At 40.9% G+C, this 72,089-nt stretch overlaps 1 protein-coding gene across 1 annotated transcript; it reads left to right on the top strand.

Moving 5' to 3' along the window:
• The first annotated feature begins 19,429 nt into the window (after positions 1–19,429).
• On the top strand, positions 19,430–56,301 carry C4H14orf132 (chromosome 4 C14orf132 homolog). The gene is made up of 2 exons (XM_034062417.1): positions 19,430–19,474; positions 55,753–56,301. Exons 1-2 carry the CDS (start codon positions 19,448–19,450, stop codon positions 55,975–55,977), a joined length of 252 nt encoding a protein of 83 aa, XP_033918308.1. The 5' UTR covers positions 19,430–19,447; the 3' UTR covers positions 55,978–56,301.
• Positions 56,302–72,089: the final 15,788 nt, after the last annotated feature.

Raw genomic sequence — 72,089 nt, 5'->3', positions numbered from 1 at the left:
TTTTCGGGGGGGGGGGGGGGGGGGGGGGGGATGATTTAGTTTTTTCTTTTTGGTGTCATATTGTCCTTCCCCCCCTTCTTTCTCTGTGAGTAAAACTATAGGGCCAAAGTGTTGTGCCCTCTTCTGGGCAAAAAGCCCAGACATAGAGTATCTCAGCATCTCAGCCCGCGTATCCACAGTCACCTTCTGGCACACTGGGACCCTGAAGGTTTGAGGATGCTAACCAGAATAAATTTGTTATATTTACACAGAAAAGAAAAAGCTGCAGAAAGCATGTCACAGTGGACGCAAGGGGGCAGAAGCAGCCCGAGATTAAGTCTGCTTCTCAAAGATGGTTACTCCTAACCTGGATTCCTTCTTTTACGTTCAAACTCATAAAGCCTTTGAAAAAAATGAAAGCATATGCCTTAACACAGTTATGCCCAGCTGTATTGTTATCTCAGTCCTGACAAAGAAACCCAAAATGTCTGAAATAACTTTTGTTTATAGTCTGCTGAAGAGACCAGCTTTCTTGGGAGCTGAATCTTGGGAACAAGGGGCTCCAGAAAAGCCAGGGTTTTGACAGCATCCTTACCCACTCTCTACTGTTCCTTTAAAATCAGTTGCAAGACAAGTTCTGTCACTGCAGAGAAGAGAAAATGCAGAAAATATACTAATTTCTTCAGGTGAAACATGATTCTTTCCCCTTGCCCCTCTTCATATGATTTTGGTTCTGATACCAAGAGGTTTTTATGCTTTCAGCTTTAATTATATAAGTAAGTATCCTTGCTAAGTCCACTGAGGCCATAACAGTAGCGCAAGGCTTTCTGGGATCAGATAACACCTGACTTTATATATATGTAAGTCATGGAAATTTCTCTGTACACCAAAATTAGCTCCAAAATTATTTCAAATTAGTTCAAAGAAGCATTATGAGATTGGGCTTTTTGCATCAAATTATAAAAATTTCTGGTTTTAGTGCTTAAATCCATATCTGAGCCTGTTCCTTCCTGCCAACAGCTCTGGACCTGATGGGCATGTATCATCCCCCCTCTGCCATATAGAAATGACCTTCTGAGATCCTGCTCTGCCAGCTGCTGGCTTCCAGCAGCTTGGAGGAGCCAGCATGGGCAAGCACAAACCCTGTTGGAATGGGTACAGACTCTGAGACACTCCAAACTGATCCAGAATTTCTGTGTTAGACAATAACCTTTTAATTTAGTGCTCTAAGCAATGACTCATTTTTTCCATGTTGCAGAATAATTCAGCTACTGAAATATGCATTAAGAACAAAACTTGTAATGACCATTTTTAGAAATAATTCAATTTACCACTTAATAAAAAGGACAGGCAGAACCCCTAGAGAACTTATCTGAATCCTCTGCTTAATGTAATACATGCCTACAGGATCAAATCCATTTATTAATAGGGAACTTAATTTACTGGGGAATGGAATAATATCAATAATAATGTAATAATGCAATAGTACAAAAGAAATAAAACACAGACAATAGCATGAGTGGTGAACAGACTCAGGAATAAAACCCTCTTATTTGTTGTCATTTGCACATTACCTTGGAGAGACAGTCATTTACACATGCTAGACCCTTGGGTAGCCTGGGACACCAAAGAATTTGGAATAAGCATTCCAAATACCAAAGTACCTGGAATAAGTAAACAGATTCCTATTGTACCAGTCCCAAGTGACTGAATTTTTCTGTGTGACCTTCATTACCATTTAGAGGTGGCATTAAAGGAAATCTTGATTTTTTTTCTGGGATTTAAAATCGTGACTCATCTTGCAGTATACTAACGATGACAGTTTCTAGGTTCTACTAATTAATTCCTAAATTACAGATGTCACTAAACCAAGAAGGATAGCAAATTCCTTTGATGAGAAGAACAGAGTTCAAAACGTCCCCAACAAACTGAAAAATTAACTTAAAAATAGGATAAAAGAAGTCAAAATTAAATTAGCCAAAGGCATGACATCTAAGTGGGATTAATCATTCAAGAATCAAATTGATGACCCAGGGAATTACAGACCAGTCAGTCTCACCTCTGTTCCTGGCAAAATCTTGGAGCAGATTCTCCTGGAAGGCATGCTAGGGCACATGAAAAACAACAAGGTGCTTGGTGTCAGCCAATGGCTTCACTAAGGGGAAATCCTGCCTGACCAATTTGGTGGCCTTCTATGAGGGGGCTACGGAAATGATGGATGGGGTAGAGCAGTTGTTGTCATCGACCTGGACTTGTGCAAAGCATTCGACACTGTCCCACATGACATCCTTGTCTCTAAATTGGAGAGACATCAATTTGATAGGTGGATCACTCTGTGGCAGAACTGGCTGGCTGGCCTCACACAAAGTTGTGGTCAAGGGCTCAGTGTCAGCTTGGAGATCAGTGATGAGTGGTGTCCCTCAGGGATCAGCACTGGGACCAGTCTTGTTTAACATCTTTGTCAGTGACATGGACAGTGGGATTGAGTGTGCCCTCAGCAAGTTTGCCGATGACACCAAGCTGTGTGGTTTGGTTGATACGCTGGAGGGAAGGAATGCCATCCAGAGGGACCTTGACATGCTTGTGAGGTGGGCTGATGCCAACCTCATGAAGTTTAACCATGCCAAGTGCAAGATCCTACACCTGGGTCAGAGTAATACGAGGCACAGCTACAGGTTGGGCAGAGAAGAGATTCAGAGCAGCCTGGAGCACCTCCCATATGAAGACAGGCTGAGAAAGTTGGGGCTGTTCAGCCTGGAGAAGAGAAGGCTGCGTGGAAACCTCATAGCAGCCTTCCAGTATCTGAAGGGGGCTTATAAGGATGATGTGGATGGACTTTTCAATAGGGACTGCAGCGACAGGACAAGGGGTAACAGGTTAAAACTTAAACAGGGGAAATTTAGATTGGATATAAGGAAGAAATACTTTACTGTTAGGGTGGTGAGGCACTGGAATGGGTTGTCCAGGGAGGCTGTGAATGCTCCATCCCTGGTGGTATTCAAGGCCACATTGGGCAGAGGCTTGGGTGATATGGTTTAGTGTGAGGTGTCCCTGCTCATGGCAGGGGGGTTGGAACTAGATGATCTTAAGGTCCTTTCCAACCCTAACTATTCTATAATTCTATGTTTCTTGTTGATACAGGATAGGGAGCAACTTTCTTTAACAGTTTTGATGAAAAAAATCTAATCTAGTATGGTCATAAACTGGCAGTCCAGCAACCATGTCATATCATAACAAAAATAGGAAATGTTACCCCAAGTTGTTCAGATGTCAGAAAACCTGCTCCTGCCTACAGGTAAAACCATGATTTGGGATTTCACTTGACTAATTTATTATATTTGCTTATTTAGTATTTTGTGATAATTTCTTAGACCTCACCCCTTCCCTCCCTCCCCACCAAGCTTTTCTGCTTGTGTAGTCTCTTACCTGTAGGCTATTATCTGTTTCTCTGGAAGTTTTATAATGCTGTGTGTGTCCACTACCATTCCAGTTTAGTCTTTACAGCATCCAATGGATAGCAAGAGTAGTATCTAGGAGATTTCATAAAGTGTTTGGTTTTCTTTTGCTTCCTGGCTAAAAAAATCTGCTTTGGGTTTTGCCCTTTAAAATGTAGGATATATTAATATGTTTTGTTTGTGCCATTAGCATAGCTCCTGTTAACAAACAGACTGTTTCTGAGAGTGGATATTTTCTAGTTATTGCATTTTTCCTCAGGTGCAGATATCACATATTCAAGTATTTAATGCTGACCTCTTTCTTTTGGACTGTCTACATAGGCTTTTAATGAGCTTCAATTTTGCTTTAAAGGCTTGTTGATGGCTCCCTTGAGAAGATTAATCTTCTGGCGATGGAGTAATAGCAAGGAAACATTAAGGTCTGTTCCCAAGATACTCAGTCTTTGAGCTCTGCAGAGTGAGGAAGGCATTTTGCCCTTCATGTTGTAATATAATACTCTTCATGTTGCAATGGTAGGTGAGGGAGCATGCTGCCATTACCCATGTATTGATGTGCCTCTGTGTGCCACCTCCAAGATGGGACAAACCAGATGCCACCAGCCATTACATCTTTTCCTGATCTTTCCTCTTTGGATCCATAGCAAAAAGTTACCTTGAGCATAGGGTTTCTCTCCTGCACAAAGAGAGAATGAGGAGTGCTGACTGTGATGTGGAAAACTCCAACCTGGCAGCCTATGTACAGCCTGTTTTGGTCCAGTGGAGCCTTAGCCCCTGCCTAGGACTCACAGGCATGTGGTTATACATGTGAGACAGTAATACAAAGGCCCCTAATAGCTGTATTTGTCTGAATATTCCATGCAAATTAAAAAGAATATCCAAGGCAATTATCTTTATTGCAGTACTGAATTAGACAGTAAACTCCTCAAGGCTAGGATATTTAGATGAACTATAAACTTTTCTAAAACTCATTCGATTTTACCTCTCATTTCCTGCCCTTTTCATAAACAGTCATAAAGGTTTCCCAATACACTATCATGCAATCAAGATGATGATTTAGTTCAGAAAACATCCTGGGGTTTAGAAAGTGAATATTACCATGCTGAAGATGCACATGTAAAGCCACAGCTGGCCACAGGTTACTTTGGAGCACCTGTAATAAACTAATGACCCTCCCCTCAAGTCACAAAGAGAAGGTAGTGCACTAGATATCTGTATTTGAAAGGAAAGGGAAAGGGACAGAGAAAGAAAAGAGAAAAAGGAAAAGAAAGAAAATAAATAAGAAAAAAGAAGAAAAGAAAAAAGTAAAGAAAGGAAAGGGAAAGGGAAAGGGAAAGGGAAAGGGAAAGGGAAAGGGAAAGGGAAAGGGAAAGGGAAAGGGAAAGGGAAAGGAAGGAAAATAAAAGAAAAGAAAAGAAACTATTGATTCTGCAAAAGAAATTTAAGAAATTCTCATCTCTAGGTTTTAGGCAGATTGAGAAAAGTCTGTCACTTCTAATACTGATTTGCAGACTTTTGGTGTTTACATAGCTAAAGCTATCTGTCACTTTGTTTTTCTTTTAGAGGAAGCAGAATGTGACAGAATCTGGTCATTAAAGAATGAGGTACTCCTACTCACTAGGAAACTAGGCACTGCTACTATTCCAGATCCCAAACACATCTTGCTAAGATCAAAGCATGCATAAATACAAGAAAATTAGCAATAAACCTACAGAAGTATAGTCAGAATATTGACAATATCCACTTTTTGGTACCTGGAAAGCTGTCTTGAAGAGACGTGAGCATTTGTAACCATCTGAGCTGCCTTAAACCTGTTACTAATAGCCTCCTATGGCATACTGAACAGCCTCTCCAATTGAATTAAAACTGCTAGAGGAAGTAGAACAGTTCAGTTTACGTGTTGCCAAACTGTTATTCAAACCCGTCACTGGAAACACTCAGAGCAAACACCAGCAGCAGTGAGGGCAAGAACGGTACACTCTGTTGTTAAGATTTGATGGTGAAGAAAACAACACTTTCTCTGTAAGTCTCATGGCAAAATAAGAAATGTAATCAGAATCACAGACTGACTACACGATGATCATTTAGACATGCCAGGTCTGACAAAAATAAACACTCATGCTACTTTTTCTTATGTCCACACTTTTACAAGGTGTAGCATCTCCACCTAGGATTCAATAAGGAAGCTGCAGTAAAAACTATTTTAAATTACAGTTTGTAACGTTGTCATGGTTTAAACCAAGTCCCCCAACTCCCGGAGAGTTAGGAAGGAAAATCCAAGGAATGTAGCCCCCACGGATTGAGATAAGAACAGTTTAATAGCTAAGGCATAACACAATAATAATGATACAGCCAATAACAAGCGAAAAGAATACAACACCCCACCAGCCACCGACCCATAACTCACTCCACCCTGCCCGGCCGAGCACCGCGTGCTCCCTCCTCCATTTTCCTCTAGAGCTCTACCCCTCCAGCCCTCTCTTTCCCAGTATGCATCCTGGGCATCACGTGCTATGGTATGGAATACCTCATTGGCTAGCCTGGGTCAGGTGTCCTGTCTCTCCTTCCTCCCGGACTCCCCTCCTCCACCTGGCTGGAAAAAACCTTGAACAAAAACACCCTCAAAACATGCTCAAACCATGACAAACATCTACAGGTTATATTGTCATCTGACACAACATAACATATTCAATTTGGATGCATAAAAGCCTGTTAATACCCAGAATTACAACATTAGAAGATTGTGACTGTAGTCACTTAATGAGCACTTTGGAGAAAGACAGCAAATGAAGCAAGCTCTGACATCCACTGTACACCTACACACCTGCTCTACTACATGACACTTCTGAATGGGCTTAACTACAACAGTATTTGACAAGTGATGAAAGCTGTGCTGTTAAATATGACAGTCTCTCAGGTTTGTATAACTAGGATGATTTTTGTTAAAACGCTTTCAGCTTTGGGTCTTCCTGAACAGAACTCCTACTTTAAGAACTGTATTGGCACAGTAAATAAATCCACTTGTTTATCATGCCGTATTTTCTAGGACTCGAGGATTTAAAGATGTATGTCTGAGGTTCCCAAAAAAGGACCTGAATTCTTGGAAGGTGGGTGTGCAAAATCACTTATAATTTTCCCAAGAAGAACGTAATGTGATTAATATAAAATATAAATGTGTAGCATATCATAGCAATGTTGTTTCATGTATAAAATATACATAATTATAATAATTACATGAATTCACTTACTAAAATGAAATTACGTAATTACATTTTATAGTAATATATATACTGTTTTGTTAAAATATAAAATTTATTAGCCTTAGCCTTTTGCTCCAAACTGTGACAAGTTCTTTTTTACATTTTTAAACCCCTGAATTTTATTGTCATTTGTATTTGGTAGTGTAGCTGATTTTGAGTATGTGTTTCAAAACTGTCACTGTTAAGTATATGAGAATATGATGTGTATATAATATCCATTGAACAAATTACTGCCCATTCCTGTCTTTCCAAAATCCAATATCCCAGTTCCTAAAAAAAAAGTAAATATGTATTTATTCTATTCTGTTCCTTCAAAATGCTTTAAGAACAATAATATCCCAATTTCCCCCTGAAATAGATGTGTTCATCTTCAGTAATTGTTGATCCAGCTATTTAAGGAAAGCCTGATATCCCCTGTCCTGACACTGGTGTTTTGTTCTGAGGACTTCAGATGCAGCCAACTCAGCAGATGTGAGGGGATGTCACATAAAATATAACAGCAGTCCTAGTATGATAACAGAAATCATGGCTTGCAAGGCCATGTTCCTCCTATATGACCATAGTCAAGCACCCTCTTTTGTCCTCTCCATTTATCTGAGTTCTTTTTCCATAGACTATTTTCAGGAGGAAGAGTGGAGCATAACTATTCAAAACAAACTACTTGAATATTTAGGAAACTGTAACAAAGATGGGGAGACACAGGCCTGGGTATAAAATTAACTGATATTATCCTATGTCCTATGTTTAGACCCTTAAAACCCTACTTAGTTTCTACATAGCACTTCAGTGTGTGCTTTTGTTTTAGGCAAGTACCCTGAGCATGATGATCAGAGTACTGGGAAGCCTGCCACATGAGGAAAGGCTGAGATAATTGGCAAGAAGGCTCAGAGGAGACTTTTAAAGGGTGGCTACAAAGAAGACGGAGACTCCATTTTTACAAGGAGTCTCATGGAAAAGACGAGGGGTGATGGGCACAAGTTACCAATGGGGAGATTCCAGTGGGACACAAGAGGAAAATTTTTTATAATGAGAGCAATCATCCATTGCAATAATCTTCTCAGGGAAGCAGTGGATTCCTCAACATTGGACACTTTAAAAATCCACCTGGACAGGGTGCTAGGCCATCTTGTCTACACTGCGTTTTTTGCATGGAAAGGTTGGACCAGATGATCCTTGACGTCCATTCCAAACTGATATTCTATGATTCTACGAAATACCTCATTCTGGACAGGTTAAGGGCTACCTCCATTTTGATAAAGTGTGCCTGTTTGTCCAGCTTCTGCTCAGACTCATAAGCTAGACATTTCTGTGGCCATCTATCTCAGTGACAGGGCTCAATCTCTTAACTCTTTCAGCCCATGCCTCCCAGATAAAACACTATACAAAACAGCAGTAATGCCTCCTTTTCCCTGAAAGCAACCTAAAGGACTCATCCTTCCTCTGCTGCCAGAGTAAACACATATTATGTATCTCCTTGGAGAGTTTACTGATCATCATGAATGTCTTACTGTGACTTGGACTTCCGTTTGTCATAGAGTCCCAGTATATTTCCTGCCCTCAAGAGACCAAGTGGATAAGAGTATTCAGTAGCTCAATGTTCAGTAGCTATGGTACCAACTAGGGGAGGCAGAGACCTGTTTACTTGTTTCTACATCAGCGAATAGTTAAATTTAAGCATTTGAGAGTTAAACATCACAGCCCCTAAAAACTCACAATAAAATACCTGCCAGACTGTGGGAAAGGTGTGCAAATGTTGCAACAAATAGAGATTTCTTTTCCAGGAACAATCTGCAAACACACTTAGATCTCTGCAAAAATGTTTCTCAAGTTCAACGTAGATTACATAGGCAGTGTGAATGAGTAGGCTCTGAGTGTCAAAGTCTTGGATACAAATGAACATACCTAAATATATGAGCTCTAAACAAGTGCATTTCAAAATGGCTTGTACTCATAGGACAGGTTCACCTGTAATTTCCAATACAAAACACCTTGAATCTTCAAGGTGGATAAAATCTGAGTCTGAAAGCATGTGGACATACTGGAGCAGAACAAGATCAAAAGAGGGTTTGCAGGATGGCTGGGGGCTGGAGCATGGGGTATATGAGAATAGACTGAGAGACCTGAGGTTGCTTGGCTAGAAGAGAAGGTGAATGGAACTTAGTGCTGTCTACAACTACTTATGGAAAACCAATGTCTTTCTATTACAAAACTCACCCTCTTGCTTTATGAAAGACTTCAAATAGAGTGAAAAGATTCATCACCACAGCGCGAGATTACAAAATATTTTTTTCCAACTCAAGCATAATGTTGAGAAATCTTTCAATAAAGCAGGTGAGAATTTCCTTAAGATTAGAACAAAATACCAAACCTTGGAGTAGGACAACTGCCACAGCAAAAAATATTCATTTCTTCTTGGAGATATCCGTAAACTCATTCATTGTCTGATCTGATAGGTGATTTCTTTCATTACATAGTCAATGTATCTGGTCTGATAGATCATGGTTTATATGACTTGATAGGTGGTATGTATTGGGCCATAAAAGATGGATAAGTTTTGACAGGTTACATGGTTTGAAGTTCAGTCTAAAACATGGACACTTCCATGAGACTTCTACTTTGGGTACTGATGTACCATGCAATAAAACTTATAAAGGGGCTGCATGCTTTAATAATACAGTGAGTATTTATAGTATGTAACAAACTGGTTATTGGAGAAAAACTATTGGAAAATCTCCAATAGAAAAATCTCCAATACTGAATTATGGAGCTTCAAAGTCTCTTCCTCATTACCATAATTTTAGATTTATTATCAGGAGCAGAGTATGTAGCATTCTATTAAAAATGAATAGACCATGTTGCTATTTTTGGTTATTTCAAATTTTCTTAATGTTGTTTCCTGCCAATGTGTGTTATTTGTAAGCTCTTTAGGAGAAATTTTCACCTATTCAATGTGATTTATTCAGATCTATTCAGAGGACCTATTTTTTAATACAGTTTTTCATTATAGTTATTTATAGCTCTAAAGAAAACAGTTTTAGGTTACCACTAGTAAGGCTGTACTTGGTTTATAATATCCCATTCTAGGCCTTGTATTTAAGAGTGATGCAGATTAATTGGAGGAAGTACAGAGGAAACTGAAAAGAGGTCAGAAAAAGCTTATAAAGTCTAAAAAGCATGATTTGTGTAAAGAGGCTGAAATATTTGGGGGTTTTGAGCTACAGGGAAGAGGAGAAATGAAGGACAAATTATACCAGTTTTTACATCTCTGAATGTGCACTATGAAAAAGAAGGTAATAAAGTGTCCTCCATATCATATGGTTTTATGAGGGGGAAGTCACGTTTGACCAACCTTATAACCTTCTATGAGGAAGTGACTAGGTGGAGGGATGATGGCAGAGTGGTAGATGTGGTTTTTCTTGATTTCAGTAAGGCATTTGATACTGTCTCCCACAGCATCCTCATAGATAAGCTAAGGAAGTGTGGGCTTGACAATCAGGTAGTGAGGTGGATCAAGAACTGGTTGAAAGGAAGAAGGCAGAGAGTTGTGGTCAATGGGGCAGAATCTAGCTGGAGGTCTGTGAAGAGTGGAGTCCCTCAGGGGTCGGTGCTGGGACCAGTGCTGTTTAATATTTTCATCAATGAGCTGGATGAGGGAACTGAGTGTACCCTCAGCAAGTTCGCTGATGACACTAAACTGGGAGGAGTGGCTGACACACCAGAAGGCTGTGTTGCCATTCAGCGAGACCTGGACAGGCTGGAGAGTTGGGCAGGGAGAAACTTGATGAAATTCAACAAGGGCAAGTGTAGAGTCTTGCATCTGGGGAAGAACAACCCCATGTACCAGTACAGGTTGGGGGTTGACCTGCTGGAAAGTAGTGAAGGGGAAAGGGACCTGGGGGTCCTGGTGGATAGGAGGATGACCATGAGCCAGCAATGTGCCCTTGTGGCCAAGAAGGCAAATGGCATCCTAGGGTGCATTAGAAAGGGTGTGGTTAGTAGGGCAAGAGAGGTTCTCCTCCCCCTCTACTCTGCCTTGGTGAGGCTGCATCTGGAATATTGCATCCAGTTCTGGGCCCCTCAGTTCAAGAAGGACAGGGAATTGCTTGAAAGAGTCCAGAGCAGAGCCACAAAGATGGTGAAGGGAGTGGAACACCTCCCTTATGATGAGAGGCTGAGGGAGCTGGGTCTCTTTAACTTGGAGGAGAGGAGACTGAGGGGTGACCTCATCAGTGCTTACAAATATGTAAAGGGTGGGTGTCAGGATGATGGAGCTAGGCTTTTTTCAGTGATACCCAGTGACAGGACAAGGGGCAAAGGGTGTAAACTGGAGCATAGGAGGTTCCATGTGAACATCAGGAAGAACTTCTTTACTGTGAGATAGATAGAGCACTAGAACAGGTTGCTCAGGGAGGTTGTGGAGTCTCCTACGTTGGAGATATTCAAGGCCTGCCTGGACAAGTTCCTGTGTGATGTACTCTAGGTTACGCTGCTCTTGCAGAGGGGTTGAACTAGATGATCTTTTGAGGTCCCTTCCAGCCCTTGGGATTCTGTGATTCTGTGTGATATCAACTGAGAGTAAGAGAAAAGTAATCCATTTAAACAGCAAAAAGGAAAAGTTAGATGTTAGGAAAGGCTTTCTAACAATTAAAGTAAGATAATACTGAAATGGGTTTCCCAAAGAGTTTGTAGATCTTCAGCACATGACTTCATCACTGGATGTTTTTAAGACCCATTTCAGGAAAGGATTCTGCCCCAGTGAGGGAAAATTGATGGGTTAGTCTCTTCAGGTCCTATTTAGTCTTTTTTTTTTTTTTTTTTTTTTGCATGTCTCTGTACATTAATTCTATACACACACAGCCACAGGCACAACTTTTGTTCCCCACAGAGTATGTTTCAGCCTTTTGCTGCCACAGCAGACGGGTCTGGTACAAATGCTGGCTAAAAGCTACTGCTCCTTTCTTTGTGAAGGGTGAAAACACAGATATCACATAACATTCAGTAATATTTGTAAATGTTTTGCATCTCAAACAAAGGAATGATTTTAAGAACAGTTTTAAAATATTCTATTTAAATTATATAACCATATATTTTCAAAAATATAATGAGAAATCCTATCTTCTTTAGTTTAAAGGTAGAAAAGCAGCTGTATGGGATGTTTCAGTGACAGACCTGTTGCCAATGTCACTGTCTTTGTGAAATGTTTCAAGGTACATAGAAGGAAAAACCTATGCTGATGTTGTACAGGTGCAAATAACATGAATTTTAGAGGAAAATTATTATGAGACAGTTTATGGAAGACGTCAGGAACTAATTTGGCTCCCTAGGTGTCTTCTGTTTCCCATATATTTAATTCTTGTTTGTATTATACCATCTAAAGATAAAAGAACCTAAGTCTTTAATGTAGCACTTTTTTCTTTTAATGTTTGGAGAACTGAAATCTCATTATTTTTTTCCAAGTTGAATTTTCTAATGTGAAAGCCCCAGAACCTGTAAATAATTTACAATCCTTTGGAAGTGTCTTTAACAGCTTCACTTCAGCAATATTCAAATGGCGGTCAGAGGCAAGATGAACCTTCTCATGATACCCTTTGGTTTTAAAGTACCACACCAGATTGTCTGAAATGTGATATGAACATCTCAGTGGGTTAAAGCAAAGTGCATTATGGCATTGTTCACATTTAGTTCATAATGCTACTTCCCTGCATTTAAAAGTTCTCTGCATCTTTTAAAGTGGGAGACTCAATTTCACAAGTGTTGACACATTAAACAGCAATTACATTGCTCAGAAAGAGGTCTTCATTAGTTTTGCCTCACTGGTAAGCAACATTTAGCGTCTGATGATGACCCAAATTCAGCTCAGTTTTGAATATCATGGCTTAGCCCATGTATCTAAGTTTTCTAGCACAGCCTGCTGTATTAGAAAACTACCAGGTGACAGTAACATGGAAATTCAATTTGAGTATTTCATGAGCTCACTCTCCAGGGAGAGGGAGAATAAAGGATTGCTCTGTATAAAATGAACAAGGAGCTTTTTCCTGTTCCTCTGCCTCAAGCCTTATCAAAACAAAGCTGTCAGAAGGCAACCAGCAAGTGTGAAGCTCTGTGCTGCTCACTTCTAAGTCCTGACTCCATGACAAGTCATTTGCAGTCCTGGCATGAGTCTGCCAGGGTTTTCAGTGGCAGCATTGCTCTTATGGGAGGTATGCTTAAAACTGAAGTCCTCTTTAACAATGGAAAAGAAGAGATGGTGTTTACCAAGGCTGGTAAATAACAGCTGATCCTCATTTAGGCAGAGGACTGATGTAGAGAATTTCTCCAGACACTGCACAGTGCTGTCTTCTTTTGGATGTTGGATTATCTTCTAAAATGAGAGCCTACACATGCTAATAGTTTCACAGGAGCATCCTTTTTTGCAAATTAATTCCCTTGAGAACTCTGTCTGGGACCATAAAATTCTCCTTCTCAAGGCCATATGCCTCTTTTCCAATACTTTTAATTAGTATTTTGATAATTATGTCATGAATTATGGTTCTTAAGCATATGCTGACATTTCAGACTCAGAACTGAATTCACACCATGACAGCTGATTATATTGTTTCAAAGTGTGTACAGAATGTGTCAATTTCAAGAAATCAGATGTTCTGTGACAGGAGACGCACAGGGTAGAGCTTATTGCTTGCCTGGAACAGACTGACTGATCTAAGGACAGGTGAAGAGTCTGTCTGGATGGAGTAATAAAGCAGCATTTATTTCCATTAGAAATGTTTTAGACTGTAAGAAGCTTTTTCATATACATTTAACTCTTGGTGATAGAACTTGTAAAGACAGATTTTCCTTTAGGGCTATAGGCAGCTACTGCAGGCAAAATCCCCAGTGAACTAGGAGTTCTAGCCTTACTGGCTATGATCTTTCACTCATTACTTTGTATCATGTAATGTAAATTTGGGATGGGAATAAGTTTTTCCAACAGCCAAGAAAATTGTCCCCTTGAGTTTTTAATAATGTACAAATATGCAGCATTTTCTGTCTGTTTTCACCTTCCTCTCAAACTAGTGCCACTTAAATTAGTGCCAAGTGCCAGAGCCATCATGAATCTCTCTAACATATTCTCTAACACCAAATAAACTGATCTTGAACTATTACCTGAACAGGCAATGTCTAAGACAAATGGCTCTTTAGCAAAGTACTTAGAAGACTGTAATTGGGAAGACAGGTTACATTACATATCCCTTATTCTATTCTACCTATTACAGCAATAAGGGGTCAACAGAGATGTTTTGATGTCAGTGATAAATGCCTGTCTCCACTGAGTGGAGATAACTCTCTGCTGATTACTTTCTCACTTCTTTCATCTCACTGTCAGCTCTTCTTTCCCAGTCTCTTTCTAGGCTGGCAGGGCATGGTGCAGACCAGAACACAGATGCAGACAGCAGACCCATCCGCCCCATAGGAAGAGTTACTGGTGGTCTCAGGGGGTAGGTTCATGCAGATCAAACTAGTTTGAGGAGCCAGGCTTCCCAGATTGCCTTTGCTGCTGCTTCCACTGCATTTTCAGCTCAATAAATGAAAGAAAAAAAAAATGTCAGTTTCTTTAAGGAGCTATCAGGGGTTCCCTGGAGAGTGCTGATGCTGACTCCCACAGGGCTGAGTGCTTGTCCTTCCCTTGGTGGTGACTAGGAGTGAAGTAGAAGGCAATGTTTTTTCTTGTCTCTACATTCAGTTACTTCTGCATTTGTCCTCTGTGTCAAAGCAATTTGGGTTGTTTACTTCTAAAGCAGCAGTGCCAGCAGTACAAGGAGAAGCTTCTTGAACTTCAGAAGCATTCTTGCTCATTAGAATTGAATTCTACATGAAGCTGAAGGCCTGAAATGTTAAGAATTTGAGCACTATTGCAGCTCATCTGTGTGCTAATTACACATATTTCAGGAGAGTTTTAAACCTAAAACTGTTTTAAGAGGAATATTTTGCCCAGAGGTAATTTAAAGGTAACATCTGATTCTTATTATTCTTGTGTGAGCAACTGTGGACATTCAGGAGTTGCATAGAAAGTTAAAAACTTAATTTTCCTTTAAATTACTTGGCACTAACTCATTTTATCCTGTTATGTATGAATGAGCCCTTCAGCATGTAACAGATGCTGACACTGGAAGCTGAAAAGGGATGTAACCCACACCAAATCTGCTGGGCAATGTTGCTCCCTCTTTGTAATTATTGGGATACATTGAAAGGTCAGAGGGGACACTGAAGCACAAGACTGCTTGACTTTTTGCTTGTCAAACAGTAGAAAGTTGTAGGTGCAGATCTGACCTTAAGCCTTCCATTGCTGATATCACAAGACACATTCCACTGTAGAAGGAAAACAAAACAAAAACAAAAACAAAAACAAACCCAAAAAAATCCCTTATTCTGACCAGTTCTGAATGATGAAATGTATTGATATGGCAGTTTATGAAGATTATAGTGCAATAATGGAAACTTGTAATCTCATTTGTTATTGTAACAATAAAGAAAGTATGAATTTACAGTGTGTTAAGTATGGATATCTGACTGAACAGCCAGATATCTTCTCCTGAAGTCATTTCTGCAGACTTCTGCAGACTTCTCCTGCAGTCATTTCTGTGTTTCTTATCCCCAGACCACTTACCATAACAACCAACTTTCCTACAAGTGGGGTGTGGATTCCAGGCTTCTTTCTTTGCACAAGAGTGCCTGAAACATTAGGCTACAGGCAGATAAATCCATGTTCTTCCATCTTAACATACTGACTTTCCTGCCCTTCTGCAGAGACATCCACCTTCAATATGGTTTGAGGATCAAATCTCCGTCTCATTCCCAATCTTTTATACAAGATACACTTCCAGGAAACAAGGATCTGCTTAGTCTATCTCAAGTGTGACAGATCACTCAACTGGAGTTTCCTCTTCTGGGTTTATCCTTTACCCTATTATTGTAAACACCTGGTCCCTTACCATATATTATAAAGGGTAACAGTGCTTGCCTGTCATCTTCATGAAAGAAAAGTTGTGTATTCTGTCTCAGGAGGGGGTAGTGGATCTGGAGCCAGAAGAGGTGTCAGTCTGCAACATGGACTCAAGCACTTGTGGCTTGGAAAGCAGTATCTGTTTAAGCACATATCTGTGCCTGCTGTTTATTGATAGCCAGTTCAGACCATCGCCATTCCCAGTTTGGCAGTGACTCTCTGAGTAACTGCCCAACCGCTGCCCAGGAGACATGGGAAGCAAGTTGGGGCATTTGGATTCCACTCAGGCAAATCAGCTGCTTGAAATTTAAAGGCCACAGTGTGTTAAGTTGCAGGTGTCAACATTTTTTGTTGAAAGACAAAGTGCAAACAAAAAAAAAAAGAAGTCAAATGTTTCTGAATCAATTCCATTTTGCTAATTCAGGTGACCCAGACTTCACCTGAAAAATTCAGCATCTTTGTCTTCCTTTATGATACTCTTAACAGCAGGAGCCCATCAGAGATAACGCACTATCTCCAGACAGGATACCACATGTCACTGTGGCAGATTCTTCATTAAGGGAGCTAATTGTCCTGTATGACTGCAGCCTGCTGCAATGAGGCAACAGTAGGTTAAAACTTGGGCTCAAAGGGAACAGCATTTAAATACATTAAAATGTATCAAGAAGCCAGTATTACTATCTCTACCCAAAGTATGAAGTTAGTCCCCCTTTGCATAAATGTAAGATTTAAATGTGATATCAAGTATTCAAAGCTAAAAATTTGTACTGCATTGCCTAAGGTATCTAAATAGAACATATGGTAATAGGACTGTACAGATACAAACCCATTTAAAATCCTTTTCGGCAGCAAGACTCAATTGTCATGTTTTGTTATGTCTGTTTTGTGAAGCAAATGCAGAGCTTGTGCACACATGCAATGCAACAAAGGATTTCCTACTATGCCGCAGGAAAACTGACAAACCAAACTATTCTCTAATTTAGTTGTGTTCCACTGTACTGAAAAATGTAGTCTTTTCAGCAAGCAGCTTTAAAGCTAATTAAAAAGCATCTTAGGCTATCATAGCTTGTTTTTAAGAATAATGTTATATAACTGAAGTTTCAGCTGGGTGCTACAATGTCTGTCCATAGCAATAGCAAAACATGACATAATCTTTTTAAGTCATCTAGATATTTTGATGAGAAAGCCATACCATAAGGCTGGGAAGAAAAATAGTAGATCCCAATTCAAACTCTGCATCACATATGGAACAAAGCTATGTACTTTTTCACAGAAACTGAAAATAGCTGAGTTCACTGTCCCCTATGTTGAACAATGCTTCTGCTAAATCCAAAATCCATTTTTTTTTACAAAGACTTGTTCCAGAAGTCAGTGTGAAAATAGACTTTGAAACTGGAGCAGTACACATTAATTTTTTCTCCAATAATTTGTCCACAGACTATTCCTGAAATGAGCAACTACATGAGACAAATAGGAGGAAATCAATTGTTGAGATACCAAAGATAAAAAGAACCATTTCCAGAAGTATATGAACAGATCAATAAAAATGCTGATCTATTTCTCAGTGAAAAGGCAAAATTAATAAAATTTGATGCCAAGAAAGTCAAGGTGGTGATGCTCCATTGCTCACTAAAAGGTCATATGAGCAAGTGTCTGTATTGTTACCTGTGAGAAAGATGTCAATCAGGAACCACTTGAAGACTATTAGCGGTTGAACATCACAGTAAAATACCTGGAAACCTGACTGAACAACCTTGTTATCATTAGCAATCCTCCTTGAGTGTGTACAGGGGATGGACAAGATACTGTAACACTGGAAAAAAAGTCAAACACAGTATCCAAGAGCAGTTCTCGGAAGGCATGTGGTAGCCACAAAGAAAATAATCTCTGTGTACCTGGTGGACACAGCCTTGGGAAGTGCCCAGTAGAATAGTGCTATGCATTGCCTGGCAGGGAACAAAACTTTCCTCACTGGACACTCTCCAGAAGAGACTGGGTAAAGGTAAAAAACCCTGTTCGAAGGGTCACAAGAGTAACTGGTTGTGGTTTAAGCAAATGCATGGACTAGATTATTTATTGAGGTCTTTCCAGCTCTGTTCTCTACAGTTCTCATGCTCCACAGGATTAAACAAGTATGGAAGTCACTGGGGTTTTGAAGCCTTGATTATTTTGTTATTCTCATGAAATGATCATTACTGCAGCTGTTGCTGCAGATGCAGTGACTGACCAAGCTACATTCTCCTTCTAGAGAGGTCTACTCGGTGCATGTAAAATTTATCTGGATGATAAAAGATTAACACTGTTTTGAAGTTACTTTATGGTTTCTGACATACACATCAATACCCCTTCAAAATTGTGGAGAGAGTCCATGAAGAGACAGGCCCATTATTTACACAACTGAATTTTAAAATCTTCAAATGACACCACCACTTTTGGAATTTACTTGTTTTACTTAATGGGCCTCTCAACATAAAAGCATTTTTGGCAGACACACTAATAGTCACTCAACTAAAGAACTAATTTAAAATAGCTGATTTTCTTTTCACCACCCCTGCTGTAACAGTGCTACATTATACTGATGAAGCAGCACACAGGATAATGCACCTCTTCTTTATTCCGGAGTTTAAAACCCTAGTTTTCCAGGTATGTCTGCGATCATCATGCAATTGGCCCTGGTTCAGGCCCCTGTAATGGGCTGAAACAGTAAAAATATGGCAAAATAATTCAGCCTTAGAAATTAAACCAACAGGTGCATGGCAGAAGGGCGGTAAAAATCACAGGGAGAAAAGAGCATTCAATATATAGGAACTTTTATTATCCTACGTTTCCAATTGGTGTCAAAGGCTTTTCAGAGCCACCCAGGAAGTGAATTTGCTGAATTTTCTTGTAAAGTGGTAGCAGTATCTATGAGACACAGGGGAAAGCATACAAAAAAAAGACAAAATACATTTATCGTAAACTGCTGAGCGGCAAATTCTGGGAACATGAAGGAGAGAGAACTGAAAATAAAGTTGTAGCAGCTAAGCCATGAAAAGGTGCGGGAACAAGCTGTCAGAAGCTCTTTGCAGCTGTGGTGAGAGGAGCTGGTTGAGTATTTCAGAAAATAGCTGGCAGATTTGCAAGCTGGGCCAGAGAAGCATTGCCGCCAGGTCTGTATCTCAGGCTTGCATGATGCAGAAGACCTGCAAATACTGCAAAAGCTGGGCCGCACCTGCTCCTTAGTACATTAAGGATAAATCACTTGGCTCTTCTGCACTCTCCTACCATCAGCTCCTGCATGACCCAGCTACCACCATCTCCTACTGCCCGCGTAGCCAGGCTTGCCTATTGATGGTAAGATACCAAGCATAAAGCAGGGGCTGGGCCCTGTCTGCCCCGGGAAACTGAAAACCACGAGTGACCCCAGGCCACTGAAGCCGATCTGTACAGGGAGGGAGGGCGGTGCGGGACCGCCGGCGTCTCCTCCTCAGCCCCCCCCCCGCCGCGGGGCGGACCCAGGCCCAACCCAGCGCGGGGGCCGGGTCACCGTCGCTGCCACCGCCCCCTGTCGGAGCAGCCTCCCGGGCGGGGCCGGGCAGATCCGAGCCGATCCGGACCGGGCACCGCCGGAGCTGGAACTGGTGCCGGTGTCGGTCCCGCTGCCGCGGCCGCGCCCGCCGCTGCTGGCGGAGGCGGTGCCTGCCCCGCGCCCCCGCGCCCCGCCCGCCCCCGGCAGCAGCAGCAGCGGCAGCGGCAGCTTCAGCACCTCCGCCAGCTCGTCCGGCAGCGCCAGCACCATGGACCTCTCCTTCATGGCCGCTCAGGTGCGGCGCGGCGCCTGTGCGGGACGGGTCGGGTCGGGTCGGGTTTGGTCGTCTCGGGGCAAGCGGCGGAGCGCGGCGGGTTCATCGCTTCTCGCGCTCCGCTCCGTTCCTCTCCGCTCCAAAGTTGCGTCGCGCCGCGTGAGGAGGGCTCAGGGGGGAAAGGAAAACACGAGGGGAAAAGGGGAGAAAAGAGCAGCTCGAATTGGAGGCGCCGCGGGAGCAGAGGCAGGCGGGCCAGCTCCGGGCAGGGCACCTGTTAGCGCTGAGCCAGGCTCGGCAGCTGCCCGGGAGCGGTTACACGGCAGGGAGGGGCAGACAGCATCGCTCCTTCTTTCGAACGCAGGCTGCGAATAGACATCGAAGATGCGATCTTTCGGTTCTCCTCCCTTCCATACTGTGTTTGTAGGTGCATTTGTGCTTTTATAAGTTGTTGTCTTTGCTCACAGAATCTGGCTTGGCTGGTACAGAAATACTGTGTTTGCATGAGCAAATTGTTTAAATCACAGCTAAGTTTTGGATTTCAGCCTGAGGCGCAATCATGGGTACATCAATGTGTTGATGCTTAATATACTGAGAAGTAGGTAATGGCTATAAGCTGCTTCATTCCAAAAATCGTCTTGGTGATTCCAAGTGAGTTAGGTTTTTAAACAGACATTGCTGTGCTTCAGAAAAAGTCACACTCACTGAGCATCCATTTCATATTTTTCCAAGGCACAGATACCTAACTGTATGTACATAACTGTGTTTTTTCAAGAATGATTCGGATCTAGGTTTGAGCTTATGCCAAAAAATGTCACCCTCCATTTGAAGGGGCAGTAGGGGACAGGTAGGCCTTTCAGCACTGTTGGTGCTTGAGCACTGACTTCAGCAGGAGATGATTGGAGGAAACCAAATCTGATCTGTGTTGTGTTGTGCTGTTTCATTAATGCAATGGCTGTTTTGTCTTGTTCCCTTCCTGAAGTCTACTTCCTAAAGTCAGGCTCTGCCTTTCTGAAGATAGCTGTGGGCTGTCCAAGAATCTGTTCCATCTGGAGGTGTTTCTAAGAAGAATATTGTTTTGAGGAACCCCACAATGGGGAAGAAAGCATAATTTCTACCAATTTCATAGAATCATAGAATAGTTAGGGTTGGAAAGGACCTTAAGATCATCTAGTTCCAACCCCCCTGCTATGGGCAGGGACACCTCTCACTAAACCATATCACCCAAGGCTTCATCCAACCTGGCCTTGAACACTGCCAGGGATGGAGCATTCACAACCTCCCTGGGCAACCCATTCCAGTGCCTCACCACCCTCACAGTAAAGAATTTCTTCCTTATATCCAATCTAAACTTCAGCTGTTTAAGTTTCAACCTGTTACCCCTTGTCCTATCACTACAGCCCCTAATGAATAGTCCCTCCCCAGCATCCCTGTAGGCCCCCTTCAGATACCGAAAGGCTGCTATGAGGTCTCCATGCAGCCTTCTCCAGGCTGAACAGCCCCAACGTTCTCAGCCTGTCTTCATATGGGAGGTGCTCCATCACCCTGATCATCCTCGTGGCCCTCCTCTGGACTTGTTCCAACACTTCCCTGTCCTTTTTATGTTGAGCACACCAGAACTACCCACAATACTCCAAATGGAGTCGCACAAGAGCTGAGTAGAGTGGCAGGATCACCTCCTTTGACCTGCTGGTCACGCTCCTTTTGATGCAGCCCAGGATACTGTTGGCTTTCTGGGCTGTGAGTGCACACTGAAGATGGCTCATGTTCATTTTCTCATCAACCAACACCCCCAAGTCCTTCTCTGCAGGGCTGCCCTGAATTTCCTTTTTGCCCAACCTGTAGCTGTGCCTGGGATTGCTCCGACCCAGGTGTAGGACCTTGCACTTGGCATGGTTAAACTTCATGAGGTTGGCATCAGCCCACCTCACAAGCATGTCAAGGTCCCTCTGAATGGCATTCCTTCCCTCCAGCATATCAACCGAACCACACAGGTTGGTGTCATCGGCAAACTTGCTGAGGGCACACTCAATCCCACTGTGCATGTCACCAACAAAGATGTTAAACAAGACCGATCCTGACACCGATCCCTGAAGGACACCACTCACTGCTGGTCTCCAGCTGGAGATTGAACCGTTGACCACAACTCTTTGAGTGTGGCCATCCAGCCAGTTCTTTATCCACCGAGTGGTCCACCTATCAAACTGATATCTCTCCAATTTAGAGACAAGGATGTCATGTGGGACAGTGTTGAACGCTTTCCACAAGTCCAGGTAGATGACATCAACTGCTCCACCCTTGTCCATAATTTCTGTAGCCCCGTCATAGAAGGCCACCAAATTGGTCAGGCAGGATTTCCCCCTAGTGAAGCCATGCTGGCTGTCACCAAGAGATTCTCCTGGTGACTGGAGTATTCGAAGGCAATTTTTTATGTGTCTAGTCATTTTCATATGGTCCTTCTCAGTAATATCAGTAATCTCACTCTGCCTATCTCTCGTTCCTTCAGCACTGAGTTGATGTGGGATGCCCCTGTTGTACAGAAGTAGAGGAGAAGCAATGGCACTTTTTATCAGGAATTACTTATGTGTGCCAAAGCTGGGACTAGTGCTGCCCTTTCCCTTTTTATGCTTTCCCTTATTCTTGCTGTCCTCATTCCATGCATCTTCTATCCTAATTCTGTGTATTGGAAGTGTCACAAAGCTGGGTACTTTAGTTCTCTCAGAAGTTCCCTGTACAAATATGTCTTACACTTATTGAGGTTACTAGTGCAACAGTTTAAAGTGAATTATGTGTTTTCCTCCTGATCTTCTGGGGTTGGTTTATTATTTTCCTTTGTCACAAGTGACAAAGAATAATTATTTTCAATGTAATTCTGGTGAATTTGAGGAATCTGCCTTTCCTCAGATGACACTTTTTTTTTTTTTTTCAGGAAAAGTGTTTGTGTTAGAATTCCATAGCAGGAAAGCCTCTCTGTGAAGTGAGGCTTGCCCTCCCCAAAGTGGGTACAGATCTCCTGCCCCTAAGACAGAAGGAGCAGAAGCCTTCACTGCATTTCTCCTGTCCCCCTCTGAATGCTATCCAGTAGCTTGGGGATAGGACAGGCTTCAAGAAGAAGGTGCTGTTACAAGCCTTCCTGTGGCTCACTATTCCTTGGGAAGAAAAGACGGGTACTTTAGAGCTGTCTCGCTGTGAAGCCCTTTGGGTGGTGAGGGGAAGGTAGGAGCTCTGGGGGTCTCTCCCAGTGGGGGCATGGGGCTTACCAGGTCTGCACAGGACCTGTTTCACATGGGTATTTGCATTGATGAGCTTCGATGAGCTATAACAGAGGATTTATTGGGCTCCCCTTCTACTGAAGGAAATGAATCCAGTTGCGTCACTGCATATAGCTGATGCTATGCTTATCTCTGTTACTCTGCTGTCACAGGAATCTTGTAGTTCCTTTTTGAACTGGGCAGCCCTTTCTGTTCCTCTTGCCACAGTGATATTTAATCCCCAGAGGGTCACTCCTTTAATTTAGCTATTTTCTTTAGCTTTCTTTTCCCTTCTATATCTTTTGTTTAATCATCTCTGTTGGTGCAGTTCATTGAGATGATCTTCAATAAGGAATATGTGAGAACACAAGAGAACTACTGGCCTGTGCACCCTGCTCATAACCGCTTTTAAAGATGCTCTGCTATCAGTGTTATTAACACCTTCATGACCCACCATAGGGATTGTGTTTTATGTGATAAATACCAGCTGCATTAATACTTTATATGCAGAAGTAGGTAATGCCTAAACTGAGATGCTTAGTGGCATAAAAGAGATGGTTATCTCTCAAGTTAATCTCTCAAGTTAATTTCTGCAAGATACTGTAGACTGTTAATGTTCGTACAAGTTGCTTTTATGTATTATTCTTATCACACCTTTGCACTGCTCATCATGGACCCAGACTGGTTTTGCTAGATGTCTTGTGAGACACCACCATCATAAATAATCTGTACTTTAGGGCCCCTTTAGTATAGGCACAGAGACAGAAGGTATGTGTAAATTAGCTTACCACTTTCAACCTCAGTGATACTGTAGTGTGTTATAGAGGCTTAAAATCTGGCCTCCTCTAACATGCACGAGGTGAAAGTATAAGGCCAAGTAATGGAAGAGCTAAGTGTCTCTTAAGTAAAATTTTGGTGCATTTGCTAAAAAGTTCAGTGGTGAGAGTCTGCACATCTGGATAACTGTATTGGTATCTCCACCTCTTTCAGACACCTGAATACAAGGAACCCTGTTTTCTAGAAGCACTGGGTGTAGTAAATAAATATGAATATATTTATATGGTGTATTTATATATATGGTATATTATATGGTATATTTATGGTATATGAATAAACCGCAGCTTTCAACCTTTCATATTCAGCACCCACTTTCATTTTTAAGATGCCTGTGAGATGGTTTGTGCCTTAGAGGCCCTGAAATCAATTCATGTGCCAGCAGAAAGATAAATTGAATGCAACCCTGAATGATATATTTGATGCTATAGAAAGGATAATGTTTTACTGATAAAAATTGTTGTTGTGGAACAGGAGATTGTCAGGTAGTAATGCTAATAAATCCATGCTGTGTAGATACAGCATGAGGGTTTGACTGCACAGTTTAAGCAACTGCATCTGAGCATCTCAGCTGTAGTGCCTTTATTAGCTGTGTCCTGAAGAACAGCTTTTGAGTGTAACAATTAAATCTGTGGTTAAAATAAGCCTTGTTGCATCTGTGCGTTCATCAGTAGTTGGTTGTGCAGGCTTGAGTGCCCTCTGTTCTGCAGGTGATCTAATTGACTTTTGTTAAGGTCAGTTGTGATAAGCATGACTTGCATCTAGTCAGAGCCTATAGTTTGGTTTTTGTTTTTTTTTTTTTCATTTTAAATACATATTTTAATTAAAGTAATCCTGTACACCTTAAGATGTTCAGCTACTGCTGAGCGGTATGACTGGCTCATTTCTGTGTGTTGTTCAGCGGTTTCAGAGTGCTCTTGTAGTCTAGGTAACCTCAGAAACAGCCTCTTATAGGTAGAGGCTTTTTTTCCAGTATAAAAGCTTGTTTTGGGGGGTGCTGAGGGCTGGGTCCATCTAAGAGCCCTCGGCTCTTTTCAGCAGGGGTAGGACCTTGAGTGCTGAGCTGCCCCCCTTCTCTGCTTTTGACATGCTAAAACAAATAGGCATTTAACAGCCAGCTAAAGCATTTCTAATGCAAAACCCTGTAACAATGAAAATTGCATCTGCATTAATGACAGCAGGGCTGAAATGTGTGTTCAACTTGAGAAAATAGAAGTACATAGTGGGGAAAAACAGGGATGCTAGAGAAGAAAAAAATGATGTCATGGTCTTCAATATGGAACAAATCAACATGAGCTAAACAGCACCTGCAGTCATAATGCTAGTTATGTGTTTTTCGAGATTCGTATTGGCAATTCAACTTAAATGATTTCTCCAATTTTTGTTATATATTGAAAATAAGGAGTGGATTTCTTGACCTTGCTATATTTTTATATTTGGGTATATCCCCATACAGTAAATATTTTATTTTAATTGTCAGATAAATTATCGTTTACATATAGAAAAGATAAAAACTGGTAAGAGTCTTGGGAGTATGGCCAGTTCTGTCGATTTATTTTTGGTCTCAGTCATCTACAGTTTGCATATGATTTATCTGTTGATTCTTTATGTTCAAAAGCTCTTTATAAACAACTGCCAAGGATTTGAAATACAGTAAATTGAATTCTCTGTGTTTAATTTCAGTGATTAAAAGTTGTATTCTTGTAATCTTTGGTTTCTGTTGTAGGGTCGAGGATGCTTTTTAATTAAAAAAAACACATGACATGCTTCGGGAGCTAGAAAAAGTGAATGAACAGATTTTGTACAGAAAGCAAAACCATTTAAGTAATAGTTGAAATTTCATTGGTTTTGTGTTCTGTACTATCCTTCTAGGATTTCAGGTCTGGTCAGTGGTGATCCAGGTTACTCTGACTGTATTGGCAGGAATTCAGTCACTTTCCCCAAAACAGGGCTGTAGTCCTTGGTAGGTCTTGGAAAAAAAACCCTATAGCTACTTATAACCATGTATGATAGCAAGTCCAAGACTGTAACATATTATTAAGGGCTATGTAACTTCTGGAAAACACTGGAAAACACAGAGTAAACTGAGTTCATTTAGGACATGTTTGACTTTAATACTCATATTTCCCAGAAGACGTGGACTGTCTGTCTTAGACTGTCTATGTCTATGCTGTAAAACACACAGCTAGTGTGTACAGAGGGTGTACTTGCCATTTTTGGGCATCCAACCACCTGAATGCAGCTGCTGTATTTCCAGAATTCCCAGGCATAGGTGCAGTATCCTTTAATTGCTTTTCTTGAATTTCTGAATGCTAGAAAATGCACAATTAGGATCCACTGTACTCTGCTATATCAGCACAGAGGAACAAGAGTGTGGGGTAATCCTGCGTCTGTCTTCCATCTTCTTCTTTATGTATTCTCCATTTCAGGGGTCAGGAGGGATTCAGAGCCTTTATTAGCTGTGTCCTCTTTCTACAGCCGGGTAATCTGAAGGTATTAAAACAAAGAGAGTTTAGATTTGTGGTTTTGGTAGCTTGTTCTCACTGGCTGAAAACAGAATCCATGCTTCATGCTCAACATGAGCTTGCATGTGTGCCATGCCTGTGTGCACCATAGGTGTGCCAAGAAAGCTGAATTCATTGCCTGCCTTCAGAGAGAGACAGACCTTTTAGTCATGTTTGTACTTGGAGAATCTATGCATAACGCAGCTGAATAGAGTGGTCATTTGGAAGCTTTGACATTGCCTGTATAAGCTTAGGGTGGATTCATTCTACTTTCTTTCTTTAAGAAGTGTGATTGCCAACAAATAAGCTCTATGCTAAACCACATGGACCAAGATTTAAAGATTCACGAACCTCTCCTTGTCAAAAACTTCTGGGATTATAATCTAAGACGCAGACAAAACCTCTTCGATCAATAGCATCAAACATATATAATGTTAGCTAGGAGGATGTAGTCATTCTCTTAAAATGACCAGATCAGTGCTCATTTACTAGGTACTGACCATTGCTTTGCCAGTTTTGCTTTCTTTCAAAAGTTAAAGTAATTTTCTCTGGCATAATTTGATTTCTTCAGAACGTCTTGACCTATAATAAATATATTCAAAGCATCAGGAAGCTGAGAGCAGACCTCAGTTTAACTAAGGGTGTCTCAGATGCGCAAATTTCAAACTCAAGCCCTGATTCCTTGCTGTGGTATGGCACAGCCATATAATCCACGTGCTGTGGAACTCCTGTATGCAGAAATCAGTGGTATCCTCATCCAGGATGTTGCTAGCAGTTGAAGTGAGAATAATTGCTGGAGAAGTTTTTCTGCTAGCTGCTTGGCACAACTGCATTAGTTTTTTATTAGTGAGGGGAACACAAGGAATCCCTGCACTTTCCTTACCACTGCAGTAACACTGCAGACTGTGTTTCCAAGTCTTGTACAGCAGGAATGTCAGTTCCAGCAAAGCTTTTGAAAATTCTGTGGAGATTTGGGGGACACTGTTTTTATAAGGTGTTGATAGTGCTTTTTGGAGGAGGCTATTGTTCCATGATTGTGCTTGTAATTGCTGTCAAAAATGCTAAAAGCAGTGATTCCAATCCAGCAAAACACCTAAAACACTTACTGGACTTGGAACAAGTGTTTATTGTTCTGGTAACATCAGCAGGTCTGTCCTTTTGCTTAAAATTAAGTATCTCAAAGCCTGGCACAGATGGGCTGACAATGTTTTGGAATTCATAGGAAAATGTCTTAGAAGAGCAAGAGGAAGCCTACTAGGTCATACTATTAATACAGAGAAGGCTGAGATGTGTGTTTTGGAGTGATTTGTTTTCCACCAATTATTAGCATGACCAATTTCTCATAGGAGCTACTGAATGTTAGAAGTATGTGATAGAAGGAGGGCGGTAGGGAAGGGAGAGTAGGTGTGGCTCAGGTGCTGCCAGTGTATTTGTGCAGTCTGTTTTCTGTAGCCTTGCCTAGGGAGGGTTAGAAGATACTGGAAATAATTTCTTTGTGCTTCATGTGATGATTAACTGTGAGACTAATTCTGTGAAGTGGGGTCTCACCTGTTTCTCTTTTTGAATGTGGAAAAGAGGTTTGTAAGATGACTATGGATGGACACATTCATAATCACTTTACGAAGACAGTGGGAGCCTTTCACAGCACAGTTGATGGCATCAACAGCTGCAATCCTGTTGTACACAGAAAATAGCTACAGATGGCAGGTAGGAGGAATGGAGACTGAAGAAGCACTACATTCATGCCAAACATTGTGCTTGTTTGGGTGCCTGGTATTTCTTGGGGAGTGAGAGCCCAACTGTCAATACACTGAGCAGACTTGGTGATAACTATTTTTCTGGGCAGCATCTGTTTAACCCAATGGTATTGGGTCCTCAGAATACATAGACTAGAAAATATAGACTGGTTATAGATATTTTATTTCTTTTATTGTTTGTTTGTTTTTTGTTTTGTTTTTGGCTAGTCTAGGCCGAATGTCTCAATTCATTGATGAGCTGCAAACATGGAGGTTGAGGTTCTGTTTTGTGTTTTGCTGGAAATGGGATGGATGCTGGCCATTAGGAAGCTAATGTCACCACCTTCCTAAACTTATTCCTATACTGGGAAAAAGGCAAAACCCCCTCCAAATATTTCCAAAAGTTGCATGTGATTTAGTAAAGCAGTGTGGTGCTTTGGGGACCATTGGTACACCATCAAATTAAACCATTGATCAAAGAAAATATCAGAGCATTCAAATTAAGTGCAGTGATGTGGAAAGTGGAACACTAGAACATCAACCAAAGTAAATTCAGCAGTGACCAGCTCTGTATTACTTCTGTCTGTCTGCTGGGACTTAACTTCCCTTGAAGATATTTTCTCTTATGAATGGCATAGTCAACGTAAGCCAGTGAGATCTGTTGGAGTCCTCTATTGTTTCCGCATACTTCTTGGTTTGAGTGTAGTATCCTAAACAGGATTAGTGTTAATCCCTTCCACAGTTAACAGGGGTGATGAGTTTTAAAGGCATCTTTTGAAATAGTGATGGTTCTCTTTTTTCAGTGTATAATATGTTCAAGTGTGGAAGGAAAGTTCTTGAAAATTGGTTGTAAACTGCTGATAGCAGTGTCCTCCATCAGTGGCTCAATCTACATCTCCTGCGGTGGATGTGTCAGGAGTTGCTCCATTTCCATGGAGTAGCATGGGAGCTTTTGGCAAACATGATGCTTACACTGCATATGCAAGTTGTTAGCGCTTCAGAACAAAAAGAGTCAGAATGAAATGTGTGAGCTTTATTCTGAAGGTGCTGAGCAGCCAGGTGTGCTCTGCTGTCTCCTCTGGTACTGAAGTACAGTACCTGTCCTTACTCTGAGCACTGAACAAGAGGAAAACCTATGGCCAGTTGTGATGCCAAGACCAGGAGTGCTGAACACTTACTGAATGCACCTTTGGAAGGATTACAGGCAGCAGTGCCAACAGAGGATGGAAGATCTCTCCATGCAAAGATGACCACGTGGTGCATACATGGCAGCCAGCACTGATGCTGTGAGCAGCAGTCACTACGCACTCTTTCTCTCACCGGCTTGCACACCCACATGATGCTTTCAGGTCTGTCTCACAAGCAAAACAGCTGTTTGAAATGACACAAACTCTTAGGCTGAACCTTCTGAAAGCTGAATTCCACAATCCTTGTAGTTGCCAGAACCAAAACCTGCCAAGCAGCAGCTAATTAGAAAAAAATGTCACAGTGGCTTCAGAAGAGCTCAGAGCCTCTTTGCAGCAGGCTGTTGGATAAAGGGCAAATTCCTTTTGTTTTGCAAAGTGATTATCTCCACTTTGGAAATGTATTAAAAAATAATTCGATAAAGCTTTTAACCTCATCTGGTTCTGTTTGTTGTAATTTTGCTTCCAAGCCTTTCAATTTTTAGGGAAGGGAGAGCAGTCTAGGAGTGAGCTGCGCCTGGCTAAAACAAAACCAGTATTCCAAAAAAAACTGACTTCTGCTGTGGCTACTTTTTCTCCTCCCAAAACAACTGGATGAGTATTTGCAAATGTGGTAAGCAAGTATTTGCAAATGTGGTAACTTCCTGTTCATGGACAGGAAGTACAATTGGAACAGAGCAGCAAACTAAGCAATGTGGCAGAAACTTTCTCAGTTGTATTACTAAAGACAGAAGTGTGTTAGTATGTCTGCATAGTCATTACTGGGCTGCAGGTTACTGAAAGCTGAGTGGAGTTAGATGTAGGATCTCAACCCCCAGGAATGGAAATGTGATCCCCTCTGTTCTGTGGGTTTTTTTTTTTTGCTCTCCAGCTGGAGCAGAGCAGTGTATAACTTCATTGTGAAGAGTTCTGAATTCTCTTTAGATGCTGAGCCCAGCAGTCATTCCAGAGAAAAATACTGAAAATGCACTCCTCCCTCTTTGCATGTCCTACAATATCTTTCCCTCCACAGCTTTGGAGGAAATCTTTATCAAATATGTGGTTATTAACATTAATGCACAGCAAATGATTATCGTTCTGTATGAGGATTCAGCCTGTGAAATGTTTCATTCTGTGTTGGTCTCTGAGCATCTGATTGAGTGTGATGCAACCAGTGCACATGGGCAAGGCAGTGAAATCCTGCACTGATTTGTTGTTGGGGTGGCAGATGTTTTATTCTCCTGGTGCGTTCTCTGGCATTTCCCACAGACATGAAGCAGAATCAGAAGAAACTGAATTGCTCTGCTATCTCTCCCTTGTTCTCTGGGTTATTTTTACAACCCATTTCTCCTGTAATCTTTTGAAGTGTGAGAAGAGGCATGCACCTCCTGACTTCTCTTACACCTGAGCTTTATACTTTCACAGCTAACTTTTGTTAGACAGCCAGCTGTAATTGTCAGCATTAACAGTTTCCATGGTGCATCTCTTTCTTATCACTTTAGGGTATTTAATACCCTTGACAGTGTAAGCATTTGGATGACTATATAAATAATCCTGCTTCTAAAACATTTGTCTCCTGACCTCTGGTCTGTGCAGTACATAGCTGGCAGAAGAGGAGGGCATGGAGAAAGCAAAAGATAACATGCTGATGTAAACTGCTGTCTAGGCTGCCATGGTAGCAAACCCTTGCTGGCCCTTAAAGCCTTCAGGTGCCAACATATGCCACTGGGAATGCTGAGAAAGTGAAGGGAAATTGGAAGCAGCTAGCAAAGGTAGTTTTGGCCAGATTCTGATGTCTTCCTCAAGCATGCTGCATGGTAGGATTTGTGTTGATGCAGGGAATGCTGGCCAGCTCCTGGGAGCCAACTTATCATTTCTAAAATTGTTGTCTTTGGAAATGGTAAATCTAACAGTTATTAAAAGTCTTAAATTCAGTTCTAGAGAAGAATAAATGAAATTAGGAATGTCTCTTCTGAAATGAAAGTTGGTCTTGTCTTGCCATCTGATCTTTACCATTAGAAAACTAATCATGGTTTTACTCAATAAGTTTACTCCTGCCTAGGCAAGAGTAATTTCATCGGTACAAACAGGTTCAATACTTTTTTAGTGTTAGCTTTTGTAATTAAAAATAAGCATCCATGCCTTCTATAGCACATAGGCTATGAGGGTAACTCAACTGGATTCTACCACAGCCATGGTATCTTTTTTTTACAGAAGTATCTAGCATTTCGGGTATGTGTGCACCTCCATACTTACTCTAGAGATATTTGGACCCCTAGAATATAAGCAGTTAGGCATATGTTGTCAATTTGGTGAGAAATTACACACCTTGCACCCAAACACTGTGATCATCTATGGTGCCTGCACTCAGTCTGCAGGACGGTGGCATGACCAGGGAGGAGAAGGACTGTAACAGCAAGCTACTGCATGTCTGGACTGGGCAAGCATAGTCATGTATGCTTGGAGTGGCAACCAAAGACAAAATGGCTGTGTCTGTCACCTATGGGTGGCTTCTGCTGTTTTCCAGGGGTTTTGTCTGACTACTACATCTAGCAGTGACTTACTGCTTATATTTTTTTATTGTTATCTATGGTGTAATTTCTTTCAAAATGAATCTTGCAGCCGAAGAGCTCTTTACTGAAGTTTGGAACATTGGGACTGTCAGACTCTGTACCATCTCAGTAAAGCTTGGCCAGCTCTCAGAACGGGGTGTGCTCTTCCCAAGAAAATAGACAGCATCTTTGGGTGCTGATTTTGACAGAAAACCCAGCACCAGTTTAAGAGTAATACAGCTCATATATAACTCTGCCTGAGGATCATACAATGCTCCTGTCAGTCCTAGTAGCCATCCTATTCACTGCCTGGCTTGCAGGAGGAGCAGAGTGGTGACAACAGACAAGATGCTGCGGCTGTCACACATAGTTACAGCTTCTCGGCCACTGGCATGAGAATAAATACAGTGTTCATGCTGTTGCATGGTTAGCAATTTATTTTTAGAATCAGTCACTTGAAAAATATCAAGGCACTTCCTGTGTGATTTGGAATCTAGTGCTTGGCTTGAGGGTTCCTCCACTTCTGTTAATTTAATAGAAGAGATAAGGTAAAGGCCACATCCTTACTAGATAAAAGCACGTTTCTTCCCTGGGTGAAGTTGTACCAAGAAGGGATGGAGCTCTTCAAATCCAGGAACATACTGAATCCTGTCTTCTGATGCTGCTTTGTTCCCTGATTTTATTACTGGCTCTGCAATGAGTAATTATTTTGTATGTAAGCAAGCGATATTTACTGTAAAAAAGGCTGAGTGAATTCATAATTGAGTGAATGTTTAAAGAAGCAACAAGTACAGGTTGCTTTCCTGTCTTGTTTGAAAACACTGAGAAGAAAAAAGAAAACAAGCCTATAAATATTTTCTCTTTGATAGCCAAGAAACAAATGCCTGAGCTCTTATCTCCCAGCACTGCATTCCCAGAAATGTGGGCATGAAAGTGGTTGTATTTAGTCACTAAATCCTTATTAGAGTAAAACAGTGTCCGTCAGTAGGCCACTTGTAAACAAAGCAGTAAGTCAGGAAAGTTAACAGGAATAATCAGTGGTCTGCTTTTGGAGGTGAAGTGGGACAACCCCAGATAAACAGGAAGGCAAGCACAAATAACCCACATAGACACAGTATTTGGGGGCCAAGGATGTTGCACTCTGTTTTTCCTTCTGTGTCTGCTTTCCTTCTCAGAGCTATGGAGGGGACCACACAGGAAAAGCCTCTCACAGCAGGAGCTGTATTTTTGGCTTGGAGATGAGAACAATCATCCCTTGTGTGACCAATCTACTACGCTCAGTCTTATCATTGGTAATTGCCCTTTAGCAGCTGGCTCTCAGAGATGTACTCTGGTGCAGTGGCTGTTACAAAGGGAAATTGTAATCAGGTGTTCCTAGCTGGGACTAGGATGTCACCTATTGGTCTGTTTCTGAAGTATATGGGAAACAGCATGTGTGCTTATAAACTTAATGTCAATGGTGTTTTTAGGGACATGACCTTAGAGATGCAATGAAACATTTAGGCTCCTTTGTCTCATCTCATTATGGAAGGCTTTGGATCTGCTCCTGCCATCTTGTTTTAATGTGGTGATGCAGTCTTGCATCTAATTCCCAAGTGACAGCAGCACGTGGCAATGCTTGAGTATCTCTGTCACCATTTGACCTTCCTCTGCCACGGCTCTGTGTGATGGTACTTTTTCTCTCCTGTCCACCGCATCAGCTATTACCAAATAAATTGGGTGCTTGTCACTTAGAACAGCTGAGGGATGTATTTATTCAGTAACTTGTATCCTATGTGCATGTCATGTACAGCATCCTGTACATGAACATATACCTCCTGATGTTGTTCCCACTGGTCCATCAGTAGCAGAGCTCTGCATTTCCCTGGAGGCACCAGATTGTAGCTTCCAGAACAGCAGTCTGCATGTTTGGGCTTTTTTTCCCCCTCCTACTTACATTTTTCCTCCTAATCATAAAAGCATATATAATCATAAAGCACACTTGCTTTTCTGAGTCTGGGGATTGCTGGAGCCAGTGCTTCAGGGAATTCATCTTTCAAATGTGCTACCATTTTTGCTCTAGGAACATTCATTTTGCACAAAATCTAGGCTACCTTTACTTTTGTGGGTCCAAATTCAAGAGCAGGCTGTGCACTGAGTTTATGTTATGGTAACCATCAGCAAAACCCTGCATCCTCCAGAATTCGATGGTCTTGTTTTTTGTTTCTCAGAAATTGCACAGATAGCCTCCAAATCTGTTCTTTGGAAAATGTGACAAATTCACAAAGAGACAATTTGATGGGAACAATTGCTGTTAAAAGGCAGGAGGCAAAACAGTGGTTGCCTTCACATCACATAAACCTGATGCCTACCAGTGGGAGTCTGTGCACGCTTTCCTCCCTGCCCAGAAAGCCCCACAGCAACAGAGTGACCTCATTGCCACTTAAGGAGAGGGTTAGCCCTGGCCATATTGCCAGTGTGTGGGAGCAGATGGCTCCTTTTACTGTGTCCTGGGCAGAGTGGTGGCCCCTGAGTACCGAGGAGGAGTGGGTGCAGGGTGGCACTGTTCTGCTCTCCATCTGCAGCTGCTCACCAGCATACCTGCCCTCATCTGCCAGAGCAGAAGTGCCTCTATCTGAAGAGCTAAGAGGCAGCCCAGGAGAAAGGGTGCTTGCAATACTTTTGCTCTCAGGTCCATATCTTTGTGTGTGGGCACTGAGTGCTTGATGCTGAGGGCAGCCATAAAACATCAGTGGGAATAAACGCATGCCTTGCCTGCATGATGTATATATGTCCAAGCAAAAATAATGCTCGTATAAAAATCAGCATGTGCTGAAGATGCATAGTAGAGTTGAAAAGAAAAAAAAAACAAATACACAGGGATCACAGGCAGATGTAAATCCACTTGCTATCACTTTGTTCCAGGTGATGTTGGGGGTGCTTTGGTGATAGCCGCTTCTGCTGTGGAGTAGGCAGTCCGATTGCAGTGCTCACAAACTGCTCAGCAGCAGCAGAGTACATAAGTACAAGGCAAATGAACCTTGTACAGACCTATGGAGTGAAAAATACAAGCCGGGGAAATAACAACTGACTCATGAGCACTCTGCTCTTCGGCTGGATGGAGAGCAAACTGAGAGTGGTACAAAGATTTGGAAATCTGAAATGATTAAGAAAAGAACAATAGCTTGTTTTTTTTTTATCTAGTCTGTGGCCTTTTGTCTGTCATGATTAGCTTCTTGCTTTCAAATGAGGACAGTTTATATCATAAATAAACCTTTGTGTCAACCATCTTATCCATCGTTTTATATTTCCTTTCAAAATCACATCACCTCTTAGTTCCAGCTAGCCTACAATGATCTCTTCCATTATCCACATAGATTTTAGGAATGCTTTTTCCCATATATCCCCTCAACCTGGCATTTAGTTCTCACATACAACAAAGTTGCTTTACTGTATTTTCCCAGAATACGTTCTGAAAACCATCCTTTTTAAAGTTGGCAAAATACTGGGCAATGAGTGGACTGCTGGTGACCGTAATTTTCTACTTGTAGTTCTGTCACATTGTCATCTTTGCCTTTCTCCCATTCTTTTATTCTTAGGTTTTGATCAAGACTTTATTATTTATTTTCATAATTCTTGAGACATCCTTGTATTTAACTAGAATTATTAGTCCCTAGACTTGGAGTAAAAAAATTAAATATTTTCAAATCACAGGTATTGGAGTATTCAGCCCACTGAACACTGTTTTGGGGGAGTTTTATCTTTTTCTCCACATCTCTGTAGAAAACTAGTGTAACTATACTCCCATACATACATCCATATATGTCTGAAAGCTGTCAACCTGCCAGTGATCCTCCCGAGATGTGTTCCATAGTCACTGGCTGTTTATTGTCCACCTACCATGTGTCAAATAGCTGCACCATTCTCTTCCAAGCAATGACTTGAGTTACACAGGAGCTTAATACCATTCTTATTTTTGCCAGTTCTCTTTAATGTCCTTCAAATTAGAGATAAAGACAGACAGATAAAGGACAGTCAGTAAAAAAATGGAGATTAATTAGTATCCTTTCCTTATTTTATTCAGCACTTTGTGTAAAATCTTTGATTTTTCACTCAGAGTTGTTGTTAATTACAACTGAAGCATTTATCTTAGCAACATCAGGTCTCTTAATCAACAAAAGATCACAGTAACCTTTGAGAGAGTACATCAGTATCCCTGTAATTTACTCCATCAATGTCAAGCTTTTCATGTGCAAAAGATCTCGTTTGCATTTCTGCAAAGGAAAGAAACATTTCATCATCTAAATTACAGGCTTTAATGAAGGCCTAAAATGAAAATAGCATGGATCAGATAGTATTTTAAGGCTGGCAGCTCATACTTGGTTCATCTTATTCTGTCTCTAGATGCCCAAGTAGAGTTAGCAGATGCCAATGCTGCATTTTTTTTGCTTTTTCTACTGTCATAACTGGAGATCAATAGGTTTCAGCTGTGTATTTCTGAGCTTCAGAATGCCAGGAAGACCTCTGACCAAAATTACTCATGCTCTAAGTAATTGTGATGGATTGAAGGCCGGAGAAAAAGTATTAAGTAGAGGAACTGGGGTGATAAAAGGGGAAATAGAGCCAGGGGAAAAAAGTGAGGGGAAAATAGAAGTGTAATGGAAACAGAGAAGGAGAGATGAGAGTGAGATTGGAGAAAGGATACAAAATGAAATGTGACTAAAGCACAGAGAATCAGAATATTTCAAGTTGGGAGGACCCATAGGGATCATCAAATCCAAACCCCTGTTCCTTGCAGGACTACCTAAAAGTAAACCATATGACTGAGAGCATTGTCCAGGTACTCCTTGAACTCTGACAGGCTTGGTGCAGTGACCAATTTCCTAGCAAGCGTGTGCTAGCAACCAACAATCCTCTCAGTGAAGAATCTTTTTCTAATGTCTAATCTGAACTTCCCCTGATGCAGCTTCATTCCATTTCTCCGTGTCCTATCACTGGTCCCCAGAGAGGGATCAGCTGCTCACCTTGAGAAAGTTGTAGACTGCCATGAGGTCACGCTTCAGCCTTCTCCAAGCTGAACAAACCAAGTGACCTCAGCTGCTCCTCCGAAGTCACACCCTCGAGACCTTTCACCATCTTGGCTGCCCTCTTCTGGACATACTCTAATAGTGTGATGTCCTTTGTATATTAAGGTGCCCAACACTGCAGGCAGCCTTTGCTCTAGTTCCTCATTATGTTTTTTTTTTCACCAAACCCAATCTCAATAAGTTGTGGGATATTAGCTTTCTGATGGTCTCTACTGCCTGATCGTAAGGCTGATTGACTTAGCACAAGTCTTTTGGGGAATAGCCGTTTTCTTTTTCTTCTAGTTTAACTCCAGGAGAAGACAATAGTGCAGATAACTGATGTGAGACACTTACCTTCTGTAATTAGGACCTTTCACCTGCTGTATTCCATAAATGGTATTTTCTGAAGAGGGTGAGCATGCCCTTCTATTTGAACCTCTTAGTGAAAAGTGTTCAACTTCAGCCTTTGGCTGATCTAAAGAAAAAAATCTATAGGAGTTATTCTTCTAACAGAAGTAGAGGAACAGCTGGCTAGATTTTGAGTTGTTCGGTGTTATAGAATCATAGAATAGTCAGGGTTGGAAATGACCTTAAGATCATCTAGTTCCAACCCCCCTGCTATGGGCAGGGACACCTCACACTAAACCATGTCACCCAAGGCTCTCTCCAACCTGGCCTTGAACACTGCCAGGGATGGAGCATTCACAACTTCCCTGGGCAACCCATTCCAGTGCCTCACCACCCTAACAGTAAAGAACTTCTGCCTTATGTCCAGTCTAAACTTCCCCTGTTTAAGTTTTAACCCGTTGCCCCTTGTCCTGTCACTACAGTCCCTAACAAATAGTCCCTCCCCAGCATCCTTATAGCCCTCCTTCAGATACTGGACGGTTGCTGTGAGGTCTCCACGCAGCCTTCTCTTCTCCAGGTTGAACAGCTCCAACTTTCTCAGCCTGTCTTCATACGGGAGGTGCTCCATCACCCTGATCATCCTCGTGGCCTTCCTCTGGACTTGTTCCAACACTTCCATGTCCTTTTTATGTTGAGCACACCAGAACTACCCACAATACTCCAAGGGAGGTCTCACGAGAGCTGAGTAGAGGGGCAGGATCACCTCCTTCGACCTGCTGGTCACGCTTCTTTTGATGCAGCCCAGAATACAGTTGGCTGTCTGGGCTGTGAGCACACATTGAAGCCGGCTCATGTTTATTTTGTCAACAACCAAGACACCCAACTCCTCCTCTGCAGGGCTGCTATGAATCTCTTCTCTGCCCAACCTGTAGCTGTGCCTGGGATTGCTCCCACCCAGGTGGAGGACCTTGCACTTGGCATGGTTAAACTTCATGAGGTTGGCATCAGCCCACCTCACAAGCGTGTCAAGGTCCCTCTGGATGGCATTCCTTCCCTCCAGCATATCAACCGAACCACACAGGTTGGTGTCATCGGCAAACTTGCTGAGGGCACACTCAATCCCACTGTGCATGTCACTGACAAAGATGTTAAACAAGACTGGTCCCGACACTGATCCCTGAGGGACACCACTCACTGCTGGTCTCCAGCTGGATGTTGAACCATTGACCACAACTCTTTGTGTGCGGCCATCCAGCCAGTTCTTTATCCCCCAAGTGGTCCACCTATCAAATTGATGTCTCTCCAATTTAGAGACAAGGATGTTGTGTGGGACAGTGTCAAACACTTTGCAGAAGTCCAGGTAGATGACATCAACTGCTCTACCCCTGTCCATCAGTTCCATAGCCCCATCATAGAAGGCCACCAAATTGGTCAGGCAGGATTTCCCCTTAGTGAAGCCATTGGCTGTCATCAAGCACTTTGTTTTTTTTTCATGTGCCCCAGCATGCCTTCCAGGAGAATCTGCTCCCAGATTTTGCCAAGCACAGAGGTGAGACTGACTGGTCTGTATTTCCCTGGGTCATTCATTTTCCCCTTCTTGAAAATGAGGGTTATATTTCCCTTTTTCCAGTCATCAGGAACTTCACCTGACTGCCATGATTTTTCAAATATGACAGTGTCTTAGCAACTTCATTTGCCAGCTCCTTCAGGACCTGTGGATGAATTTCATCAGGTCCCATGGACTTGTGTACATTCAAGTTCTTAAGATGGTCTCAAACCAGATCCTTTCCTACAGTGGGCCCAAGGTCTTCATTCTCACAGTCGCTGCATCTGCCTTCCAAGACTTGGGTGGTGAGGTCAGAGCATTTGCCAGTGAAGACTGAGGCAAAGAAGTCACTAAGAACCTCAGTCTTCCAAATCCTGTGTAGCCAGTTCTCCCGATAGCTTCCCTAACCCTAACCCTAACCCTGTGTTGTCCCAACTCTGTTTTTTAACTGCTACATACCTACAGAATCCCTTCCAGTTATCCTTTACATCCCTAGCCAAGTTTAATTCTAATGGGACCTTAGCTTTCCTAACCTGGTCCATAGCTTCCAGGATGACATCCCTGTATTCTTCCCAGGCCGCCTGTCCTTGCTTCTTTTATAAGCCCCTTTTTCCCTCCAAAGTTTCCTCAGCAGCTCCTTATCCATTCAAGGAGGTCTCCTGGCCCTCCTGCTGCACTTCCTTCTAGTTGGGATGCAACACTCCTGAGCTTGTAGTAGGTGGTTCTTGAATATCATCCAAGAGTCTTGGGCTATATCCCATGGAACCTTACTAAGCAGGCTCCCAAAGAGGCCAAAGTCTGCTCTCCTGAAGTCCAGGGCAGTGAGCTTGCTGCACGCTCTTCTCACTGTTCTGAGGATCTCGAATTCAACCATCTTATGATTGCTGCATCCAAGGCTGCCCTGGAGGGTCACATTTCCAACGAGCCCTTCTGTGTTGGTGAGCACGAGGTCAAGCATGGCACCTCTCCTTGTTGGCTCCTCTATTGCTTGCAGACGAAAGTTGTCTTCCACACAATCAAGGAACCTCCTGGATTGCTTGTGCCGGGCCGTACCATCGCTCCAACAGATATCAGGGTTCCCCCGGTAAGCAACACACCTCCCTTGAGACCAGGTCAGGGCAACAGATGAGCGCTTCTGTACCTTTCAAAGTAGAGTCCCCTACTACTACAACCCACTGGCAACACGAGTAGAGATCTTTATCAGTGCACCAGCAGTCTGTTTCTGGTGCAAGTGCATTTCCTCATTAGCCCCCTGCTGGACAGGAAAGCGGTTCTGGGTGGGGACAACAGATTTAGGGGGAATCTCCTTGCTTTTAATTGCTCTCTTCCTCCTCTTTTTGTTGTTTATTTGGTTTTGGGTTTGTTTTTTTTTTGTTACTAATTCCCAGCTTCCCAGGTTAACGGCCTCCTTCTTTCCTCCATGAACTACAGGGGAAGCTTGAGGCCCCTGCACAGTTTGGTCCTGGAGCAAGCAGTCCTGCTTCCTCTCATCTTCCCTGACATCTTGCAGCCTATTGACAGTGTCCCACAGCTCAGCCCCTGCTGCAGGAGGACCTCCACCAGGGAGCACCGAGTGCAGCCCTGCCCATTGTGCACCCTCCCCTCACCAGACCAGTGCAGGCACCCTCTGCACTCCGAGCTCTGCGCTGCGGCGTCCCCGTCCCCTCTCATCGGCTCTGTCTGGGTGCCTAAGCTGCCACCGCCGGGGCAGCTAGGGCAGAACTCCCAGACCGGGCCCTGGTCGTACGGTGAGTGCTCACCATCCCGCTCGAACTGCCTCGACCCACCCTGTTTGCCCGCTCCTGGTCCCTCGCGCTCCCTGGGGCAGGTTTTTAACCAGTCAGGGCTGGTGCAGCTCCTCCTGGCTCCGCCCCCTGTGAGTCCCTGCTCGCGGCACCTGAGCTGTCGGCTCCTGGGCGAGTCCTGTCGAGGACCTGAGGCTCCCTCAGTGTCTCTTGCCGCTCTGAGTTGAGGCTCCTGGATGCTGATCTTCCCCCGCTCCAGTGTTGAAGGTGTCCTCTCACAAGCTACTCACCTCAGCAACTGAGGGTTCATTAGGACTGGCAAAACAAACTATAGAGGAAAATGATTCAAAATCAACATCAGAATATCACTATTTTATTACCGATCAAGGCAGCTTTGGAGTTACAGGTAAGCTAAACACTGGCAATCCTTCAGAAACTCATCAGCTTGTCTTTTGATGGACACTGAACAAGTGCAGAAAGCACTTAAGAGCTTAGAATCAAGGCAGACAAGATAAAGCAAGAAGGAACTTAACATATGAATCAGAGGGAAAGTTTAAGGTCCACAAAGAAAATCAGTTTTCATTGTGCAAATAATCAGATTTGTAACACAGATCTTCTTGTGACAGAAATCCTGACTGGTATATTTGAGTACTATTTTCTGCATGTGAGCAGATTCTGGATCAAAATCCACCGCTTTTGTAGCCTTCATAGGCCAAGATCAATTGGCAGCTGTGGCTTGGTTCCAAGTAATGGGTAAGGATTTTCATGACACAAGGCGTACTGTACCTTTCACTGAAAGGTTCATTCTGAAGGCAGACATGACCCAATGGTATTTCCTCAGTAATGAGTCATGCATTCTAATGCCTTCTAGAAACCTTTATTTCTCTTTTTCCTTTTTCTCCATCAGGCCAGATGGAGACTTGGATTCTACAGACTTGGATGAATTGTTAATGTTTTGTTTGTTTTCTTTTCTTTTGTGTTATGGTACAGCTATAAGGAGCTTGAAACAGAAGGGATGGTTTATCTATGGACAAGGGGTCCTGGTGGTATTTTTGAAGCAGAACCTTAGCTTTTCTGCTGCTCCTCAAAAAGTGAGCACTTTCCATATGGGGAAACCCATGTGGTGGATGCACAGTGGGATCATAGAGGGAAATGGGTAATGGAAGGATAGAAGTGGAAGCATATTCTTCTGCTACAGCTTGGGCAGGCTAGTGAACAACACTTCTATTTCTGGGGCTGGCATGCAAAATTCAGGCTCTGCTTTCACCTCGGAGATGGTGGCACTGGTTTTGTCATGTCAGTGCTGGGTGTAATTTAGTGCCTTATAGGAAGAAAAATGCTACTGGGGGTAGAGCTGCAATACACAGATGTGATCTCTAGTTTTTATTTGAAGAACATGCTTAACATCAGTGGTGACCCTTATGTTCATGTGGGAATTGGTGTGTTAGCCCCTTTTTTTCACACTGGAGCTGTGTCCACTCTCAGAAATTAAGAAGAGGAACAGAAGTTTCTGCTTTTGTTTCCTCTTCCTTTTCTGTTTAAGCTGTAAAAAGCTGCTTTCGTTAAAATTGGATTAAACAAGATTCATGAACACAGTGCTGCAGAACACCAGACTCATGCTCCATTTTGATGTGTTCTCATCTAAGCTGGGAAGACCCAAGCTTGAGAAACACAGCCTTGGACTGAGGAATGAACATTTCTCTCTCATTCTTTGTAGATCTTGCAACAGAAAGTTGAAGTTGACCAAGGCCTGCTTATGCAGCTCATATCTGAAGTAATTAGACTCTGAAATTTCTGGAGAGGGAGTTCACTCAGAGCAAACATGAAATAAGTACCCAATGTATATATGACTTCTCAATGAATTGCCTTCCCCTGCACGTATTTGTGATGTACCTCTTCCTGTGGACACTCTATCTGTGTCTGCCTTCTCATATCACAATCTCCTGTTACCCTTTCAGCAGCATGCAGTGATCCAGAAACACGAACCAGACAGTGAAGGGGAGAAACACACTGGCTTCCCAAGCCACAGTCAGGCAGGGCATTGCTTTTACATGAAGAGACTGTAAACAAGTACCAGCACAGTCTGAACACTATTCCTCTTCTGGAATCAACATGGCACAGTCTGGTTCTGTTACGTCCATTGCAGTATCTGAGTATCCCCGTTGAACAAAGCAGGATGTTGGATTTTGTGAATATTCTTTAGTTGTATCTTGTCAGTTTTGCCTGCAGGCATGCAAACCCTGCAGCCCTCTGAAATCAGTGACATGATTGTGTATGACAGCCATTAGTGGGTAAAACAGAAATCTGTCTGTGAGCATCTGTTTTGAGGGAGCCAAATATAATTAAAGTTTAACCATGCTGCATTTGCTCTTTTATTTACTGAGATCTGGTCCTTCTTCTTAGGGATTGCAGTCACATTTCTTGTGGTCCTTTGACTTGCTGCTTTTTGTTATTGTATTCGTATTTCGTCTGAGTATGTTTTGTATCACAGACTGGGTTCAATGAATCCACTGCTTTGATTTTCCCATGCATATAGAGGACATGTCTATGCCATACATAGATGAAGGATGTCTGACAGCAGTTAGTTGCTTATACTATATTGGCTTTTGGTATAAAGAGCCCCTGATAATTCTAATTATTACGTAAGGTTGTAAATTAATGGCACTGTAGTCAAAGTGCCTAGGCAAGACTGGGACCTCACTGTGGCAGGCTTTGTGTGAACTAAAACTAAGTGGAACTCAACCATTCTGCCAAAAAAAAAAACATGAACTTTTCTGAAGTAAGGGATTTTTTTTTAAAGAAAATAAATTAAATTAGAGCAGCACAGTAAGTTTCTGAAGGTACTGGCTCAAGCAATAGCAAGGATGCAAATAAGAGTTTCTTGATGAGCACCAGTCTGCTTGCCCATGGCACCCAGTATGTCTCAAACTATTCTTTTCCAGTTGGGTGACTATTTAATGGTCACTAGTGTTTCTGCTTTGAAGCAAGTAGAGCTTTTCCACTGGTTTCTACAAGCTCTCTGGATTGTACTGCAAAGGGATGTGGTTTGGAATTAGCCGGAAACCACATCATATTCATCTCTTAAATTTGGTTTGTTTGTTTCACTGACTTGACTTGTCTCATACCAGCAATATGGAAATATAAGGTCTAAGAGAGATTTGCACATTTCCCATACAAGGATTTTCATATTATTTCATAATTTCCCACTTTTCTAGGTCACTTATTCCTGAACTGATCTGGAGCTTATTTTTATGTGGGAATCCCTAAGATGTGCAGCTGTCTTGTATCCATCTACTGTATTTTACCAGTTATATATCCACGAAGCTGTTGAGCAACAGGATGGATTAAATATGGTCTTATTCTGCAATTAATTTTATGTACTTGCCAATAAATAAATAATGTTTTTCCTTACCTTAGACGAAATTCATGTAATGGTAAACTATAGATGAAAGGAATTACGTTCTACCTTAAGGATGTAATGCAGAGATCGATTCTGTAGTCTCCCCAGTCAGAGAGTGATTATGACTTGGTTTCCAATTTATTTCAAGGGAAAACTAAATCAAGTATTGAATGTGCTAGGAGGAAAGCACTCAGACCAGCATCTGTACTTTATAGAGTGTGAACGTATTACTTAGATCTTGGAGAAACTTTGCATAAAGGGGTGTCTTGAGGTCAGGCCTACCAACAAATATGTAGAAAACATTGTTTTATTTGGAATGTCTTAGACTTTCTAACTTGATCTCATTTTAACTTGGGTGATCATGGCCATCTGTTTGTTGTGGTTATCTATTTGTTACCTGATGTTACTTTTAGCTCTTTGACTATGCTTTCTGTGTACAATCATTTATATTACAAAAGGACTCATGGTTTGCAGGACACTTTCAAAGTGACAGAATGCAGAATTACTTTAAAGAAATGTTAATTTCCTTTGAAATTTTCTTTTTTTTTTCTGTTATTCCTTATTATTTTATTGATTTAGTTACATTTAAGATGGGTATGTGTAGATAATTCTAGATACGTGTCTGTCACTTTTTACTGCAACTCTGAAGCCTTAAATACAAAGTTTCCTGTGTAAAAGTGCAAATGAGCAGTATATGCACTCTCTCAAGGTGAAGTACTTGCATTGCCCCATATTGCCAGTGGAGAGCAATAGTTGTCTTCCCAAGGGAGACCTTGTTGTCCAGTTTAAATTTCTAAATTTGCCTCCTTTGACTGGCTGGTGAGTTTGAGAATGTTTTTAAGGAAACTGCTTCTGAGCAGGTAAACCAGATGAAGTGAACCTCTCTGTGTTTTGGTTTGCTGATGGCTTTAATTGTTTATTGAGACATCTGTTGCAATCATTTTTCTTTGTGATTTTTCTTCCTAAAAAAAAACCCTTTTTCTCCGTACCTCATTGTGTTACAGATTTATTCATGCAAGACAAAGAATGGTGGTGTGGGACACATAAGTCTCTTAGAGATTTTTTTTGAAATAAGGATCTTCAATAGAATTTCAAAATACAGGTGATTAAAGATGAGAGGGATGCTTGCATTTTTACAAGTACTAGATACTTGCACTGTTGTTACTCCCATGCTGCTTATTAATATTCCTGTGTTGGATTTTTGACGAGTGATGCTCCCCTTGAAAAAGCCTAGGGCTGAAATTCTGGGCTTCATCATGGCTGGGATTAGTCCTTCTGTGGGTAGATAGCTGTCAGGCTACTGGGGTGAGGGAGAGCCCCCTTTCTCCCCAGGAAGCAACAACTTCCAGAATGTTTTAGGGCTAGTTCCAATCAAATTTCCTTTGTCTGTTACCTTCTTTAAGAGGTCTCCCTTATTAATCAGTCCATCTGAGTTCAAAGGCTGAACTAAATGGTATAAGAATATCCCAAACCTCTGTTTTTAACTGAGCTGTGCCTGTATCAGGACCAGTGGCTCCTTTGTGAGAATCTTTGTGACCTCAACAGTTTTTATCTCATTCATCATTTAATCTTTTTACCTTATATTCATTGATGCCATGAAAAAATGAGATTATGATATTATGTTGGCTTCAGTGGGGTCATACATAAAACCTCAGAGTGGGTGAATGTGTTATAACCTACGTCAGTGAGTTCATTATCTGAGTATACGAGCTTTGGACTGAAGAACCCAGCCAGCTCTTCAGCTGTGCGAGAACTGAACTGCTTTGCACCTGGTAAGATCTCCTGTTGCCAAGAGTGTTACTCTTCTGCCAGGTGTTTTTTGTAACTGTTTTGTGCCACTTGTACTAAGGGATTAACAAAACAGAGATTTGGGGTTTGGTGGAGTTCACTTACATAATATTTTAGCTTACTTTTTGTATTCCAGTAGTTGAAGTTTATTCTCAATCGTAGACTTTTTTTGTCCAGATAGATTATTTTAAACTCACATCTGTAGGTGCAAGATACTACCATAAAATTAGGTTTGTAGTCATGTGTATACATGTGCAACTGAGTATTGGTCTTAGAGTATGTGGGTGTACTTGTCTGCCTTCAGTCTGAACCTTGTCTCTTAAAGCACCAAGGTATCCATTATCTGTTCTGTTGTTTGTTGAGTTGACCATCTGAAGATCAGAGGGCTCTGAACTTCAAGTCTGCAGAAGACTCTTGGTGTTTACATTCTTTGGGAGGCTGTAGAGAAAACCTGCTTGACCTTGGAGGCAGCCCATTTTCTGATTACTTTTCAATACTCTTTATGTGAAGGACTTTTCAACTTGTGCACTGTTCTGGTAGTGGTGATTTCTTCTGTAGCTGAATTGTGTCAGTCTCAGGGACAGCTGTCATGCACAGGCACAATAACAGTTCTCTCCTGTTTACATGCTTTCAAAACATTGGTCCAAAAACCCTAAGATCTTAAGACACCAGAGGAGTGCAGAGTTGCATCTTCTATAAGCCATAGGAGGCCACCGAATCACTCCTCTCTGAACTGCTCCAGCTCTTTAGGCCAGCAATGATTCCATAATTCAGATTCCAGTGAATAAGATGGGAGGAAAGTGCAAATACATTATATTTTTTTCTTTATTTTCTTTGTTCCCTCAGCAAGAATAACTGAAAAAGCTTTTACAGAAATCACTTTTGGGTAGGAAAAAGTTAATTTCCGAGGAAAGCTGTTACATATTCATGTCTTTAATTATCCTTTGCAGCCCCACCAACTGCAAAAGTTCAAAGCACAAATATCGAATTACAAATAAAAATGTAATAAATTATACATTGATTTGTTCCTATCTTCTATATATGGCAATTAAGGGGTGCTATTTTGCCTACACAGAGATAGACACGTTATTTAGAGAGAAAGTATCAATGTAAAATTTATTATAGTTTCCTGTAATGTGCTCTGAACTGTTTGAACAATCTTATGCATAAGCACACAAACACAGATGGCTTGGCTGTTCTGTTTGTATTTGGCGTGATAAAAGATGTCATCAACTGCTGTCTTGTTCAGCCACACTTAATCATCCCTTGATGGTCTCAGAACTAGAGCAAAACCTGGGTTGTGAGAATCTGGGTTTGTGAGAACATATGGAATATTTGGCTCTTATGATGGCCATTCTCACGCATTGATGAAGGTTTCCATTGTCCCCTATAAAGAAGTAGTGAAATGTCCCGTGTAGGGGCTCCTCATGTTCTTCAAAGCAAAATGATCGAGGCTTATTTTAAGCCATTTGTGAAATGTGTTCACATTATGCCTGCTGAATTTGCACCAAAGTGGATGAGAAACACATGTTCCTTCTCCTCCATGGGCTCTGCTGAGGGAACAGTAAGTCCTGGAAGGCAGATGAAAGAGTTATGAAATAGTTGCCTGGTGGCACTGAGTTCCTAAGCATTCAAGATTTACACGATTGAGCTTTTAGTCTCTTCATGATACTCAATGACTAGTTATTTTGGAAAAAACTTTTCTAGGCATGATGAATACTACTTTTGAAATACTAGAAAGTAGGAAATTGTAAACATTTTTTACCTTCTATTTTTTATTTTCTTCTACATTGTGTGATTAGCTCATTCATGAGACCAAATGCAGAATAGGATCAATTTTTAAGCAAACTGTGTGTTTTCTTCAGTTGTAAACCACTACTAAAACATTACAGAATGAGCTGAGGGGGATGTACAGTCTATAGGTTGTTCAAAGTGTATATTGAGCCTCATATGCCTGATGGTATGAAAACATATGGCAAGGTGCCAGATGTTGGTATCCTATCAAGTGAAGGATACGCAGGAGGTGTAACATTTTGCAGTCCTCCTTTCTTCCTAGAAGCTGCTCTGTATGCTCTACCTGACCTTCCTGCTGGTCTCCAGACATGAGAAGGACTACACTGTCACCTTTCTCCCCTGTTTTTGTCCATCTCAGCTGGAATGCCTTGGTTTTGTTGACTGTCAGGCTTGTTGTTTGTCTTGAACTAGGTGCCAAGTAAGCAAGCAAAAAAATTTACAGAAACAGCCATAAGTAAGAAGTGAGAGATATACCTCAAATATTCTGACCAGCAGGTCAAAGGAGGTGATCCTGCCACTCTACTATGACCTCATAAAACCTCACTTGGAGTACTGTGTACAGTTCTGGTGTCTTTAACATAAAAAGGACATGGAGCTGTTAGAACATGTCCAGAGGAGGACCACGAGGATGATCAGGGGACTGGAGCACCTCCTGTATGAAGACAGGCTGAGAAAGTTGGGGCTGTTCAACCTGGAGAAGAGAAGGCTGCGTGGAGACCTCATAGCAGCCTTCCAGTATCTGAAGCGGGTCTATAAGGATACCGGGGGGGAACTCTTCATTAGGGACTGTAGTGATAGGACAAGGGGTAATGGGTTAAAACTTAAACAGGGGAAGTTTAGCTTGGATATAAGGAAAAAGTTCGTTACTGTAAGGGTGGTGAGGCACTGGAATGAGTTGCCCAGGGAAGTTGTGAATGCTCCATCCCTGGTAGTGTTCAAGGTCAGGTTGGAGAGAGTCTTGGGTGACATGGTTTAGTGTGAGGTGTCCCTGCCCATAGCAAGGGGGTTGGAACTAGAGGGGGTTGGTCCTTTCCAATCCTAACTATTCTATGATTCTATGATTCTGTTAGCATACCTAAGCCCTCCCCCCATTTTGCTTGTGAAATGTAATGCAGCATGAGAGTGAAAGGGAAAGAAAATAAATAGGAAAAAATGGATTAAAATGACATATAGCCAAAATAAAATTCTGTACATCATTACCAGTTTTCTTTCTCCTCTGTTTATTCAGGAAGTCTGATAGCATATAAAAACTTATGGAAAATAATAATTATGGATAAGTTGAGGCTATTAAACTGATTTCATTTCCTTTCTGAGGCTCCCTATTGGATGTCTGCAATTATTTTCCAAGGGAAAATTAATTTCTGGAAGTCATTGTAGAATAATTTTTTCCCAGTGGGTTTGTGTTATGATGGGGGAGCTGACCTGACTCTTGTCTTACCATATTTGAAGATAGATTCCAGGTGGCTATCTCAAAGGTCCTGAAAATGAGGCATTTATATCATATCATTAGGTACAGCACAGCTGCAGTGGTAGAAATTACTTTCCTGAATAGGCAAATGTATCCCAACTTGTCTTTGTTGTACAACCATCACTGTGTAAAATAAATCAGATGTATAGTTTGAAAGCTTTTGAGTCTGCGTGGAATAGTAAATAATTTCTCTAATGAAATAGAGCTAAGCTATATTATGCCTGTTAGTGTGATTTGGTAAACCTCATCCAATTAATTTTTCATGGGATGTCTAGCAGGGATTGGAGCTAGCAGGCAAGATTTTTTTTATTGCTGCTGGGTTTTGGTTGTAAGAGTGGTCAGCTTATGTAACATGGAGGAATTTGTATGTAAGTATTTTTCTCTAGAGTAGTAAGTTGATTCCAAAATGTCACATCCTTCTAGGTCTAGCCCCTAACACCTGCCCCTTGAACTTCTTACAGTGTTTGTGAGAAGCATCCTGATTAGTGAATACTAAAGGATACAGTGATTTACAAAATCACTGCTTTTGCCCATGGCTGAAGTCTGGTGATTTAAACAATTTTTTATCTGGAAATAGTTCTAGTTTTGAAACTGTGTCATCACTTCCATTACTGTGAAAGGCTGGCAGTTCCCATCCTTCATTCCCTGGGAATAGCCTAAGCATCTTGTGAGGCTAAGGGACAAGGAACAGAGGGAAAATCAGAATATGAAGGTCAGCCCCTTTCTCTGCTACCAGGTTATGTTTGCCACCACAGTAAATTGATAATGAGGCATTAACATTTTGTCAGAGACAAAAATGGTTTCAAAGATCATGGTGGAGGAAGGGCTTGTGCAGCCCTCTTTCACTTCGAGAAAATTTTTTCCTATACACCCTCTCTTGAGCTCTGCTCTGGTTTTCCACTTATACCTCATCATTTGACTTCCTTGTTTACGATCAGAATGCCTTTTCATCTTGCAGATATAAAGTGTCATTACAACCAGCATGTGTGACTCTTCTTTTCCTCTTTATCCTGCCTTGTAGTAAGGGAACTTGACACTGGAAAGGAATTGCCAGCCTGGTTCACCACAGGAGACCATGTAACTGCAATTAAATCCAGTAGTCCAGCTTTGAAGTTACCAATGCCAAAAATATCAGAAAGTTGTGCCAGAAACCCTCCAATACGTGCAATAATCAGCACCTCTTCACATATGATTAAAGAGTTTAAACTCAGAAGCTTGGTGTTTGAAGCCCTTCCAGCATCATGTTGAGTATTAAACTGATACAGCTCTGCAGGTTGCTGCTGTTTCTAAAGGAATTCCTGTTCTCTCTGATTTTCCCAGTATGACTACACAGGGTGTGAAAAGATTCTCTGTTTTGCCAGTTTTGGAAATTGTAAACAGATTTTAATAGCTTCTACTCATGACAACACTGATGTTTAGTTTTATAGCCTCCTACTGAGTTTTTCCATATTGATAAATACTCCTCTTCCTGGTTCCCTCTGTTTGTGTTTTTAATTCTATGTGCATGTGGTCCTGGAAGCACAGAAGTTATAATTACATGTAAATGAGACCCAGACATCTTCTGTTCCCCCAGAGTGGTGTCCACAATAGGAAGCTAGCCTCAGCTGTACTACTTATGTGGAAGGTCAGCTAGTGCTGCTGCTTGAATGATTGTTCCCGGCACATCTGTGTCTGCTTGACTGCCCTGCATGCTTTTGTGATATGGCAGGGGGGTTGGAACTAAATGATCTCAAGGGCCTTTCCAACCCTGACTATTCTATGATTCTATGGTGATTCTATGATATTGACCACCCCCTCCAATTTAGAATATACAGATTCACAATTTAAATTATATGTGACTTAGAATTGCTGCTTCTTCATACAGGTTGTTTGCATTTCTGTTCGACACTGACAAACCTTGCCATCTTCCTTGGTACAGCATAGCTGGCATCGGCTGTAAAAAGAGAAGGAATTCTTCAGACCAGTGTTAGGATGAGAAACTCCTCCTCTGTTTCCATTTGAGACTTGTCAGCAATAAAAAGGCTCTTGTTTGTTCTCTTCCACACTTGGGAGATGAAATCCAATAGCAGTTTTAAAGCAGTAGGATTCTTTGAAATAGTAAAATACTATTTCAGGGAGATACTGGGCAGATGTAAATTGTGGGAATGGAATCATAGCATGTTTATCGTTAGAGTATCTGGTTGTTACCTATGCAGAAATATGAGAGAAAAAAAATCAGGGTGAAAACATCCTCATGGCAGTTATTTACGCTATTTCTTGCAGCTGATTCAGCTGAACTCCATGGAGAGGTGCTTCAGTCTGCACAAGCCATATGCTCATATAAGGCACTTGAGAGATAGCTGAGCTTAAGGTCAAAGATCTGGCTGAGCTTCGTTCCCCATGGGAGCACCTCAGGTAAGGGAAATAGGTTTCTACAGCCAAGAGTAAACACAGAATTGAAGTATCTGCTGCAGTATCTTGAAACATCTTGAAAACATCCTTAGATGTTATTTCCTGAATATTTAGGCACCTGTTGGTCAAGGAAACTCTTAGTGTGGTTCAACAGCAAGGCTGAAACTTGAACCTCTGAGATACTGCTAAGGAACAACTCTGAACAGGTATCTCGTCTAAAAGGGCACAGACATCGTATCTAGCCTAGCATGAATCAGGAAAGAAGCAGAGGAAGTAAAACACAGGTCCTAGGAATACCATGAATTGGAAGAAAAGCAGAGATTGGTAGAATTGATAGAAGAGGGGGGATTTAACAAGATAAAAAATTACAGGTGAAATCTTGATGCTTCCAGGTTAGAGTTAAAATTTTCCATTGCCACTGCTGGGATGAGAATTTTGACAACTGTATTTTGAAAATAAGCAGCTCTTTTTTCTTAAGCTTGTCAGCCTGAGACTGTGATTTTAGGATGAAGCAGGGATCTGAATTAATTAAAATGAGAATTTGAAGTTAACTACATAAAGCACTTGCGTGGATCTTCCCTCTTCAGAATTAGACTTATTTAATTAAATTAAACAGGATTGCTTTAAGTGCCCTTTAATTTTGGTTGTATAGGGTCTTAATGTGTTTAAACTAATCCACTTGCAGTGTACATGGGCTAAATGTCCTGATTATCACTGTGTAACCAGTCTTCGTATTCTAAGTAGTAGGGTGATATTCTGGCAAATGGTGGACAGAAGAACTTGGTTCTCTAGATATTACCAGTAAATAAATAGTAGCCAGGACTTCTTCATTTACATAATAGTGCATGCTTTAGATGAGGAGAATATATATATATGCATGTTTCTGTGAGACAGAAGAGAATTAGCATGGGGAAAATATTGGTCAGTTAGGGTATCTGTTTAGTGCAAAACATATTTTAAAAGAGCTTAAAAATTAGAATGCGTTTGTGATGCTTTTACAAACCTGTATGTTGTTGCCATCTTTGGCAACTCTGTTAGATTGATTTGTGATTGCAACTGGAAGGTTTTCAGACACAAATATGCACTGCAGTGATCATATGCTGCCAGGGCAGAAGGAAATAATAATTCTACTTTATGTATTCAGAATATGTCAGCCTGTAAAAATATGCTGTTTAAAATACAAGCCAAAAGAAACACTAAAAAAATTAAATGTTCTGAAGTAACAGCAGTGATTTTACAAAACATCTGAGCGGGGGTGACGTTTCGCCTGTCAGCATCCCATTCCCAAAGTGGTGTATGGTGAGGACAGGGCCGGGATGCAGCACAGTTGTTCAAACTGCTGCTGAGTTTTCCTAATTTCTGAACAATGGCTGCTAGAAGATTCAATTGTGCTTTCAAATCTCTGTGCCAAGCTTGGGTTCCCAGTAAGGTAGAGTAGCTAAGTTTTATGCTTCTCTAGCTGACTGTGAAAATATGATGGAAACCTGATTCTCAAAGAAACAGCACAACGTTATTGCTAAGTGATGGATTTTGTGTGATCCAACTTAAGAAAGCTATCATTTTTAGAGTACCAGTGACTGGTACCCAACATGTTTTTCCTTCATGTGAATCGTTTTGGTTATAAAATAGCATTTTTCTGCTAAGTGGAAATTATATCACTTAGCTGTTCAACAGCCTTGTTTTCTTCCTCGTGACCCTAAATGCATCCCCTCACTTGTCAGTAGGAGGTATTCAGCGCAGTGGGTGTTCTCATTACCACTTGACATTTTGCTGTTTCGTTTTCTTCCTGTTGCTATTTAATTATTTGAAGTCTTTCATCACCAGTCCCAGACACCATTTAGCAAGCAATGCACTATTAGTGCTACTTAACAATATCGACACAGCCACTGGGAAGAGTTTAATTTCCAAACAGTGCTACAGCATCTCCCCTTGCCATGTGCTCCTGCCATGTCCCTCACCATTGTCTTTTCCAGTTAATCCTTTGCTCTGGCCCTTTTGTCCAGTGCTGCTGGGGTGGGTGGCACAGGCTTTGCACAGCTTTGACAGAACTAGAAAAGTCCTCTGAGGCTAAAGCAGACTGCAAGTCACTGTAATGGCAGTGACATGGGTGAAGTTTTTGGCTGATGTAAATTGGTGTATATTTGTTTTGTAGAGGCATGGACAAATAGACCAAACATAGAAAGCATGGTAGGCTTTCTGTGTTCAGCCAACTGCTTATCACAGCCACTTCACAACTCCCACTAGCGTTGGGTCTGGATGTCTCATAGCCTTTAATGTAATATCTCAAATAAGACTGCAGAGGGAATATACTGTACCTTTTTGGAGAACAGAGACATCAAGACTGATGGTTAGATTCATCTTACAGAAGTTAATCTACCTAAAAGATAGATTGCTGGTTGATATTAATAATCCATGCTTCCCTTTCTCCATTGAAGAGATTATATCTCCCAAGGATGATTTATGTGACTCTAATCACTGGGCCACCCTGACTGTTAAGTGGCAGTAAGAGGACAGACTGAGAAGGATGCTCAGCTTTAGATGAGCTCAGGTAGAGGCTGGACAAGTTCAAGGTAGCAAAATACTTTGAGAGTTATTAAATCTATAGCAATAGCATCTGGCTTATGAATTTCCTAAAGTGAAAACAGTCGGAGGCTGTGATTTGCTAAGGTGTAGTATCAGATATGCTTGTCCTGGTGTTCTCTTCTTTCCTAAGGCCACTGCTGGAGCCAACACACAGGGAAGATAGACTTTCGATTCCCATGCTCTTACGAGACCATTTTAGCAGTGAGAAGTGGGAAATACGCATTTACTAAGAGATGATTTCTGCAAATGAGAAGTTGGAAGTAAGGTTTATTTCCAGATCTGAGGTGAAGTGCTACTGACCTACAAACAAAGAACCTGGAAATCAGTTTTACATAAAGAGCCCATGCTGAGTGTCAGCGCTTTATATTGGGTCACGGCAACCCTTTTGGAGATTCAGATGAGCTGTTTCACCATGTGTTCCCCTCAGATGGTGCAAACAGCTTGTTTGAGCCTTAGATGGTATGAGGAGATTTAGATGTGACATAATTTGCACTTTGGTGTGTAGCTGTGCTGCTACACAAGTGCTCCCTTCCTCTGTGACAGCATCAAGTCTAACAGGGTGGAAGCTTGTCACTTCAAATAACTCTCTGAGAGCACAGAATGTGTGGCCCAAAAACCTGGTATCACTCACAACAGTGCACACGACTTCCCACTGTCTTGGGCACATGCACATACATGTGTACCTCTGTATTTTGGATATTTGCTCCAGTTGAAAGATTTTGCAGAATTGACAACCCTAAATGCTGATACTCTTAACGTGTTTTGCTAAGTAGCGAAGCAACCTCACTTCGAGTATTTTGCTGCCAGTTTGGTAAATGTATGCCTGTCATTTGTTGTAAAGATCTTTAACTAGTGTCTACAGAGAAGTTAATGGCAGCAACACTGTAAACACACTTTATGCTTGAAGTCAGAATTGCCTTTTATGGCAATATATACATAAAAAGAAATGCCGATTAAACTATGCAGTGTTCTCCTTATCAAACTGCAAGACATAAGAAAGGCTGATGGAACTGGATTCAAAACATCAGGCTGGGCTGCTTCTGAAATGTAAGCTTTTGCTCTTTTTAAAGCATATTCTGTGTGGAATCCGGCAGCAAAAATTTTGGATGCAGGGAGAATATATCCAACTTTACTTTTGAAATTTCCTGTCTGGTTTCTTGAAAACTGCTTTTATCTAATCATATTTGATTTCACAGAGAATTTTATTTAATGTGGATTAAGCAGTATCACATACCCATTGTGGTCTTACATCACTGTCTGTTTAATTTTGAATGTGACATGATATTTTCTAGTACAGCTAAAACTTGTTCAGCAGTCAGATTTGAATGAGAATGTCTTTCATAGCTCTGTAATATGTTATAGATAGAGAGCAAAAATAGTTACCTTATTCTCAAACTTTTAAAATTCCTTACTCTAATTTGTAGATTACAGCAATCACTGTGGAGAGAAGTGGTTTATTGAATCCTGCTCTGTTTAGAAGCTTCCCTAGCACAGCTGCAGGCAGCTGGGAGGGAGTATAGTTTAGTACCAAAGGGAGAGGTTACTGAAAGAGTCAAAATATAGTGCTATTGCAACTACTGTTGAAGGACAGGGTGTTAAGAGAGATTGATTTTTCAGCCCAGGGAGTATTGGACATGGTAATTTAGGGCTGATGGTATAGCAGTCTTCTGTGATGTGGCTGAATGAAGGCAAGGCCGGTTCCTCTGTTACTCATAGGCCATGATGATTTCAACACTACTGTTGAGGTTATAATCATATTACTACTAGCAGGAAGGATTTTTATTTTGTTACAGAGCCACAGGGTTTCAACTGTAGAAGAAATCCCTATTGAGAAAAATTAAAAATAATGCCAAAAACCATAACCCACTTCTTTCTAAATGTATATAATTATTTAGGCTGACTTGAAGCCTTCATACTCTTATGTACATTCCACATATACATAGGTTTTCTGCAATAATATTGATTCTAACAGAAATGGAAAAAATACTGTAAAACGTGTGTCTGTAGTATTTCTGACAAGTTAGCACCAAGTACCACGAAATGTCAGTAATTTTGCAGGTTTGCTACTGGCTAGCCTTTTGTAATGACTTTGAGACAAAATAAATACAGATATTAGCCTTCAATCTAATTTTGCCATATCTTTCTTCACAGCTTCCTGTTATGGGAGGAGCCTTTATGGACTCACCCAACGAGGACTTTAGTACGGAGTACTCCTTGTTTAACTCATCAGCCAACGTCCATGCAGCTTCTTCCATGCAGAATCCACCAGAAGAGACATCCCGTTCTTCAAATGATGCCATATTGTTATGGATTGCAATAATAGCAACAATTGGAAATATTGTGGTTGTGGGAGTGGTGTACGCCTTCACCTTCTAGGATGACTGTCACTCCAAACACTGAAAGAAAGGATAACTGCAACAATATTTGTCATGTGTATGTGTGTATATATACATGTATATCTATATAAATACATATAGGTAGGGACATTGTTGGATAAGTGCAGCTACAGTCATGGAAATGAAATGCAAGTTAATCATCTTGAATCTTGATGGCAGAAAGTTTGAATGCAATTTCAAGTTGTGTGGAGGTGAGAGATTTCACTGAGAACAGAGGCAATATCAGTTTTGTATAGAAATGTAATGAAAGAGAGGCCAACATACATACAAAGTGACATTTATAGAGAAAAGTGCTTATTTTCTACTATTTAGATTTTTCCAGCAGTTCTGCTGCATTTTGTCAGCTTTTTTGTGCAGTTTTTACTGTGGTATAATGCTGTACGACATTGTTCTGTGTCATATTTGCTGGACATCTTGGTTTTCCAGGTGGACTAAATGGCTAGCATTGGCACAGTTCTGAGGAATCATGTGTTCATTGTGTGTAAGTATTCAGCATGTGCATATGCTGCTAGGCTGTGTTCAAGTTTATGAATCTGAAAGCTATGACAGGCAGATGTGTACTATCTAACACTTGCCTTCCAATGTCAGTTCCTGGATCTGAAAATACAGGAATCGATGCTAAACCTGTCTGCTGTTTGCAGGAGGAGACAGCTATTGCAAGGTGTGGCTGGTCTGCAGATCTGCTGCACTCCAGGGGAGCAAGTGTTATACAGCAGTACAAGCTCTCTTTCTGTTTGGAGGTACTGGATTGCAGTGATTCATAGACATGTCTCTCCCAGGAAACAGAGACCAAATACCATGCTTTTCAGATCATTTCACTGTAATCCAGATTTCTTACAATACCTGTGTATTTTCGTAAGTTTATTAGTGTATCAAAAGAATGTGGGGAAACTGCAAAGCCTGATTAATACTGAAAGATATCTACAAGAAAACCAGAATTGAAAGAAAGATTTGACACTTCTGTGCTCACAGCGAAGTGAGCACAAGAGTCAGGTATGTCCTGGGATCAAAACAGCACAAAAAAAGGTAGCAAGTGACAGATATGCAAGTGCTTATATTTCAGTATTAAGATGTTTCTGTGTACTGATGAGGCTTCTGCAGGTGATTTTTACATAGCCTGCTTTAGGTAACAACTCCAGTTATCACTTGGATTTGTTCTGTTGGGGACAACATTTTCACACTGCATTGTTCCCACAAGCAGCTCCTTTTCAAGAGCTGTATCTTTCCAAAACAAGTTGTAGCCTTCCTTGCTTCAGAGTTTATAAAATCCTGAGGGAAGAAAAAAAAATAATCACCTCTGTAGGAGATCTGCCTCTTCTCTCTTAAAAAAAAAAAAACAAAACAACAACAAAAAACCACAAATACATAAAACATCTGCACTTTGAGAGTAGCAGACAAATTCTTCATCTATGCCTGCATGTACAGGTTTTCTATCATATACAGCGACTACCCAGAAATTCCAGAAAGCTGTATCTGCAGGCACAGAAACTATTCTTGACACTTGCCTACCACAGAGCTTGAGGCTGGACTACGAGCTGCTGAATGTAGAGAGAGGGTTGGATTTTCTTCTTTTCTCTTTAAACACAAAAAGAAACTAAGTTATTTTGATAATAAGAAAAACAGTGACAGCTCACTTGAGGAACTGAGCTTCTGTGTATGTAGTTATTTCCTTGTTTGGAGGAAGGATTTTGTGAAGATGGCTGAGGACAGGTAAGATCTGTGCTAGGAAAAGGTTTGAGAAGCCCAGTTCTGGAAGAACAGTGGGGCAGAAAGTGTATTCTGTCTAATAAAATAGCTGCTGTCTTAAGAATGATACAAAAATTATAATTTTCACTGTCCTAAAATAGCTATTTGTTCCTTCATAGGCAGAGGATAATAAAAACCAGGGAGCTTCATGAACTGTGTACTTTTCCCATTCTTGCACTCCTGTTTATTATTGCTGAGAGAAGTTTGCAGTGCAAAACTGAGCAGGACAGTGTCTGGGTATGAACATGTAGGACTCATGGAAACACTGCTTAATGTAATGTACTGTCCCCAGCCATGTTCTAAGATTCTATTACCTTCATAATTGTATCACTTACTTAGTGATTTTTCTTCAGTACATCTGTAATTAGGCCAGACCTTGCAAGCACTGTTTTTGCATGAAGAGCAGAACATTTCCACCTTGACTAAAACCAGTTTAACACTTAGGTATTTGCCAAATGAGGTTATTCTTCTGCTTAATGAATTTTCCAGAAGAGTGTTTTGTATAAGTTTCCTATAATAATATTAGTGCAATTAACAGTGTTTACATCTCTCTCCTGGACTGCTGGACTAAATTCTTCACCCATGAAGTGTGACAGTGGGAACAGCAAAGCAACACCCCTCTGCTCATGAAACTGAGTGACACCGTGTTGCTTTTCCAAAAGAAAATGCCCTACTTTCGTATTGATATAGGACTGTTGGAAAACAATGAATTCTGCCTCCCACATCCAGATCATTGTCGTATATGATCCATTGTTATAGACCGAATTGTGAAGAAGGGCCAGACAAACTTTAATTGAAGTAATAGGTTTGACAGGTTGGCATAACAAACTGGGTACAGGCAGCAAGTGCAAGCATTTCCTGTCTCATCATTAAACTGCATGTTAATTGTGCAGCTTTTCTGTTGGGAAAACAATTAATTTCAGGATGCAGGGACAAGGATACTACCTTTAGATCTCTAGATCGCACTGTGCAGAGCTGGTTCAAATTCTGATCTACTTTGATATTTATAACAAGCACATTATATTTTTGGATATGGTGTTCTGGCACCATCCACTACAACCACTTCATCTTCTGGGAAGCTAGGGAAGGTTTGAATTAAACCACTAAAAAAGGGGACTCTTCCATCATTGAATTCAAAGAAGCCACAAAGGGGAACAGAAAAATAGATGAATGGTGGATGTGTCATAGGTATGGTCCTGTGAAATGTGTTACCACTTCTTTATGTGGGTATATGTTATGCCTTGAACTGTCAGCACAGCTTGACTTAGAGCACTGTAGCTTCTCCTTTCCTTGGAACCAGGCAGTTGGATACCTGCTGTCACTCACTGTGGGGTGACGAGAGTGCCCAACTGCTTTCCTCAGAGCTGTTCACTGTAGCTCTTCAGTAAAGGCAGAAGAGGGCTTTGTGCTTTGCTGAGCCCTTCGTGTATCAGCATGAGAGCAGGATTCTGCGTGTGAAAGATACATGTTTTGAATGTGTCTAGCTCAGATGACAGTTACAAGATCTTAATTGGCATTTGTTCAGTGGCAGACAAAACTAACCACTTTCTATATGCAGTGCTAGCCCTCTAATTCTGTTGTGATCTTCCCTGTACAAACAGAAGAAATAGTGTATGTGCTTTGCAAAGTTATTAATGAGCCATGGGAAGCAGGGAGACAAACTGGGTGGTCTAACAAGTCTCTTCTAGCCATGGCAACTAATTATCAACCAGATAAAATTATCAATCTTTCTCTAAAGAATTTTTTTTTTTGCTCTTAGCAGCCAGAAGCAGCTGTACATCCACCACAGCAGAGTCTAAAGGCTGCACAACTATAAAGGTGGGTACAAAGGCACATGAGATAGGAGAACTGAGTGGGGAAACCCACACAGCTACTGCTGTCATATCGTTATCTGTCAGGTTAGGAGGCTGTGCTTGTCCACAGCATTAACATCCTCCAAAATTAAAATGGGGGAGGAGAATGTATTTCTGTGTCAACACATCTGCAACACTGAAAACAGATTTTGAAAGTGATGCACTAACAGTAGTAGAGAGATTTGTCTGCTATAAATAATTTATTTGGCCATTTGACCACGCAAGTGAGGTGATGGATACCTCAGAAGTAATGAGATTCCCCCTCTCCAAAATCCTTATCCTATACATCCATTTGAAGATGAAGAGAAAATATGCCTTTGTGTCTGTGACCAGATGAAACCCAGGAGCTGAAGGCTGTTATGTATTTTGTCTACTACTAGAGGCTTTCATTTTGCTATTCTCGAACAATTCCAGTTGTTAATACCCTCTTCCCATTTCTCTGCAGGCTGCTGAGAGTTATTAATTTCACATAGCTCTGTCCTTTTATCTGATGTAATTTTACTGGGCTTCCTGTGGCTAATCACAGGGCAGAATCTGCAAAATTACTCTTTTTAAGGATGATTTCTATTGTTGAGATAATTAGACCAAAAATCAGAATTCCAGATCAAAATGCTTCTGTTCTTTTGGAACATTCAGAGCTCTGGAGAATTGGATTGCATCTGTTTAATGCACAGAGAGGAAAAGGGTGATCAGGGCCCTGGTGATAATGTCAGACATCAGACTTCAGACAGGCAGAGATGAGCATTTCATTAACTCCTGCTCTGTCTCTCTGACACCTGTGGGCTTCCTGGACCCACAGCCTAAGTTTAAGTGAACTAACCATCACGTACAGCATGTACCTCCTCATCTTACAGCTTGCTAAATCTCAGGGAAACAAATGCATTTATTCCATTTGCACAAGAAGAACCAGAGATCAGTATTCTGTTAGGTGTACTGTTATTGATACATTGATCAGCCACCATAAGGTAAAGATAGGGATGGTTTAACATGTAGTTAGCCCTTTGCCCCTGATCTGGGAACATCCTAAAGAAGTCAAAGCATCCTTGAGACCTTAAAGTCTCCTACTGCCGTTAACCTGATGCTAACTTTTTGTGCTTCCTCATACAGACCCTTTTGTCTTTTACCTTGTTTTCCAGTTCAAAACAAGGAAAATGAAGTCAGCCTATGCTCTTCTCTCGATGCATAGGGAATGTGGCCATGAAGCTGGGTAACTGTACTGTCAGGATCTATACAAACCGAAGCTACCTTTTAGAAATTCAGATTCTATAAATAAACTATATTGTTCTGCCATCAGCATGTACTGAGCATTTCTCAACCCAAAGTACTTTGTTATTTTTATCAAATCAGAATCAGCGGTAATGCACTTGGAGTAAGGCAAGGGGAGTGGAAGTGAGCACTGGGAAGAATACAAAAGCTCCATATGAATAATTGTAGGGTCAAGGCCATTAAACTCTAGCCTATTCAGTAGAGAAAAACAACCACAATGTACTAAACAATTTCAAATCTAGACACACCTGTAATTCTCAAATTCACAGCCAAGATGCTATAGCCAGATTGAGCATTTTTAAATCTCATTGTGACCAAAAGGAAGTGCATTTCTTGGCCAGGCAGAGAGTGCTGAACAGCCTCCTTCACAGTCCCTGGTTGTTCTAGAATTGGTTTTGGAGCTTCCTGATCTGCGGCCCATTAAGGTATTGTCATATTTCCTGTGGAGTTCAGCCCCTCTAGTGAGCAAATAAGATTGAACTGTTTACAGATCTACACCTAAAACTCTTCTCAGTTACTGTCTGCATAAGGATGATCGAAGTTCCTGAGCCTGCAACCTGCTCCATCCAGAGGGACCTTTGCCTCCCTCTGGAGTCAGCTGGACTGATAACACATCTATACTGCTTGAGTGGATCAACTTGCAAGACTATCTCTGGGTTACTGGGGGTTTATTTTAAGTGTATCTAAAGATGTCCATAATTTCCTAATGAAAAGCAAGCACGCAAGCAGGCTGAAAACTATTTTTTTAAATGAGAGGGTAATAAAAAACAAGTCTGACTATTTTGATAGATATGCTGGAAGGGTATATAATGTAGCAAACAGTTGCACTATTTTTTCTATTGTCTAAGCACCTAACCTGAGAAATATTTATTCTTTCTCTAACAAAATCCTCTTTCAGTTCTGAAGTTACAGGGTGAAAGGAGTGGATTGCAATGCCTCGGTGAAATTTTAAACTAATGTCAAAAAATCTAGTAGCTGGCTTTGTGAGGTAGCCTATAGCATTTCTTTTTCAGTTATCTCAGATATTGCCTAATTGCTTGAGGGGGTTTTGTTAGCAGAGGTGAGGTACTGGAATGGGTTGCGAATGCTCCATCCCTGGCAGTGTTCAAGGCCAGGTTGGAACTAGATGATCTTAAGGTCCTTTCCAACCCTAACTATTCTATGAGTCTATATGGAAATTACATCCTTCAGCTCATGTAAACAGCTTTACAGAAGCCCTTTAGTATGCACTGGTATTTTTTTCTGAATAATCCTTGACAAATTAATTCTCTTATCCTTTCTCTCTGTTTCTGTTTTCTACACCAACAGGGCTTCTCTGTATTGTTTTTGTAATATATGAGTTGATTTAAAGAAAAACCTTTACTCTTGTAATCCTAGTTCTTGAAATGTGGATCTCTGTCTGTAAAGAGAAAAAGAACTTTTAAAATGTCCTCTGTTTTCTCTAAATTTACTGTAATCAGCAAATTTAGTTAATGGAAGTGTATTCTTTTAAGCTCCTGCTATATTCTTTTCCAGTTACTGACTACTTTTACTATGTGTGTACTTAGTACTGGTTCATTCTTTTACTCTGGTGAAAATAGTGCTTAATAGACAAGTTTTGTTAATATCAGTTGGAAGTTGTGGGTTTGGATAAAGTTCTTAAAATTGATGGCAGAGTGTGATTTTTTTTTATTTTATTCAGTTTATCTGAGAGTATTTAGAAATCTGTAATTGCAGTTGATATAGTGACACTAATAATTAGTTGCAATTTACAGATCTGTGTGATTTTTCAGCCTAGAAAACCATCTCTATTGCATATATGGAACAAACAAAACATGCAGCTGTTTCTGTAGAAATGGAGTCATCTGCTCTTAGAGTCCAGGCAGTGTCTCAACACAGCTTGGAGCCAAAAAAAAGGTGTCTCCATTTCTTCACACACAAGCTCAGAAGCCCTTATACCATGAGCCCTTATGTCATTGCCCTCTCCCAGTTCTCTCTAAGTTTAGCACGACTGTCCTGTCCCACAAGTGTAGTGTGGATGTTTTTGCAAGTGTGGCCCCAAACTCCTGTCCTAGGACAGCCATGCCAAGGGCTTTTGAGGACTAAAGGGAGACATCAAGCTTCCCTTTAGGATGTTCAGCAAGCTTTATAAAGACAAATAGTGGCAAAAGGAAGAAAACATTTGGCCTTTCAAATGCCATAGATTATCACATGCCATATGACTCTCCAAAAGGGATCCAATGAGGCATGTGCATTCAGATCGACTGAAGGAACAACAAAAAGACATGCTAAGTGACCTTTTAAGCACAGTTTTAAATGAAAATTTAACTTACCTTTGAATGAAACAAACTCAGATCATCACAAAGATGCATATGCCAATCCTGACAGCAAGTCTGACAAAAATTAATGTAAAAACAAAGCTCAAAGGCACGTTTTCTTTTAGTCCCAATCTTTATCAATAGAACACATAACATATTCCGGAGTTTTATCATCAGCATGTAAGGCAGTGCAATTGCTACACTACAGCAGAACTACTTATAATTCACTTCTCCATTGCAGTTATGGAGTTTTGCACAGTAATTAAAAATGAGAAAAATTGAGAAATAGAAGGTATGTTCAGTTGAATAGTCATTTAAAGATTTAGCTGTGTTTTGTTGTGAGGCTAATAAAACCAGCTGAAATTGTTGACACTGTCTTCTTGCTCAGTATTATCTATATAAGCAAAATGGATGCTAATATCCGCTAATGTTAGTTGTTTTGTAGTGAGGCCAACAAAAAACATCAGTCTTTTAGCCCAAGAGAGCCTGTCTACTATAGATTTCAACTGACATAATTTACTTTGCCTAATGCTACATTACAGTTTTGTTTAGGATAAAGCAAAATTAATTCAAATATTTTGGAATGACTGAGCATGCACACGTCTGGTACAGGAGTTGATGAAGTACTCTGTAACCATGCTGCTATCCCTTTCATTGCTTGCTATGATACCAGAAATATTGGAATCAAAGAGGAGCTTGCCTTTTGCTTTGAGTTCATGTGACATGCTGCAGTGTTTCTGAAAGGCAACAAGCCAAGAACACTGCACTATCAAAGTGCCAGCTCACATGCAGTGCAGGTACTGGCACTGAGAGTTGGCTCTACCACAGAGATCACACCAGTGCCAGGTAAACCAGCTTGCCTGTCCACCTGCACCTGCCAGCAGGAATCCATTAATGCTGTTCCCTGTAAAAGTTTGAGCTAATTAATGCTGTTTCTCATAAAGGCTTTATTTTGACCTTAGCAAATCACCACAAAGTTTGTATTACAGTTTATAAAGATGCACCTTACAATTCTAAATACACAAGATCAGCTGACTCTCATATTTGCTTTACATATTCAGATAGTCATTGCTCATTAGAGGCAAAAAAGATGATGCTTTTAAGTTACAAGGCTTTATGCCTGCAGGGGTTTAGTTGGATACAGAAGCAAGGTTTATCAGTCCGCGAATTTCCCTACTGACTTCTTAAAGGACAGGTAAAGCAATTTATTACTCCTTGGTCCTCCAGTATAGGAAACAATTTTAAATAGATAATTTTATTTTCTCAGCAGCTCAGCTCTTCTTCCAAGCACATGGGTGCCTTTATTTATTTATCTATTTATTTAATCTGGTACTTATAAAGTACTTATTTCCTTCACCTTCTTGTAAATCAAAAGACCCATTAATTCCTTTGAAAGCCTCATGCTTTTGGGCTTTTTTAAAATACTTTATATAATGATACCAGTTTTTCTTAACCAAACTAGTTTCCATCCTCTGTGCAACCTTCCCTAGTAATGTTTGTTTACAGACTTGATTTTGTTTCAGGTGGGTCCCATCTTCTGAAATACATCTCCTAAAGTCAAATTCAAACTTTGACCTTTTAGCACTATTTCGTACCTTTCCATTTCCTTTATAGTTCAAGAACATGTAGGACCTAATTCTTAAAGTTGTCTCAGTTTCCTCACTGTGATTGTAAGATACTCTAGATGAAACCTTAATTTTTCCATCTTCCAACTGCAATATAGAATTTCCATTCTTCAGGCAATTTTTAGAAAAAAAAAACAAACCCAAAACACCCAAGCAAACATAAAACCTACTGTATTTGTATATTGTATGTAGTATATATTTTAGAATAGCTTTGTTTGGCTTCAGTTTTACTTATAAAATGTTGAGGCCTATGATATAAAAAACCAGGTTTTAATGCAGTACAATGTGACAGCATACTTGTTTCATATGGTAAAATTGGAATGTAATCTCATCACTGAAGCAACTTTTCAATGCCTTGATATGTGATCAGCGTAATTAGTCAAATTACACTTTTTTTAGCATATAATCTAGTATCATCTCCTGTGATAAAAACAGTTCATCACATGTGTTTTAATACACTCAAGTGTTGGAGTTAAAAAAAAGCTTTTCCCAGTGAAGCTGATATAAGTTAGATGAAAGTCACCCTTACTTTATAGCTTGACAACATTCATTCATGCTAGGTTGGGAAGAGCTGTCTCAGAAACCAGCTGTATCAAGAACAATTGACTTAGGGGTCCAAAAAGCTCTGCTTCAAACCAACTGACTATTTGACCAGCATAAGAAATCATCACAAGTGCTAAAGAAAACCACAGCAGGACTACTCTGATGAGAAACTCTGGCACTTTCCATGGGATTGTGTGCAGCACAGGTCTGGGAATGAGGGTACTGTATTTGCTTCTGTGTGGGGCTGCTCAAGGGCTAGACAGGACTGAGGGTGGACTGCAACCCTTCAGAGTGGAGCACACACTGCTGACCTGGAAAATTGCTGTAAAGTAACTACTGACTGTTGTTCGACCCATGTTCTCCGCGCAGATAAACAAATTACTCACTATGGGGAAATAGGAAGTGCCTCCTTCAAACCTGCATGGTAAGAGACTTCTAATGTAATACATCCATTGTAACAGGAAAGAACCATGGGAAAGGAGAAATATTAAATCAAGTGGTGAAACACTGTTTTATATTTAAAACAAAAACAACAGAGTAAATTTGGAACAAAAGTGAGGATAATGTCTCTTAAATCACTTGACTTCTTCCACTTGACATAATACAAAACAAGGAAAATGCCACCACATCATACTAGCAGAACCAGTGTGCAGGACCATTTCACAGCTGCAAATAAAAAAACCTCAAAACATCTGACATCAGGACAGACTGTGGGTCTTGTACCCTGCTGGAAGGGCAGCTCTGCCAAGCTGCTGTCAGTTTTGTGACTCACATTTCAATGGCAAGGGTGACTTTAGCATGACCCATTACTTATGCTGTGGACACAGTCAGTGAACTTTACTTTGCATTCCTCATGCACCTTTCATTTAGTGTTGCAAGTTTTTCAAAATACCAAAGACTGCAAAACAGGACCTTATTTCATTACCAGCTTAGTATCTTTCATTTGTCTTCTGCCACTTTATTTAGCATACCTACAATAACATTAATTTATTCCTAATGCATTAGGCTCACACCAGTGTTAAAATTCTACTGAAAAGCTGCCAGATTTGATATCTCAATTCTCCATTTTGCTGTGAAGAGTTTACAAATTTTATTCAAACCCCTTCTCCCTCTTGTGTGTTTGCCTTTATTTTCAGTTCAAGCACAGGAATCCATAAACTTTAGCCTAGTATTTCTCTGTATGAGGATCCCTGTCCAAGTCTCTTCTGAAAGACCTTCTGGTCAACCCTTATTTACATTAACTGGCAGAGGTGTGTAAAAAGTACTTCTGGGCTGAGAAACATGTTACACCCAGAGAGTCCTGGTCCTCAACCATCCTGACTGGGGACCTTGCTAGAGTTCTTCAAGTTAACTTTTAGCTTGTGTGCTGGGGCATTGCTTGTTTAGGAGGAGTTTGGCAGATGCCAGGAGTATGGTTAGGAATTAATCTCATCTACCTTTACCCAAAACAACAGAAGCACTCAAGGCTGACCAACGATGCAACCTAAGGACTGATCATTATCACCTTGACATTTTTACAGGTGGGTATTTTGATAGCATAGATACTGCGATTCAGCTAATTATAGAACCCTTGTGGTTAACAACTCAGCTTAAACAAAAAAATGTAGTAATTTATGCATCAGGTCTTGAAACTTGATGCTGAGGTGAGTCAGCTGGAGAGTTCCACATACCATACCTGGTCTTACTAGTGTCGTGTTGATGTTCCTCCTCTCCTGATCAACTAGAAAAGGCACAATCACTTGACTCTAGATATTTGAAGTCAACTTTTTGATTTTTTTCATGCAAAAAGAAGTCTCACCCTTTTCTGCCTACTTCTGGCTTTGAATCTCTCTTCAGCTCATGGAAGGTGTTTAAAAGTTAACATCAAGTCTGCTTCTTACAATAGGTAAAAATGGCTAGGAGAAAACATGAAAACTTTTCAATTACTTCTGATGCATATTCATCATTTGAAAACCTGCACAGCTTTTACTGGGAAGCTTAACACCATCACAGTAGCTATGTTAATAAACTATGGCTGCAAAGCTCCATATTGGTGCTCTTTGTCCTACCCTTCTTAAAATGTGTGATTGAAGGATAAGTGTAAGACTTAACTTCGCTACTCTCAGCTGAGTGTCCTAACTGCAAAGACTTAGCTGTCTCTCATCCAATGAATCTATATTTACTGCCTGAACACTAAAATGGGAGTATGGCAAACAGTATTCTAGAGCTCAGTAAGTGCAGCCTTCACCTCAGAAAAGTGAGTTCACCTCCCCACATGCAGAAGAGAAACCAGAACTGTTCTCCTCCACATTTGGGTAAGTGCTGTGACCAATGAACATTGAACATTGTCGAGAGGAGAAAGAAGAAGAAAGAAAGAATATAGTACCTTAGTCTTTCTGTCTGCTTAAACATGACACTTCCATTGTTAGTTCTGGTGATGCACTGAACCTTACAGATGAAGTCTTTGGTTCATAAAGCATGGGCAGCCTGTTTGCAACCATCAGGAGAGCTATCCTTCATGTAATGTCCCAAAGCAGACCTTAAGAAGCCACAGATGCTTGAGTATTTCCCAAGCTAGACAGCTTCTGAGAGAGATTTGAGAAAGTTTTGAGGTTTCTTGTTGGGAGTTTTTTGTTTGTTTGTCTGGGGGGTTTTAAGATGGAAATGCTGATGACAGAATTTGCAAGTTTAATCTTCTTATGGAACTATTCCTAAATAATTTGGAAGCCTAAGTCTCATCTATCTGTTTATTGATTTATACACTTAAAATTTACTAAAAATCAGTACAACTACAGAATTGGTTTGGTTTCTGTTACTATTAGGATATAGCCTTTCTTTTTTTTTTCCAGCAAACTATATTGTTTATAACTGTTGATGCATGTTAGCTTTTCAGGAGGGAAACCTTTCTAATAATCAGATTCAAGACAATATGTTTTGAAGTAACAGGTTTTAGTGTCCATAAAGGTTGTTTGATTTAATTGGTTTAGTTCGATTTGTGAGACTATCAGAGAATGACATCATGGTTTCTTTGAATAGAATTTCAAGGAAGTGAGGGAGCTTTCTGAAAGAAAGCTGTTAAAAAAAAAATCTTGTCCTAACAACAACTAAAGTAGTTCTTCTGACTTGTTAGACTGTCATTTACAAATCACCATGTAAAACTTTTAATGTTTGCATCAGTTTAGTTCCTTTAATTCTTAGAAACCACATTTATCTTGGATTTGAGGCTTTAATATATATTAAGAATTATTCTTCCCTATGAAATCAGAGGCAAAAACCTTATCTGCTTGCATGGAAAAACAGCCTCTAAACCTCTATTGCCTAATTTTCCAGATGTGAGGATCTTTGTGTTTCCTTTTTCTCTTGACCTATCAAATCACCTCAACACAGTGTAATACCTAAGGACTATTTTTTTCTATAGTGATTTTCTTCCTTTTCCTTCCTATCTTCCTCAAATAATGTCAACGTACACAGTGCAAGTGCCTTCCATTCTTCAGACTATTTGACACTGTAAAAGCACATAGGTTTCCCAGAAGAGCTGCAATGTTGAAAAAGGAGATTGAAATATTATTCCTGATAAAAACCTTCGAAGATTGCACAACCTAAAATCTAAAATGATATTTCCCTATCTTGTTTGGCAAACCACTACCTTTGATAGAGTCATAACAAGTATTTCCTTTATTTTCCATCAGTAATGAATACTGTTTAATGTAATACTATAGCCTTGAGACAGCACTAGAGCACCCTGCTGGAATGCTACATTATCTACTATGAACTAATCGTTATATCACAGTTACAGTCAATGATGTGTCTTTGTCTTTATGGTTTACAAAGCTAAAATTATTTATATCCCATCTGTTCATTGCTATATGACAAATTCACAGAGGGCACTCCCTGCCTCCCTTTACTGCTTGCTTTATCCTAAGTCACATGGGATACAGTCTTGTTAGTTACATAGAGATGAATCACAAACTTAAAATAGATCTTTAAACAAAAAATACAGCCCATTTCTTCTCCTAGGTACATTTTTCATCAAAGCGTATCTTTAAAAAAACACTCCTCCTCAATAAATGTAACCCATTGACAGAAAGGGTTCATAAAATTTCAGTGTTGTGAAAGCAGTCTTTGGAAATTTGTGGTCTATTTATATAAAAGACAAAGTTAAATAAAGTGTCCTTTGAATTTGGAATCCTTTTAAAAAATCCTCTTAAACATCACTGAAGGTCTATAACACAACCTTGAAACTTTCTTCTCTTGTGCAGTTTGGAAATACATTAGAAAACATTATTTCCTATGTATTTTGTTGAGAATCCTTGGAAGCAAAAACATTAGAATTTCATTTCCACACTCAAAGTAACACTGTAATTTGTTGATTAGAGCAAATTGAGCAATATTTTCAGCAGATCTCCAAGAGATAATTTTATTCAGCTTTTCCACACACATTTTAAATTACGCTGTGTCGTGGTTTAAATCAAGTCCACACACAGCTCGTTCATTCACTCCCCCCCTTCGCTCCCCCAACTCCCGGAGAGTTAGGAAGGAGAATCCAAAGAATGTAGCCACCACGGATTGAGATAAGAACGGTTTAATAGCTAAGGAACAACACCAATCACTACTGCCATTACTACTACAAATAATGATGACAAAGCCAATAACAAGTGAAGAGAATACAACATCTCACCAGCCACCGACCCATAACTCACCCCACCCTGCACAACCGAGCACCAAGCGATACCTCCTCCATCCTCCCCAGAGCTCCAGCCCTTCTGGGTCTCTCCCGGTTACCTCCTGGGTATGACGTGCTATGGTATGGAATACCTCTTTGGCCAGCCTGGGTCAGGTGTCCTGCCTCTCCTTCCTCCCAGCTTCCCCTCCTCCCTGGCAGAGCATAAGGCTCAGAAAAAGGCCTTGAACAAACCAAACACCCGAGCAGTAACTCAAAACATGCTTGCTATCAGCAACCGTTCTCAGCCCGAAAGTCAAAACACAGCACTGCACCAGCTACCAAGAAGGAGAAAAATGACTGCTACTGCTCAAACCAGGACACTCTGCATAGTGCAATAGTGGCTTCAGTAGGGTCCTTCTTGATTTAGACGACTTACAGTAAGCTCAGAGTCAGACCCTTTATTTTTCATATGGCTCAGAAAATGTCCAGTGGATCATCGCTAAGTGCAAGACTGGAAGGAAAAGAAAGCAACAGTTTCTAGTTGCCCAAGTTATTCTTTAGCAAGTGCAAAAGCCAGAGGAATTCGAAAATTCTCCTTCATAGTGTTTCCATGGCACCTGTCAATAATTCTATCTGCAGAATGACAATTCAGCTTCCCCTTTTTGAATCAGAATATTAAAAAAGTGAATGTGTTCCTCAGGTCCTGCTAGTACTTTTCCTCCTTTCTTGTGGGAGCCTGCATTCCTGAAGGTGACAAGGGGAAATTTCTCCACATAAGGATATGAAAACTGCTGCTTGGCTGACATATAAATGGCCATTGTACTTCAATGGCTCCAGACTTTTAAAAGCAATTCACCCCATGACCAGTGGAAATCTGCTGATGTTAAGCTTCCTGTCGCCACTCTGAAGCTGCTTTCACAGTTTTCTGTGAGTGATATCCTCTCTCACTAAGGCAGACTTTAACAATAAAATATTTCCTTTTTCTGGTGTTTCACCTCAAAAGAAACGGCACCTTAGTGGACATCCAGTCTCTGATCAATTATTTTTTCTTGCTTTTTTTTCTAACTCTGTGAAGTGCACTTATCTTGCATCTTCTCTCAGTGAATATACTGGATGTTGTGGATATTGAAAACCTTTTTAAAAAACAAAAACAAAAAACCAAAATGAAACAAAACAAAAAAAAACACCCAAAGCTCAAGCAAACGAGATAAAAAACCAAACTGAAAACCACAAAACCAACCAAAACAAACAAAAAAACCCAACAAAAAACAAACTACAACTACAAACTGAAAGAAGGTAGGCTTATATCAGACATTAGGAAGAAATTCTTTAGTATGAGTGTTTACTATGGAACAGGTTGCCCAGACAAGTTGGGGCTGCACCATCCCCGGCAGTGTTCAAGGCCAGGTTGGATGAGGCTTTGAGCAACCTGTTCTACTGTGAGGAGTACCCTGCCCATGGCAGAGATGATCTTTGAGGTTTTTTCCAACTCAAACCATTCTATGATTTAATGACAAATCTTTTAAAATCGGGACATACACAGGGTTCAGCCAAACTTGCACAAAGAGCAATAGCATTTCTCTAATCTCAAGGATATGTCTATGATTGGGTGTTGCAACTAGATGATCTTAAGGTCCTTTCCAACCCTAACTGTTCTATGATTCTATCAGGTTGGACGAAGCCTTGGGTGACATGGTTTAGTGTGAGGTGTCCCTGCCCATGGCAGGGGGGTTGGAACTAGATGATCTTAAGGTCCTTTCCAACCCTAACTATTCTATGATTCAATGATTCTATGAAACCTGAAGTCAAGATGTTCCAGTATTACGCATAATTTCAGACTAATGGAAGACTGAAATTTCACCACTGGTGAGAAACCTGACACTTTCTGTATATTCACAAAAGTGACAAAAGTGGAATGAGAGGCAAGGTGCTTAGTATAGGTATTGACTATAAGAAACACAACTAAGTGGAAATATCTTTGTAAATGATCATGAAACAGGCAAAACAGCATTAGGGCAACAAAAGCACATACCACAGCTCAAAATTAACTAAAAATAAATTGTGTTCCCAGAACAACAAATTATCAGCAAGACAGATAGCCAAGAAGAGGAAAATCATAA

Source organism: Melopsittacus undulatus, chromosome 4, assembly GCF_012275295.1.
Source record: "Melopsittacus undulatus isolate bMelUnd1 chromosome 4, bMelUnd1.mat.Z, whole genome shotgun sequence".
NCBI classification, from domain to species: Eukaryota; Metazoa; Chordata; class Aves; order Psittaciformes; family Psittaculidae; genus Melopsittacus; species Melopsittacus undulatus.
Note: the sequence above shows the minus strand (reverse complement) of the source record. Positions and strands in the feature narration are given on the sequence as shown.

What these genes read in the sequence shown, in the direction of transcription:
- C4H14orf132 (XM_034062417.1), top strand. Translation starts at nt 19,448, where the DNA reads ATGGACCTCTCCTTCATGGCCGCTCAG. An exon ending in TCTCCTTCATGGCCGCTCAG is followed by an intron (nt 19,475 to 55,752) that starts GTGCGGCGCGGC and finishes CTTTCTTCACAG; the next exon opens with CTTCCTGTTATGGGAGGAGC.